At 53.3% G+C, this 70123-nt stretch overlaps 2 protein-coding genes and 1 long non-coding RNA gene across 4 annotated transcripts; 2 read left to right on the top strand and 1 right to left on the bottom strand.

Moving 5' to 3' along the window:
- Nucleotides 1-13459: 13459 nt before the first annotated feature.
- Nucleotides 13460-34410, top strand: LOC144488403 (heterogeneous nuclear ribonucleoprotein U-like protein 2; the record flags this gene model as incomplete). The annotated part of the gene is made up of 13 exons (XM_078206477.1): nt 13460-13631; nt 16229-16308; nt 16914-17053; nt 17802-17901; nt 18012-18124; nt 19500-19763; nt 19911-20033; nt 22101-22229; nt 25074-25242; nt 26166-26351; nt 27292-27392; nt 31073-31180; nt 34172-34410. Coding segments are annotated over 13 exons (1745 nt in total), but the record flags the coding sequence as incomplete, so codon positions are not given.
- An 11973-nt stretch (nt 34411-46383) lies between these two features.
- LOC144488401 (uncharacterized) lies at nt 46384-48495 on the top strand. The gene is made up of 3 exons (XR_013496575.1): nt 46384-46574; nt 48071-48116; nt 48209-48495. It is a non-coding gene; the product is annotated as an uncharacterized LOC144488401 (long non-coding RNA).
- LOC144488400 (transmembrane protein 179-like) lies at nt 48361-66397 on the bottom strand. Of its 2 annotated transcripts, none has more exons than XM_078206475.1 (4): nt 65856-66397; nt 61357-61494; nt 58815-58893; nt 48361-48468 (listed from the first exon to the last, which is right to left on the bottom strand). In XM_078206475.1, exons 1-4 carry the CDS (start codon nt 66161-66163, stop codon nt 48403-48405), a joined length of 591 nt encoding a protein of 196 aa, XP_078062601.1. In that variant the 5' UTR covers nt 66164-66397; the 3' UTR covers nt 48361-48402. The 2 variants fall into 2 exon arrangements, with proteins under 2 accessions (XP_078062601.1, XP_078062600.1); XM_078206474.1 differs by lacking the exon at nt 48361-48468 and adding an exon at nt 53631-55045.
- Nucleotides 66398-70123: the final 3726 nt, after the last annotated feature.

The following is a 70123-nucleotide window of genomic DNA, read 5'->3' on the forward strand; positions in this document are numbered from 1 at the left end:
GTCAGTGCGCGTGGGTTTGCGCAGTGACTGTAGTGTCAGTGCGCGTGGGTTTGCGCAGTGACTATAGTGTCAGTGCGTGGGGTTTGCGCAGTGACTAGTGTCAGTGTGCAGGGGTTTGCGCAGTGACTGTAGTGTCAGTGTGCAGGGGTTTGCGCAGTGACTGCAGTGTCAGTCCGCGGGGGATTGCGCAGTGACTGTAGTGTCAGTGTGCAGGGGTTTGCGCAGTGACTAGTGTCAGTGTGCGGGGGATTGCGCAGTGACTGTAGTGTCAGTGTGCGGGGTTTGCGCAGTGACTGTAGTGTCAGTGTGCGGGGGTTTGCGCAGTGACTAGTGTCAGTGTGCGGGGGTTTGCGCAGTGACTAGTGTCAGTGTGCAGGGGTTTGCGCAGTGACTGTAGTGTCAGTGTGCGGGGGTTTGCGCAGTGACTGTAGTGTCAGTGTGCGGGGGTTGCACAGTGACTGTAGTGTCAGTGTGCGGGGGTTTGCACAGTGACTGTAGTGTCAGTGTGCGGGGGTTTGCACAGTGACTGTAGTGTCAGTGTGCGGGGTTTGCGCAGTGACTGTAGTGTCAGTGTGCAGGGGTTTGCGCAGTTGACTGTAGTGTCAGTGTGCGGGGTTTGCGCAGTGACTAGTGTCAGTGTGCGGGGGTTTGCGCAGTGACTAGTGTCAGTGCGTGGGGGTTTGCGCAGTGACTAGTGTCAGTGTGCGGGGGTTTGCGCAGTGACTGTAGTGTCCGTGCGCGGGTGTTTGCGCAGTGACTGTAGTGTCAGTGTGCAGGGGTTTGCGCAGTGACTGTAGTGTCAGTGTGCAGGGGTTTGCGCAGTGACTGTAGTGTCAGTGTGCGGGGTTTGCGCAGTGACTAGTGTCAGTGTGCGGGGGTTTGCGCAGTGACTAGTGTCAGTGCGTGGGGGTTTGCGCAGTGACTAGTGTCAGTGTGCAGGGGTTTGCGCAGTGACTGTAGTGTCAGTGTGCGGGGGTTTGCGCAGTGACTGTAGTGTTAGTGTGCGGGGGTTTGCGCAGTGACTGTAGTGTCAGTGTGCGGGGGTTTGCGCAGTGACTGTAGTGTCAGTGTGCGGGGGTTTGCGCAGTGACAGTAGTGTCAGTGTGCGGGGGTTTGCGCAGTGACTGTAGTGTCAGTGTGCGGGGGTTTGCGCAGTGACTGTAGTGTCAGTGTGCGGGGGTTTGCGCAGTGACTAGTGTCAGTGTGCGGGGGTTTGCGCAGTGACTGTAGTGTCAGTGTGCGGGGGTTTGCGCAGGCACTGTAGTGTCAGTGTGCGGGGGTTTGCACAGTGACTGTAGTGTCAGTGTGTGGGGGTTTGCGCAGTGACTGTAGTGTATGTGTGCGGGGATTTGCACAGTGACTGTAGTGTCAGTGTGCGGGGGTTTGCGCAGTGACTAGTGTCAGTGTGCGGAGGTTTGCGCAGTGACTGTAGTGTCACTGTGCAGGGTTTGCGCGGTGGCTGTAGTGTCCGTGTGCGGGGGTTTGCGCAGTGACTAGTGTCAGTGTGCGGGGGTTTGCGCAGTGATGGTAGTGTCAGTGCGCGGGGGTTTGCGCGGTGACAGTAGTGTCAGTTTGCAGGGGTTTGCGCGGTGACGGTAGTGTCAGTTTGCAGGGGTTTGCGCAGTGACTGTAGTGTCAGTGTGCGGGGGTTTGCGCGGTGACTGTTGTGTCAGTGTGCGGGGGTTTGCACAGTGACTGTAGTGTCAGTGTGCGGGGGTTTGCGCAGTGACTGTAGTGTCACTGTGCAGGGGTTTGCGCAGTGACTGTAGTGTCCGTGCGCAGGGGTTTGCGCAGTGACTGTAGTGTCAGTGCGCGGGGGTTTGCACAGTGACTGTAGTGTCAGTGCGCGGGGGTTTGCACAGTGACTGTAGTGTCAGTGTGCGGGGGTTTGCGCAGTGACTGTAGTGTCAGTGCGCGGGGGTTTGCACAGTGACTGTAGTGTCAGTGTGCAGGGGTTTGCGCAGTGACTGTAGTGTCAGTGTGCGGGGGTTTGCGCAGTGACTGTAGTGTCAGTGTGCAGGGGTTTGCGCAGTGACTGTAGTGTCAGTGTGCGGGGGTTTGCACAGTGACTGTAGTGTCAGTGTGCGGGGGTTTGCGCAGTGACTGTAGTGTCAGTGTGCAGCGGTTTGCGCAGTGACTCTAGTGTCACTGTGCGGGGGTTTGCGCAGTGACTGTAGTGTCAGTGCGCGGGGGTTTGCACAGTGACTGTAGTGTCAGTGCGCGGGGGTTTGCACAGTGACTGTAGTGTCAGTGTGCGGGGGTTTGCGCAGTGACTGTAGTGTCAGTGCGCGGGGGTTTGCACAGTGACTGTAGTGTCAGTGTGCGGGGGTTTGCGCAGTGACTAGTGTCAGTGTGTGGGGGTTTGCGCAGTGACTGTAGTGTCAGTGCGCGGGGGTTTGCGCAGTGACTGTAGTGTCAGTGTGCGGGGGTTTGCACAGTGACTAGTGTCAGTGTGCGGGGGTTTGCGCAGGCACTGTAGTGTCAGTGCGCGGGGGTTTGCACAGTGACTGTAGTGTCAGTGTGCGGGGGTTTGCGCAGTGACTGTAGTGTCAGTGCGCGGGGGTTTGCACAGTGACTGTAGTGTCAGTGTGCGGGGGTTTGCGCAGTGACTAGTGTCAGTGTGCGGGGGTTTGCGCGGTGACTGTAGTGTCAGTGCGCAGGGGTTTGCGCAGTGACTGTAGTGTCAGTGTGCAGGGGTTTGCGCAGTGACTGTAGTGTCAGTGTGCAGCGGTTTGCGCAGTGACTGTAGTGTCCGTGCGCGGGGGTTTGCGCAGTGACTGTAGTGTCAGTGTGCAGGGGTTTGCGCAGTGACTGTAGTGTCCGTGCGCGGGGGTTTGCGCAGTGTCTGTAGTGTCAGTGTGCGGGGGTTTGCACAGTGACTGTAGTGTCAGTGTGCGGGGGTTTGCGCAGTGACTGTAGTGTCAGTGTGCGGGGGTTTGCACAGTGACTGTAGTGTCAGTGTGCAGGGGTTTGCACAGTGACTGTAGTGTCAGTGTGCAGGGGTTTGCACAGTGACTGTAGTGTCAGTGCGCGGGGGTTTGCGCAGTGACTGTAGTGTCAGTGTGTGGGGGTTTGCACAGTGACTGTAGTGTCAGTGCGCGGGGGTTTGCGCAGTGACTGTAGTGTCAGTGTGTGGGGGTTTGTACAGTGACTGTAGTGTCAGTGTGCAGGGGTTTGCACAGTGACTGTAGTGTCAGTGTGCGGGGTTTGCGCAGTGACTGTAGTGTCAGTGTGCGGGGGTTTGCACAGTGACTGTCGTGTCAGTGTGCGGGGGTTTGCACAGTGACTGTAGTGTCAGTGTGCGGGGTTTGCGCAGTGACTGTAGTGTCAGTGTGCGGGGGTTTGCGCAGTGACTAGTGTCAGTGTGCGGGGGTTTGCGCAGTGACTCGTGTCAGTGTGCAGGGGTTTGCGCAGTGACTGTAGTGTCAGTGTGCAGGGGTTTGCGCAGTGACTAGTGTCAGTGTGCGGGGGATTGCGCAGTGACTGTAGTGTCAGTGTGCGGGGTTTGCGCAGTGACTAGTGTCAGTGTGCAGGGGTTTGCGCAGTGACTGTAGTGTCAGTGTGCAGGGGTTTGCGCAGTGACTGTTGTGTCAGTGCGTGGGGGTTTGCGCAGTGACTAGTGTCAGTGTGCAGGGGTTTGCGCAGTGACTGTAGTGTCAGTGTGCGGGGGTTTGCGCAGTGACTGTAGTGTCAGTGTGCGGGGGTTTGCGCAGTGACTGTAGTGTCAGTGTGCGGGGGTTTGCGCAGTGACTGTAGTGTCAGTGTGCGGGGGTTTGCGCAGTGACTGTAGTGTCAGTGTGCAGGGGTTTGCGCAGTGACTGTAGTGTCAGTGTGCGGGGGTTTGCGCAGTGACTGTAGTGTCAGTGTGCGGGGGTTTGCGCAGTGACTGTAGTGTCAGTGTGCGGGGGTTTGCGCAGTGACTAGTGTCAGTGCGCGGGGGTTTGCGCAGTGACTGTAGTGTCAGTGTGCAGGGGTTTGCGCAGTGACTGTCGGGTCAGTGTGCGGGGGTTTGCACAGTGACTGTAGTGTCAGTGTGCGGGGGTTTGCACAGTGACTGTAGTGTCAGTGTGCGGGGGTTTGCGCAGTGACTGTAGTGTCAGTGTGCGGGGGTTTGCACAGTGACTGTAGTGTCAGTGTGCGGGGGTTTGCGCAGTGACTGTAGTGTCAGTGTGCAGGGGTTTGCGCAGTGACTGTAGTGTCAGTGCGCGGGGGTTTGCGCAGTGACTGTAGTGTCAGTGTGCAGGGGTTTGCGCAGTGACTGTCGGGTCAGTGTGCGGGGGTTTGCACAGTGACTGTAGTGTCAGTGCGCGGGGGTTTGCGCAGTGACTGTAGTGTCACTGTGCAGGGGTTTGCGCGGTGACTGTAGTGTCAGTGTGCGGAGGTTTGCGCAGTGACTGTAGTGTCACTGTGCAGGGGTTTGCGCGGTGACTGTAGTGTCAGTGTGCGGGGGTTTGCGCAGTGACTGTAGTGTCAGTGTGCGGGGGTTTGCGCAGTGACTGTAGTGTCAGTGTGCAGGGTTTTGCGCAGTGACTGTAGTGTCAGTTTGCAGGGGTTTGCGCGGTGACGGTTGTGTCAGTTTGCAGGGGTTTGCGCGGTGACGGTTGTGTCAGTGCGCGGGGGTTTGCGCGGTGACTGTAGTGTCAGTGCGCGGGGGTTTGCACAGTGACTGTAGTGTCAGTGTGCAGGGGTTTGCGCAGTGACTGTAGTGTCAGTGTACAGGGGTTTGTGCAGTGACTGTAGTGTCAGTGTGCGGGGGTTTGCGCGGTGACTGTAGTGTCAGTGTGCGGGGGTTTGCACAGTGACTGTAGTGTCAGTGTGCGGGGGTTTGCACAGTGACTAGTGTCAGTGTGCGGGGGTTTGCACAGTGACTGTAGTGTCAGTGTGTGGGGGTTTGCACAGTGACTGTAGTGTCAGTGTGCAGGGGTTTGCGCGGTGACGGTTGTGTCAGTGCGCGGGGGTTTGCGCGGTGACTGTAGTGTCAGTGCGCGGGGGTTTGCACAGTGACTGTAGTGTCAGTGTGCAGGGGTTTGCGCAGTGACTGTAGTGTCAGTGTACAGGGGTTTGTGCAGTGACTGTAGTGTCAGTGTGCGGGGGTTTGCGCGGTGACTGTAGTGTCAGTGTGCGGGGGTTTGCACAGTGACTGTAGTGTCAGTTTGCGGGGGTTTGCACAGTGACTAGTGTCAGTGTGCGGGGGTTTGCACAGTGACTGTAGTGTCAGTGTGTGGGGGTTTGCACAGTGACTGTAGTGTCAGTGTGCAGGGGTTTGCGCAGTGACTAGTGTCAGTGTGCAGGGGTTTGCGCAGTGACTGTAGTGTCAGTGTGCGGGGGTTTGCACAGTGACTGTAGTGTCAGTGTGCAGGGGTTTGCACAGTGACTGTAGTGTCAGTGCGTGGGGGTTTGCGCAGTGACTAGTGTCAGTGTGCAGGGGTTTGCGCAGTGACTGTAGTGTCAGTGTGCGGGGATTTGCACAGTGACTGTAGTGTCAGTGTGCAGGGGTTTGCACAGTGACTGTAGTGTCAGTGCGTGGGGGTTTGCGCAGTGACTCGTGTCAGTGTGCAGGGGTTTGCGCAGTGACTGTAGTGTCAGTGTGCAGGGGTTTGCGCAGTGACTGTAGTGTCAGTGCGCGTGGGTTTGCGCAGTGACTGTAGTGTCAGTGTGCGGGGATTTGCACAGTGACTGTAGTGTCAGTGTGCAGGGGTTTGCACAGTGACTGTAGTGTCAGTGCGTGGGGGTTTGCGCAGTGACTCGTGTCAGTGTGCAGGGGTTTGCGCAGTGACTGTAGTGTCAGTGCGCGTGGGTTTGCGCAGTGACTGTAGTGTCAGTGCGCGTGGGTTTGCGCAGTGACTATAGTGTCAGTGCGTGGGGGTTTGCGCAGTGACTAGTGTCAGTGTGCAGGGGTTTGCGCAGTGACTGTAGTGTCAGTGTGCAGGGGTTTGCGCAGTGACTGCAGTGTCAGTCCGCGGGGGATTGCGCAGTGACTGTAGTGTCAGTGTGCAGGGGTTTGCGCAGTGACTAGTGTCAGTGTGCGGGGGATTGCGCAGTGACTGTAGTGTCAGTGTGCGGGGTTTGCGCAGTGACTGTAGTGTCAGTGTGCGGGGGTTTGCGCAGTGACTAGTGTCAGTGTGCGGGGGTTTGCGCAGTGACTAGTGTCAGTGTGCAGGGGTTTGCGCAGTGACTGTAGTGTCAGTGTGCGGGGGTTTGCGCAGTGACTGTAGTGTCAGTGTGCGGGGGTTTGCACAGTGACTGTAGTGTCAGTGTGCGGGGGTTTGCACAGTGACTGTAGTGTCAGTGTGCGGGGGTTTGCACAGTGACTGTAGTGTCAGTGTGCGGGGGTTTGCGCAGTGACTGTAGTGTCAGTGTGCAGGGGTTTGCGCAGTGACTGTAGTGTCAGTGTGCGGGGTTTGCGCAGTGACTAGTGTCAGTGTGCGGGGGTTTGCGCAGTGACTAGTGTCAGTGCGTGGGGGTTTGCGCAGTGACTAGTGTCAGTGTGCGGGGGTTTGCGCAGTGACTGTAGTGTCCGTGCGCGGGTGTTTGCGCAGTGACTGTAGTGTCAGTGTGCAGGGGTTTGCGCAGTGACTGTAGTGTCAGTGTGCAGGGGTTTGCGCAGTGACTGTAGTGTCAGTGTGCGGGGTTTGCGCAGTGACTAGTGTCAGTGTGCGGGGGTTTGCGCAGTGACTAGTGTCAGTGCGTGGGGGTTTGCGCAGTGACTAGTGTCAGTGTGCAGGGGTTTGCGCAGTGACTGTAGTGTCAGTGTGCGGGGGTTTGCGCAGTGACTGTAGTGTTAGTGTGCGGGGGTTTGCGCAGTGACTGTAGTGTCAGTGTGCGGGGGTTTGCGCAGTGACTGTAGTGTCAGTGTGCGGGGGTTTGCGCAGTGACAGTAGTGTCAGTGTGCGGGGGTTTGCGCAGTGACTGTAGTGTCAGTGTGCGGGGGTTTGCGCAGTGACTGTAGTGTCAGTGTGCGGGGGTTTGCGCAGTGACTGTAGTGTCAGTGTGCGGGGGTTTGCGCAGTGACTGTAGTGTCAGTGTGCGGGGGTTTGCGCAGGCACTGTAGTGTCAGTGTGCGGGGGTTTGCACAGTGACTGTAGTGTCAGTGTGTGGGGGTTTGCGCAGTGACTGTAGTGTATGTGTGCGGGGATTTGCACAGTGACTGTAGTGTCAGTGTGCGGGGGTTTGCGCAGTGACTAGTGTCAGTGTGCGGAGGTTTGCGCAGTGACTGTAGTGTCACTGTGCAGGGTTTGCGCGGTGGCTGTAGTGTCCGTGTGCGGGGGTTTGCGCAGTGACTAGTGTCAGTGTGCGGGGGTTTGCGCAGTGATGGTAGTGTCAGTGCGCGGGGGTTTGCGCGGTGACAGTAGTGTCAGTTTGCAGGGGTTTGCGCGGTGACGGTAGTGTCAGTTTGCAGGGGTTTGCGCAGTGACTGTAGTGTCAGTGTGCGGGGGTTTGCGCGGTGACTGTTGTGTCAGTGTGCGGGGGTTTGCACAGTGACTGTAGTGTCAGTGTGCGGGGGTTTGCGCAGTGACTGTAGTGTCACTGTGCAGGGGTTTGCGCAGTGACTGTAGTGTCCGTGCGCAGGGGTTTGCGCAGTGACTGTAGTGTCAGTGCGCGGGGGTTTGCACAGTGACTGTAGTGTCAGTGCGCGGGGGTTTGCACAGTGACTGTAGTGTCAGTGTGCGGGGGTTTGCGCAGTGACTGTAGTGTCAGTGCGCGGGGGTTTGCACAGTGACTGTAGTGTCAGTGTGCAGGGGTTTGCGCAGTGACTGTAGTGTCAGTGTGCGGGGGTTTGCGCAGTGACTGTAGTGTCAGTGTGCAGGGGTTTGCGCAGTGACTGTAGTGTCAGTGTGCGGGGGTTTGCACAGTGACTGTAGTGTCAGTGTGCGGGGGTTTGCGCAGTGACTGTAGTGTCAGTGTGCAGCGGTTTGCGCAGTGACTCTAGTGTCACTGTGCGGGGGTTTGCGCAGTGACTGTAGTGTCAGTGCGCGGGGGTTTGCACAGTGACTGTAGTGTCAGTGCGCGGGGGTTTGCACAGTGACTGTAGTGTCAGTGTGCGGGGGTTTGCGCAGTGACTGTAGTGTCAGTGCGCGGGGGTTTGCACAGTGACTGTAGTGTCAGTGTGCGGGGGTTTGCGCAGTGACTAGTGTCAGTGCGCGGGGGTTTGCGCAGTGACTGTAGTGTCAGTGTGCGGGGGTTTGCACAGTGACTAGTGTCAGTGTGCGGGGGTTTGCGCAGGCACTGTAGTGTCAGTGCGCGGGGGTTTGCACAGTGACTGTAGTGTCAGTGTGCGGGGGTTTGCGCAGTGACTGTAGTGTCAGTGCGCGGGGGTTTGCACAGTGACTGTAGTGTCAGTGTGCGGGGGTTTGCGCAGTGACTAGTGTCAGTGTGCGGGGGTTTGCGCGGTGACTGTAGTGTCAGTGCGCAGGGGTTTGCGCAGTGACTGTAGTGTCAGTGTGCAGGGGTTTGCGCAGTGACTGTAGTGTCAGTGTGCAGCGGTTTGCGCAGTGACTGTAGTGTCCGTGCGCGGGGGTTTGCGCAGTGACTGTAGTGTCAGTGTGCAGGGGTTTGCGCAGTGACTGTAGTGTCCGTGCGCGGGGGTTTGCGCAGTGTCTGTAGTGTCAGTGTGCGGGGGTTTGCACAGTGACTGTAGTGTCAGTGTGCGGGGGTTTGCGCAGTGACTGTAGTGTCAGTGTGCGGGGGTTTGCACAGTGACTGTAGTGTCAGTGTGCAGGGGTTTGCACAGTGACTGTAGTGTCAGTGTGCAGGGGTTTGCACAGTGACTGTAGTGTCAGTGCGCGGGGGTTTGCGCAGTGACTGTAGTGTCAGTGTGTGGGGGTTTGCACAGTGACTGTAGTGTCAGTGCGCGGGGGTTTGCGCAGTGACTGTAGTGTCAGTGTGTGGGGGTTTGTACAGTGACTGTAGTGTCAGTGTGCAGGGGTTTGCACAGTGACTGTAGTGTCAGTGTGCGGGGTTTGCGCAGTGACTGTAGTGTCAGTGTGCGGGGGTTTGCACAGTGACTGTCGTGTCAGTGTGCGGGGGTTTGCACAGTGACTGTAGTGTCAGTGTGCGGGGTTTGCGCAGTGACTGTAGTGTCAGTGTGCGGGGGTTTGCGCAGTGACTAGTGTCAGTGTGCGGGGGTTTGCGCAGTGACTCGTGTCAGTGTGCAGGGGTTTGCGCAGTGACTGTAGTGTCAGTGTGCAGGGGTTTGCGCAGTGACTAGTGTCAGTGTGCGGGGGATTGCGCAGTGACTGTAGTGTCAGTGTGCAGGGGTTTGCGCAGTGACTGTAGTGTCAGTGTGCAGGGGTTTGCGCAGTGACTGTTGTGTCAGTGCGTGGGGGTTTGCGCAGTGACTAGTGTCAGTGTGCAGGGATTTGCGCAGTGACTGTAATGTCAGTGTGCAGGGGTTTGCGCAGTGACTGTAATGTCAGTGTGCAGGGGTTTGCGCAGTGACTGTAGTGTCAGTGTGCGGGGGTTTGCGCAGTGACTAGTGTCAGTGTGCAGGGGTTTGCGCAGTGACTGTAATGTCAGTGTGCGGGGGTTTGCGCAGTGACTGTAGTGTCAGTGTGCAGGGGTTTGCGCAGTGACTGTAGTGTCAATGCGCGGGGGTTTGCGCAGTGACTGTATTGTCAGTGTGCAGGGGTTTGCGCAGTGACTGTAATGTCAGTGTGCAGGGGTTTGCGCAGTGACTGTAGTGTCAGTGTGCGGGGGTTTGCGCAGTGACTAGTGTCAGTGTGCAGGGGTTTGCGCAGTGACTGTAATGTCAGTGTGCGGGGGTTTGCGCAGTGACTGTAGTGTCAGTGTGCAGGGGTTTGCGCAGTGACTGTAGTGTCAATGCGCGGGGGTTTGCGCAGTGACTGTAGTGTCAGTGCGCGGGGGTTTGCACAGTGACTGTAGTGTCAGTGTGCGGGGGTTTGCACAGTGACTGTAGTGTCAGTGTGCGGGGGTTTGCACAGTGACTGTAGTGTCAGTGTGCGGGGGTTTTGCGCAGTGACTGTAGTGTCAGTGTGCAGGGGTTTGCGCAGTGACTGTAGTGTCAATGCGCGGGGGTTTGCGCAGTGACTAGTGTCAGTGTGCAGGGGTTTGCGCAGTGACTGTAGTGTCATTGTGCAGGGGTTTGCGCAGTGACTGTAGTGTCAGTCCGCGGGGGATTGCGCAGTGACTGTAGTGTCAGTGTGCAGTGGTTTGCGCAGTGACTAGTGTCAGTGTGCGGGGGATTGCGCAGTGACTGTAGTGTCAGTGTGCGGGGTTTGCGCAGTGACTGTAGTGTCAGTGTGCGGGGGTTTGCGCAGTGACTGTAGTGTCAGTGTGCAGGGGTTTGCGCAGTGACTGTAGTGTCAGTGTGCGGGGGTTTGCGCAGTGACTGTAGTGTCAGTGTGCAGGGGTTTGCGCAGTGACTGTAGTGTCAGTGTGCGGGGGTTTGCGCAGTGACTGTAGTGTCAGTGTGCAGGGGTTTGCGCAGTGACAGTAGTGTCAGTGTGCGGGGGTTTGCACAGTGACTGTAGTGTCAGTGTGCGGGGGTTTGCGCAGTGACTGTAGTGTCAGTGTGCAGGGGTTTGCGCAGTGACAGTAGTGTCAGTGTGCGGGGGTTTGCACAGTGACTGTAGTGTCAGTGTGCGGGGTTTGCGCAGTGACTGTAGTGTCAGTGTGCAGGGGTTTGCGCAGTGACAGTAGTGTCAGTGTGCGGGGGTTTGCACAGTGACTGTAGTGTCAGTGCGTGGGGGTTTGCGCAGTGACTAGTGTCAGTGTGCAGGGGTTTGCACAGTGACTGTAGTGTCAGTGTGCGGGGGTTTGCGCAGTGACTGTAGTGTCAATGTGCGGGGGTTTGCGCAGTGACTGTAGTGTCAGTGTGCGGGGGTTTGCGCAGTGACTGTAGTGTCAGTGTGCGGGGGTTTGCGCAGTGACTGTAGTGTCAGTGTGCGGGGGTTTGCGCAGTGACTGTAGTGTCAGTGTGCGGGGTTTGCGCAGTGACTAGTGTCAGTGTGCGGGGGTTTGCGCAGTGACTAGTGTCAGTGCGCGGGTGTTTGCGCAGTGACTGTAGTGTCAGTGTGCAGGGGCTTGCACGGCGACTAGTGTCAGTGTGCAGGGGCTTGCACGGCGACTAGTGTCAGTGTGCAGGGGCTTGTGCGGTGACTAGTGTTGGTGTTCAGGGACTTGCGCGGTGATTGTAGTGTCAGTGTGCGGGGGCTTGCGCAGTGACTCGTGTTGGTGTACAGGGACTTGCGCGCTGATTGTAGTGTCAGTGTGCGGGGGCTTGCGCAGTAAATGTAGTGTCTGTAGAGGTTTACACTGCAGTGTCAGCCTGTAGGTGTCTACACTGTGGCTGTAGTGTCAGCCTGTAGGTGTCTACACTGTGGCTGTGGTGTCAGCCTGTCGGTGTCTACACTGTGGCTGTAGTGTCAGCCTGTAGGTGTCTACACTGTGGCTGTAGTGTCAGCCTGTAGGTGTCTCCACTGTGGCTGTAGTGTCAGCCTGTCGGTGCTAACACTGTGGCTGTAGTGTCAGCCTGTCGGTGCTAACACTGTGGCTGTCGTGTCAGCCTGTCGGTGCTAACACTGTGGCTGTAGTGTCAGCCTGTCGGTGCTTACACTGTGGCTGTAGTGTCAGCCTGTCGGTGTTAACACTGTGGCTGTAGTGTCAGCCTGTCGGTGCTTACACTGTGGCTGTAGTGTCAGCCTGTGGGGGCTTACACTGTGGCTGTAGTGTCAGCCTGTCGGTGCTTACACTGTGGCTGTAGTGTCAGCCTGTGGGGGCTTCTCAGTCTAATCCCTACTATATTGGCACAGACTGAAGTATCAGTCTGTGGTTTATACTGTTACTGTAGTGTCAGTCTGTCGTGGTTTTTGCTGTGGCTGTTGCATCAGTTTGTAGCAATTTACACTGACTGTCGTGTCAGTCTGTAGTGATTCACGATGTGGCTGTGTTGTCAGTCTGTCGTGGTTTGCACTGTGACTGTACCGTCAGTCTGTATGGGTTTGTGCTGTGACTAGCGTGAGTCAGTCGTGGTTTACACTGGCTGAAGCGTTAGTCTGTAGGGGTTTATGCTGTGATTGTAGCGTGGGTCAGTAGTGGTTTATGCTATGGCTGTAGCGTCAATCTGTAGGGTTTTTGCTGTGGTTGTGCCGTCAGTCTGTAGGGGTTTACTCTGGGGCTGTAGTGTCAGTCTGTAGGGGTTTATGCTGTGTCTGTAGTGTCAGTCTGTAGGGGTTTACTCTGGGGCTGTAGTGTCAGTCTGTAGGGGTTTACTCTGGGGCTGTAGTGTCAGTCTGTAGGGGTTTATGCTGTGTCTGTAGTGTCAGTCTGTAGGGGTTTGCCCTGTGGCTGTAGTGTCAGTCTGTAGGGGTTTGCCCTGTGGCTGTAGTGTCAGTCTGTAGGGGTTTACTCTGGGGCTGTAGTGTCAGTCTGTAGGGGTTTACTCAGGGGCTGTAGTGTCAGTCTGTAGGGGTTTATGCTGGGGCTGTAGTGTCAGTCTGTAGGGGTTTATGCTGGGGCTGTAGTGTCAGTCTGTAGGGGTTTGCCCTGTGGCTATAGTGTCAGTCTGTAGGGGTTTATGCTGGGGCTGTAGTGTCAGTCTGTAGGGGTTTACTCTGGGGCTGTAGTGTCAGTCTGTAGGGGTTTATGCTGGGGCTGTAGTGTCAGTCTGTAGGGGTTTACTCTGGGGCTGTAGTGTCAGTCTGTAGGGGTTTATGCTGGGGCTGTAGTGTCAGTCTGTTGGGGTTTGCCCTGTGGTTGTAGTGTCAGTCTGTTGGGGTTTGCCCTGTGGTTGTAGTGTCAGTCTGTTGGGGTTTGCCCTGTGGTTGTAGTGTCAGTCTGTTGGGGTTTGCCCTGTGGTTGTAGTGTCAGTCTGTAGGGGTTTATGCTGTGTCTGTAGCGTCAGTCTGTAGGGGTTTACTCTGGGGCTGTAGTGTCAGTCCGTAGGGGTTTGCGCTGTGTCTGTAGTGTCAGTCTGTCGGGGTTTACTTTGTGTCTGTAGCGTCAGTCTGTAGGGGTTTACTTTGTGTCTGTAGTGTCAGTCTGTAGGGGTTTACTTTGTGTCTGTAGTGTCAGTCTGTAGGGGTTTATGCTGTGTCTGTAGCGTCAGTCCGTAGGGGTTTGCGCTGTGGCAGTAGTGTCAGTCCGTAGGGGTTTGCGCTGTGGCAGTAGTGTCAGTCCGTAGGGGTTTGCGCTGTGGCAGTAGTGTCAGTCTGAGAGATTTCTTACTCCGATCCACACTATTGTCGCAGTAACTAGTGTCGCTGTGGAAGGATTTCTCACTCTGCACACTGTATTTATTGTAATGAGTGTCTTGGGAGATTTCTCCCTCTGATTCATACTGTGTTTGCACTCTCTCATCCTGTGAGCAATAATGATGTTGAATGAGTTTGAGCAGCGGGCCGTTTGAATGTAGTTAGCTGGACGTCGCTGACTCTCCCGGTTATAGGACGCTGGCAACTCCTGGCTAACCAGTAACCCTGTCGATCTTTCGTTCCCGCAGAGCCAGCAGAAAAACCAGACAGTGAGCGGGAGCCTGGAGAGGGAGGCAGCGAGGCGCGGGCCTCCGTCAGCGAGACACGGCCTCCCCCCAACGAGCGGCGGGGGCAGAAGAGGCGTCACGAAGAGCGCGGACGCGGCTACTACGAATTTAGGGAGGAGACCTACTACAACCGGTGAGCGAATACCCACGCGTGACCATCGTGGCCAAGTTTCTCAACCCCATTCTCCTGCCTTTTACCCGTAACCTTTGATCCTCTCACCAATCGAGAACCTATCCATCTCTGTCTTCAATACACTCAATGACCCGGCCTCCCTCTGTGGCAACGAGTTCCACAGATTCACCCACCCTCCGGCTGAAGAAATTCCTCCTCATCTCAGTTCTAAAGGGTCCGTCCCTTTCCTCTGAGGCCGTGTCCTCGGATCCCAGTCTCTCCGACTAATGGAAACATCTTCCCCACGTCCACTCTATCCAGGCCTTTCAGTATTCTTTAAGTTTCAATGAAATTCGCCCCCCCCCCTCATCCTTCGAAACTCCATCGAGTACAGACCCAGAGTCCTCAAACGCTCCTCATACATCAAGCCTTTCATTCACGGGATCATTCTGGTGAACCTCCTCTGGACCCTCTCCAGGGCCGACACGTCCTTCCTTAGACACGGGGCCCAAAATGGCTCACAACATCCCAAATGTGGGCTGACCAGAGCCTGATAAAGTTGAAGCAGTACTATTTTAGTCCTGTCAAAATGAATGCTAACATAGCGCCTTGGGGTAATCGGCTGCTGAGTGCATACTGCCCTCTTATTGGCACCACCCCTCCTGTCCAGAAAACCCGATTCCGGTTCTCACTGCACCGTTTCTAAACAGAATTCCGTACGGATTCCGAGGGGGGAGAGAACTTGTAGGACCAAAGGATGGGGCAGGGGAGTGGGATTAATTGGGTACCTCTTTCAAAGAGTTGGCACTGGAAGTGATGGGCTGAATGGCCTCCTCCCGTGCGACATAATTTTTGTCGGGCCTTCCTAAACCATGCACCAACACTCGGCGCACACTGTTGCAGCCATGGCACCAGATGGCTCCGTAGAGCAAGTTTAAATCCTTCTCCCAACCCCTTGGACGTGGAGATTGAAGATAAAGTTGGCTGCTAATGGCGTAGGAGGTTGATGAGCTAATTACTTCAAATGATGCAGCCAAAAAACAAACAATTCCCCTCAATTTTCCCAGTGGGTTTTATACAGTGAGGAGCAGGACGGTAGCTCAGATAGCCTGATTTAACTGAAACCTCGGAGATTCCGGGATCAGGACCTCCGGGTAGGGATGCGGGAAAGGGTTTTCCAATGTTGTACTGAGCATCGAGCACCCGTGCAGATCCGCTGTACAGAGGGTGAAGGGGTTTGCCAGGGGCCGGCTGGGGAGAGCAGTGAAACACGTTTAAATATCCATCCTGTAATGCAAGATGTAGCTGAGTGTTTTCCTGTGCTTGTCATTTAATTATCCCAGAGCAAGACCAGCCTCTCTCTCAGGCGATGGGTAAGTTTAAACACCAGCATTGATATAACGCACGCTCCTCATCTGATAGCGTCTGTTACGATAAGTGGCTCGCTCTCGAGGCTGTGTGGAGCAAATGCTGGCATGGGTCAGTTGGCCTGAATGGCCTGTTTTTCATAGAATCCTTGCAGTGCAGACGGAGGCCATTCGGCCCATCGAGCCTGCACCAACAACAATCCCACCCAGCCCCTATCCCTATAACACCATGAATTTACCCTGCAAATCCTCCTGACAAGGGGCAAATTAATTTACCATATCCAATCCACCTAACCTGCACATCTTTGGACACTAAGGAGCACCTTCGCATGGCCAATCCACCTAACCTACACATCGTTGGGCACTAAGGGGCAATTTATCATGGCCAATCCACCTAACCTACACATCGTTGGGCACTAAGGGGCAATTTAGCATGGCCAATCCACCTAACCTGCACATCTTTGGACACTAAGGGGCAATTTAGCACGGCCAATCCACCTAACCTGCACATCTTTGGACACGAAGGGGCAATTTAGCATGGCCAATCCACCTAACCTGCACATCTTTGGACACGAAGGGGCAATTTAGCATGGCCAATCCACCTAACCTACACATCGTTGGGCACTAAGGGGCAATTTAGCATGGCCAATCCACCTAACCTGCACATCTTTGGACACTAAGGGGCAATTTAGCACGGCCAATCCACCTAACTTGCACATCTTTGGACACGAAGGGGCAATTTAGCATGGCCAATCCACCTAACCTGCACATCTTTGGACACGAAGGGGCAATTTAGCATGGCCAATCCACCTAACCTACACATCGTTGGACACGAAGGGGCAATTTAGCATGGCCAATCCACCTAATGCACACATCTTTGGACATGAAGGGACAATTTAGCATGGCCAATCCACCTAACACGCACATCTTTCGGACTGTGGGAGGAAACCCGGAGGAAACCCACGGGGGAGAATGTGCAACCTCCACACAGTCACCCGAGGCTGGAATCGAACCCGGGTCCCCAGCTCTGTGAGGCAGCAGTGCTAACCCACTGTGCTGCTGCGCGGTAAGTTCTATTTAAAGTCCTCTGCCCTCCAACTTCCACCTCTTCTCCCCTCGCCCTCCCGTTGACGTCGAACATCAGCTCCGTCTCGCTCGAGTTGTCTCCCGCCGCTGTGTTGATTCCCCTTTGTCCCCCCCCCCCAGTGTTCTGCTCCGAGTCTCTGAAGTTGTGTCTGTTGATCTCTACAGGGCCAGGTCCCCGGTGCCTGTGGGGGAGGAGGAGGAGGCTGAAGAGGAATTTGACGACAGTTTAGTTTGTCTCGATACCTGTAAGTGCGACGTTCTGTGAGGCCACGGTCAACGTTTACTCTGTCAGTTAAAAAAAAAATTGGTCGCTTAGTCGTTCCGTCGAGCCAGCGGGTCCGTGCAGCACGACCTCTGGGGTTTGCAGACGGTTTCGTGGGGGGGGGGGGTGTGGTGCGGCAAATCAGAAGACGTGGATCGCGGGGTTTGTTGCTTACGCTGGGCAAATCGGACTCCGTTCAGCTAGCGGCTGGGGACGCTTCGTCGGACGATCGTCATTGTGGGACTCTCCTTGCAGACGGTGTGCACTGTTGCACCTATTGGGCGCTGGCACTGGTTGGCAGAGATTAAAACTGACTTGTGGGGTTTACATTGGCCAGCAGAACGGAACAAACAGGTTCCAGAGTTTGGGGGGGGGGGGGGTAGTAGTTCAGATTGGTGCTTCCTTTGCAATAATGCTCCAGTTAACCTCGATTGTGCCAAGCACTGGGGTGGTCGCTTAAGATTCGACCAGTGACCGTGTCTCCGTTAACCTGTGAGCTGAAGCTGGGGTTTGGCCACACGCACCGGTCAGTATGACCCTTCCGCACGCGCCGGCCCTTTTTCACCTCTCCTCTTTTTCCCCCGACAGATAACTCCGACATTCACTTCCAAGTGGCCAAGGACCGCTACGGCGGGCAGCCGCTCTCGCCCGAGAAGTTTGCCTACCTCTGGGGGGGCGCGCGGGCTACCTACGGGGTGACGAAGGGCAAAGTCTGCTTCGAAGTGAAGGTAAGTGAAAGCGTTTCTGCTGTGAAGCTTTCGCACCTGGATGCGGTCACTCGGGAACCCCTGGTGTGCATTACTGCCCAATCTTTACCTCCCCCACGCATTCTTAAGCCACTTGGGACTGGAAATGTGACTTCGATTCTGGACCAACTGTGATGCTGCCTGTAGTTGAATTGCCTGCTGCCAGTCACACGCTCCTCCTTAAGGATGGTCACTTGACTCTTGACTGAAGGGGGGGAGGGGGGTGTCTTTGGGGGTGGGTTTAAGCATGTAAAGTTTGAAGTTTATTTATTAGTGTCACAAGTAGGCTTACGTTAACACCACAATGAAGTTACTGTGAAAATCCCCCTAGTCGCCACACTCTGGCACCTGCTCGGGTTACACTGAGGGAGAATTTAGCACGGCCAAAGCACCTAACCAGCACGTCTTTCAGACTGTGGGAGGAAACCGGAGGAAACCCACGCAGACGGTGGGTGGGTGTGGGTGTGTGTAGGTGTAGCGAGAGAGAATGTGCACACAGACAGTGACCCAAGCCGGGTATCGAACCCGGGTCCCTGGCACTGCGATGCACTCAATCAGGCTCGCAGTCCTTTGGGTGGGTGGGTCAGTGGGAGTTTGTTGGCCCAGTATCGCCGTTCTGTCCAACTACCCAGCGATCGGGATGTGGGCAGGCTTGGGGTTTGCGTTGAGCGAATGCAAACGGCTGTTGCCTGCTGCTGATAACCAGACGCGCTCTCGCATTCCGTTCCAGGTGACGCAGAAGATCCCTGTGAAGCAGTTAGCCGAGAGCGAAAGCGAGCGCCACATTGTCCGTGTGGGCTGGTCCCTGGATAGCTCCTCACTGCAGCTGGGTAAGGATATACCGCCTCCATTCCTGCTGCCCCGTACGCTGGCTCGTCCTTCTCGCTGAGTGGTTCTGCTTTATTCCCTTTCACTGATGCTTATCTTTCTCATGTTAAAGGGGATGGAGAGTTTTCCTACGGATACGATGGAGCTGGCAGGAAGTGGGAAAACTCCAAGTTTGAGGAATATGGAGAGAAATTTGATGAAAATGATGTTATTGGTTGTTTTGCTGTAAGTATTCCGGCATTCTCCAATTAAGTAGCTCGTTCGCCCTGATTGCAAATGTACCGCTCTCGGTGTATATTCTGCACACCTCAAGATTCAAACTGGATTTCTACACTGTCCCCATCAAACACTCCCAGGACAAGTACAGCATGGAGTTAGATACAGAGTAAAGCTCCCTCTACACTGTCCCTATCAAACACTCCCAGGACAGGTACAACACGGGGGTAGATACAGAGTAAAGCTCCCTCTACACTGTCCCCATCAAACACTCCCAGGACAAGTACAGCACGGGGTTAGATACAGAGTAAAGCTCCCTCTACACTGTCCCCATCAAACACTCCCAGGACAGGTACAGCACGGGGTTAGATACAGAGTAAAGCTCCCTCTACACTGTCCCCATCAAACACTCCCAGGACAGGTACAACACGGGGTTAGATACAGAGTAAAGCTCCCTCTACACTGTCCCCATCAAACACTCCCAGGACAGGTACAGCACGGGGTTAGATACAGAGTAAAGCTCCCTCTACACTGTCCCCATCAAACACTCCCAGGACAAGTACAGCACGGGGTTAGATACAGAGTAAAGCTCCCTCTACACTGTCCCCCATCAAACACTCCCAGGACAGGTACAGCACGGGGTTAGATACAGAGTAAAGCTCCCTCTACACTGTCCCCATCAAACACTCCCAGGACAGGTACAGCACGGGGTTAGATACAGAGTAAAGCTCTCTCTACACTGTCCCCCATCAAACACCCCCAGGACAGGTAAAGCACGGGGTTAGATACAGAGTAAAGCCCCCTCTACACTGTCCCCCATCAAACACTCCCAGGACAGGTACAGCACGGGGTTAGATACAGAGTAAAGCTCCCTCTACACTGTCCCCCATCAAACACTCCCAGGACAGGTACAGCACGGGGTTAGATACAGAGTAAAGCCCCCTCTACACTGTCCCCCATCAAACACTCCCAGGACAGGTACAGCACGGGGTTAGATACAGAGTAAAGCTCCCTCTACACTGTCCCCATCAAACACTCCCAGGACAGGTACAGCACGGGGTTAGATACAGAGTAAAGCTCCCTCTACACTGTCCCCCATCAAACACTCCCAGGACAGGTACAGCACGGGGTTAGATACAGAGTAAAGCTCCCCCCACACTGTCCATCTTGCTGACCCCTTATGAATGTTCAGACATGGGAGACTCTCCTTTCCAGCAGTTTGGGCTGGGTTTGAGCCCCTGTCTCAGAGAGAATAATTTGGGTGGTGGTCTGTGCATTGGGTCAGTAGCAAATCTCAGCGAGTATGATTGTGGTGAAGGCTTGAGCTTGTGTTGTTGAGCTGCCTGGAGCTCTCTGTAACCGCTGCTCTGTTTTCCATTCGCAGAACTTCGACAGCGAGGAGGTGGAGCTGTCCTTCTCGAAGAATGGAGAGAGCCTTGGCGTGGCCTTCACAGTCAGCAAAGAGTCGCTGGGCGAGAGGGCTCTGTTCCCCCACATCCTATCCAAAAACTGTGCAGTGGAATGCAACTTTGGCCATAAAGAGGAACCTTTCTTCCCGATCCCGGAGGACTCTGTGCTCATCCAGACCGTTCCTCTGGAGGAACGTGTGCGGGGGGCAGTCGGTCCCAAAACTAAGGACGCATGTGAAGTAAGCACCCACACTCAGAATGGTTACAGCACTTTTCCCTCTCCCCTTGTTGTCCCCCCCCCCCCATCCCATCCCTTGCCCTCTCCCCGTGTGTGAGATACCCCAAGTTGGGATAATTGTAAGGTACTTCTCTCTCTCGCCCTCCAGGTTATACTAATGGTTGGGATGCCAGGTGTGGGTAAGACAACCTGGGTGAAGAACCATGTTGCTGAGAATCCAGAGAAACGCTACACCGTACTGGGCACACACAACATTCTGGATAAGATGAGGGTAAGAGGTGTTGGGTTTATGTTTTATCTCTTGGGTCGTCAGAGGTGAAGTCAGCCGAGGCTTTAATATATTTTTTAGCAATGGGATTTTATTAGCATTAAAATCCGGCAAGTCGGAGGTTTGTTTAACCTTCATTGGAGATGCAGCTCAAAATTAGAATCCCGACAGTGCAAAAGGAGGCCGTTTGGCCCTTCAAGTCTGTACCAACCACAATCCCAGCTCCCACTGACAAAAGCAAACTATTCCAGTAACTCGCTGTTCTCTCTCACTCCCATGGTCTTGGGTGCAGATCTATCTGCCCGTCACAGGAATCGTAGGGGTGCGGGGGGTGCGGATCAGGCAAAGGTCTGTTGAACTCGGGCGGGATTTTCCGGTCTTGGGGCGAGCGTGCCTGGAAAATCCCGCCCCTAGTGTTTTTCCCCTGTCCCTCAAGACCCCGCTTTGTCTTCATCCTTCCAGCCAGTCTTGCTCAACCCTCTTGGAATCTGGCCCATCCACCCACCCTGTCAATTTGATAGCCTCTGTCCTAACCAAACTCTGCCCCTTGGCAGATAAACTAGCCAGGTTCCAGTTTGATCCTGGCATTGCAAAGTCCAAGGATCCTTCAGAGACCTGGGAGCTGGTTTCCTGACCCCATTAACTAAGTTAGAATCATAGAATCCCTGCAGTGCAGAAGGAAGCCACTTGGCCCATCAGGTCTGCACTGACTTTCCAACAGAGCATCTTACCCAGGCCAACCCCCTATCCTATCCCCATAACTCTATTTAACTTGTTAATCCACCTAACCTGCACATCTTTGGACACTAAGGGGCAATTTAGCATGGCCAATCCACCTAACCTGCACATCTATGGACACTAAGGGCAATTTAGCATGGCCAATCCACCTAACCTGCACATCTTTGGACACTAAGGGGCAATTTAGCATGGCCAATCCACCTAACCTGCACATCTTTGGAGTTCACTCAATTGTAATGCATCGATAAGTTTGGCTTATTCGACTTGTGTGTTTGAGATCTGAAGTGGGCTTCCAGCGTGCGATCTATAATACTGGAGCAGTCTGTAGGAACAGGAGGAGGCCATTCAGCCCCTCGAGCCCACTCCACCACTCAATAAGATCATGGATGATCTGTGGCCTAACTCCATGTACCTGCCCTAGGCCAATATCTCTTGCTACCCCTGCTGGATAGAAATGTCTCTCTCTCAGACTCAAACCGAGCAATGGAAGCAGTATCCACCACCATCTGAGGAAGAGTGTTCCAAACCTCCCCCACTCTCTGCGGGTTGGAGTGTTTTCTAACATCGCTCCTGAATGGCTTGACCCTAATGTTTAGATTATGGCTCCTGGTTCTGGAGCCTTCAACAGTTTCTCCTTCCCCACCCTGTCCTTCCCTGTAAATATTCTGTAGACCTCTATCAGATCGCCCCTCAACCGTCTGAATTCGAGAGAATAAAGGCCTCAATTGTCGAATCTCTCCTCGTAACTTAACCTCTGAAGTCCAGCTATCATTCTTGGACACCCGTGTTAAACTCCCTCCAGGGCCAAAACATCTTTCCCAGGGTGTGGTGACCGGACCTGCTGACAGTATCTAAGTGGGGTCTAGCTAGGGTTTTGTACAACCGCAACACAACATCTGCATCCCTATACTCCAGTCCTTTTATATAGGAAGGCCAGCATTGCGTTGTGGAGTGGTGCTCCAGCCCTTTAGATATGAAGGCCAGCATTGCATTGTGGAGTACTAATGTGGAGTGGTGCTTTGTTGGGAGTGTCCGTTTGATGAGTGCAAAAAATCATGTGGCAATATCTGTGGCACCGCCATGCTATACTCACCACTATTTTTCCTCACTCAAAGCCACAAGGATAATGGGCCTTGAAAGTCCTCTGAGGTCAGGAACAGGCCTGGCTGTGAAGCCCTCTATGGTGAAATATGCTGATTCCATCCACACTTGCCCCCTGTAGAACTGTACCGCAGCATGTTGGTGCTGTCAGGAGGGGAGGAGGATATAGTATTGGTCTTGCAGTGTACAGTGAAACCTCTCTCTCTATATTGTTTGGCTCTGTTCGCCCAGGTCAAAGGACTGGAAGGTCCTGAAGTGAATGCGGAGCGACGGAACGTTCTGACCCAGCAGGCGACACAGTGCTTGAGCAAACTGATCCAGATCGCCGCGTGCAAGAAGCGTAACTACATACTCGATCAGGTACTGTACCGCACCGCCCTCCTGAGGTGATCGCTCACTAAATACTCCGTGTCTAACACCACTGTGTCCGTCAATATGGTGGTGTCAGTTTAAACAGCGCACTGCAGCAAACAGTCTGCAGAGTCTATTTAAATTTCATACTACAGCAGTCTACAGAGTCTATTTAAACAGCAAACAGTCTACAGAGTCTATTTAACAGCAAACAGTCTACAGAGTCTATTTAAACAGCAGTCTGCAGAGTCTATTTAAATTTCATACTACAGCAGTCTACAGAGTCTATTTAAACAGCAAACAGTCTACAGAGTCTATTTAACGGCAAACAGTCTACAGAGTCTATTTAACGGCAAACAGTCTACAGAGTCTATTTAAACAGCAAACAGTCTACAGAGTCTATTTAAACAGCAGTCTGCAGAGTCTATTTAAATTTCATACTACAGCAGTCCACAGTCTATTTAAACAGCAAACAGTCTACAGAGTCTATTTAAACAGCACACTGCAGCAAACAGTCTACAGAGTCTATTTAAACAGCAAACTGTCTACAGAGTCTATTTAAACAGCAAACAGTCTACAGAGTCTATTTAAACAGCAAACAGTCTACAGAGTCTATTTAAACAGCAAACAGTCTACAGAGTCTATTTAAACAGCACACTGTAGCAAACAGTCTACAGAGTCTATTTAAACAGCACACTGCAGCAAACAGTCTACAGAGTCTATTTAAACAGCACACTGCAGCAAACAGTCTACAGAGTCTATTTAAACAGCACACTGCAGCAAACAGTCTACAGAGTCTATTTAAACAGCACACTGCAGCAAACAGTCTACAGAGTCTATTTAAACAGCAAACTGTCTACAGAGTCTATTTAAACAGCAAACAGTCTACAGAGTCTATTTAAACAGCAAACAGTCTACAGAGTCTATTTAAACAGCAAACAGTCTACAGAGTCTATTTAAACAGCACACTGCAGCAAACAGTCTACAGAGTCTATTTAAACAGCAAACCGTCTACAGAGTCTATTTAAACAGCAAACAGTCTACAGAGTCTATTTAAACAGCAAACAGTCTACAGAGTCTATTTAAACAGCGCACTGCTGTCTACAGAGTCTGTTTTTTTAAAGAGTCTGCCCACTACAGCAAGCAGAGCCCATGACCAAAACTACAGCAGTGTTTTGCTCTTGAGAGTGGGGTGATTTCTCCAGTGAAATGCAGTGAGTGGAGGAAAGCTTTGAAGTCTAAGGTGCATCACTTTGAGCAGTGCGTTCTCTGGACATGAACATAGAACAGTACAGCACAGAACAGGCCCTTCGGCCCACGATGTTGTGCCGAGCTTTATCTGAAACCAAGATCAAGCTATCCCACTCCCTATCATCCTGGTGTGCTCCATGTGCCTATCCAATAACCGCTTAAATGTTCCTAAAGTGTCTGACTCCACTATCACTGCAGGCAGTCCATTCCACACCCCAACCACTCTCTGCGTAAAGAACCTACCTCTGATATCCTTCCTATATCTCCCACCACGAACCCTATAGTTATGCCCCCTTGTAATAGCTCCATCCACCCGAGGAAATAGTCTTTGAACGTTCACTCTATCTATCCCCTTCATCATTTTATAAACCTCTATTAAGTCTCCCCTCAGCCTCCTCCGCTCCAGAGAGAACAGCCCTAGCTCCCTCAACCTTTCCTCATAAGACCTACCCTCCAAACCAGGCAGCATCCTGGTAAATCTCCTCTGCACTCTTTCCAGCGCTTCCACATCCTTCTTATAGTGAGGTGACCAGAACTGCACACAATATTCCAAATGTGGTCTCACCAAGGTCCTGTACAGTTGCAGCATAACCCCACGGCTCTTAAACTCCAACCCCCTGTTAATAAAAGCTAACACACGATAGGCCTTCTTCACAGCTCTATCCACTTGAGTGGCAACCTTTAGAGATCTGTGGATATGGACCCCAAGATCTCTGTTCCTCCACAGTCTTCAGAACCCTACCTTTGACCCTGTATTCCACATTTAAATTAGTCCTACCAAAATGAATCACCTCACATTTATCAGGGTTAAACTCCATTTGCCATTTTTCAGCCCAGCTCTGCATCCTATCGATGTCTCTTTGCAGCCTACAACAGCCCTCCACCTCATCCACTACTCCACCAATCTTGGTGTCATCAGCAAATTTACTGATCCACCCTTCAGCCCCCTCCTCTAAGTCATTAATAAAAATCACAAAGAGCAGAGGACCGAGCACTGATCCCTGCGGCACTCCGCTAGCAACCTGCCTCCAATCCATGATTGAGGATAGAGTAACCTCGTCCTCTCTGTTCTGCTCCAGAGTGATGGTGTGGCTGTGTGAAAACCCAAAATGTTGGCGGGGAATGTGGGGGGGGCGGGGGGTGATAGATGCTCACAAATTCAAATTGACTGATCTTTACCGTCTTTAGTTTTTTTCTGTATTACTACCTCATGCACCCGATCGATCCCTATTGTGCTCTGACTCCCTGGGACTCCTTCTCTTCTATCTTCTATCTAACTCCTGGCACTCCCTCTATGGAGCTGCCATTTTATGGAACATCGGATCAGCCACGATCCTATTGAATGGCGGAGCAGGCTCAACAGGCCGAATGGCCTCCTCCTGTTCCTCTTTCTTACAGCCTTTGGCTGCCCTGCGTCACTTGCCTTCTCTCTATCATCCCCATGGGTTCCATCTTCGTTCACAGCCGGTGCAGAGAGCCCCCCCCTCCACATTGGCAAGAGTTCTGCGGTGCCCCAGCACACCCCCTACCCGGGAGAGGAGGTGAGGATTTTGGGTGTCTGCAGATACCGTCAGCAATGCCGACTCTCTCTGCCTCTTTCAGACAAACGTCTACAGCTCGGCCCAGCGGCGGAAGATGATCCCATTCAAAGGCTTTAACCGGCAGGCTATGGTGATCTGCCCGAGTGACGAGGACTGGAAGACCAGGATGAAACTACGGACTGCGGAGGAGGGCGAGGACGTGCCCGAGTTCGCACTCAACGAAATGAAAGGTGAAGAGAGTGGGACCGGGGGTCGCGGGCGGAGGGGGAGTGATGCCGGGGGTGGGTCCCGGTGGGAGGGGAGGGGGGGGGGAGGGGTGGGTCGCGGGCAGAGGGAGTGGGGCTCGCGGGGTTGGGGGGGGGATCGCACGCAGAGGGAGTGGGGTTGGGGGGTTGCACGCAGAGGGAGTGGGGTTGGGGAGGGGGGTTGCACGCAGAGGGAGTGGGGTTTGGGGGGGTCGCACGCAGAGGGGGTGGGGGGGGGGGTCGCACGCAGAGGGAGTTGGGGGGGGGGTCGCGGGCAGAGGAGGAGTGGGACCGGTGTGGGGGGAGGGGGGGTTCACACGCAGAAGGGGTGGGGCTGGGGTGGGTCGCGAGTGGAGGGAGTGGGGCCAGGGTGGGTCATGGGCGAAGGGGGAGTGGGACTGGGATGGATCGTGGGGGGGGGGGGGTGTCGTGGGCAGAGGGAGTCGGGGGTGGGGGGAGTGCTGGCGGGGGGGGAGGGGGGGTGTCGCGGGCTGAGGGGGTGGGTGGGTGGGGGGGGGTGTTGGTTTGGCAGAGCCATTGTTCTCTGTACTTCTACAATGGGCTACTGTTACGTTTGTCTTTTCCCCACCCGTCTGGAACCTCGCGCTGGCATCGCACAAGTTTGATGTGGGCGCGGGACAAGCACTGGCATGGTGCCCCCATGGTTAAAGGCAGTGTTGCGTACTTAGAGACGGTTCGGGGGGGAGAGGGGATATCCAGAACAGGGTGTACAAAATCATGAGAGGGTTTCAATAAGGTCCCAGTGATAGGAGGGTCTGTAACCAAGGGGGCACGGATAATGGGGAGCCAAGTCGGGGCAGTAGCTGGAGGGATTTGTTGCCCCCTCTTTCCGCTCTCGCCACACGCACACATTCCCTTTTATAATTCTCTTTTAACATTGATTTCAGTGAATTTTACACTCCCCGAAGCAAGTGACTTCCTGGACCAGGTGACTTACGTGGAGCTGGAGAAGGAGCAGGCCAGCAAGCTGGTGAGCAAGTACCGAGAGGAAGCCAAGAAAGCCCGGCCCCAGCAGGAGAAACGACAGGATCGACGCAACTACCGCAACCGTAATGACCGGGACCGGAACTACGGTGAGACATCATCACCCCCCGGGTGGTGCAGGACTCCAAATGTCCTCGAACAAAGAGGGATCTCTCTCTCTCTCTCTCCCTCTCGCTGTCTCTCTGTATTCCTACACCTTGATTCCTTGGAAATCCCATGTTCTTTCTTGGCCTGATAAACGGGGGGGTTCCGTAACCAACCCTGAACTGGGTGGAGTCAAACTGAGCACAAAGGAAGATGGTTGTTGGGAGGTCAGTCATCTCCACCTCTGGGCATTGCAGGAGTTCCTCAGGTCCGAGACTCGGCCATCTTTGGCTCCATCATCGGCCGCCTTCCTTCTGTCGTGAGGTCGGCAGTGGGGTGGTCGCTGATGTTTGGCATCATTCACGTACTGAGGCGTACTCTGCCTCCGATGCATCCAGTTCTGGGCAGCGTCCCAGTCTAGGGCTAAGTGGCGAGGAACGTTCATGCCAGGCAGTTGGCCACCTCCAACAAGAGAGGATCTAACCACCGCCTCTTGACATTCAATGGTATTACCATCACTGAATCTCCCCCCACTATCAATATCCAGGGGTTACCATCGACCAGAAACTGAACTGGATCCAGCCATATAAATACAGTGGCTACCAGAGCAGGTCAGAGGCTGGGAATCCTGCGGAGAGTAACTCACCTCCTGACTCCCCCCAAAGCCTGTCCACTGGGAATCCTGCGGAGAGTAACTCACCTCCTGACTCTCCCCCCCCCCCCCCCCCTCCAAAGCCTGTCCACTGGGAATCCTGCAGAGAGTAACTCACCTCTTGACTCCCCCCAAAGCCTGTCCACCATCTACAAGGACACAAGTCAGGAGTGTGATGGAACACTCTCCACTTGCCTGGATGAATGTGGCTCCCAACAACACTCAAGAAGCTCGACACCATCCAGGACGCGCGGTGTAAATGAACTGCCCTCATTTGCTCTTTGTTCTGCTAGGTGGTTACCGCATGGGCAGGTGGGACAACAGGAGCTATGATCGGCCGCAGTACGGACAGGGCTGGGGTGCAGCGTATGGCAACAACCCAGCATACAGAGAGGTAAGAAAGAGACACTGGGTCAGAGGTCAGATACGGGATGGAGCCACTTACCCCCCTCAGGGCTATTCCATGAGAGCATGGCTGATCTGTAACTTACAGAATTATAAAATTCTGACACTGCAAAGAAGGCCATTCGGCCCATTGAGTCTGCACCAACAACAGTCCCACCCAGGCCCTATCCTTGTAACGCCACTTATTTACCCTGCTAATCCCTCTAGGAGGCAATTCAGCATGGCCAGGCCCCCTAACCTACACATCTTTGGAGTATGGGAGGAAACCGGAGCACCCGGAGGAAACCCACGCAGACACGGGGAGAAAGTGCAGACTCCGCACAGACAGTGACCCAAGCCGGGAATCGAACCCGGGTCACTGGCGTTGCGAGGCAGCAGTGCTAACCCACTGGGCCACTGTGCCACCCAGACCAGAGGTTTATTGTGAAGTTAGCCCAGATCTCAACTTCTACTTTTGATTTTGGCATCAGGGCGAGCATCAGATGTTTCACTCCAGGCGTGATTTAATTGACCCTTTAGAAAGCTTTTATCAAAATAAACTTTAGTTAAGAACACAGTTAGAATATAACAAAAAGAATTAGCATAACTTTTATCAATTAAAATACTTAAACATGACAAAGTATAATTGTTAACAGCTAGCTATCTCTGCTGTTCCAATTTAAGCAGCATCCCATAGATTTAAATCCCTCCTTCGGAACCGGCTAACACCAAAAACAAATATACACTAGATTTCCAGCCTGGGCTGAGATCCAGACAGACAGCAGAATCTCAGGGAACGATCCACTCCCAAACAGCAGAATCGCAGAAAAAAGGCTTATTTCCTGGCAGGTTTCAGGCTCCCGACATCAGAGGGGAAAAGAGAGACACTGCTCTTCAACAACTCCAAGCAGTGTCTGACTCGAATATTCTGTGTAAGTCTAGCTCCACCCAGTCACATGATTTAGAACCATAGAAAATTACAGCTCAGAAACAGGCCTTTTGGCCCTTCTTGTCTGTGCCGAACCATTTTTTGCCTAGTCCCACTGACCTGCACTTGGACCATATCCCTCCACACCCCTCTCATCCATGAACCCGTCCAAGTTTTTCTTAAATGTTAAAAGTGACCCCGCATTTACCACTTTATCCGGCAGCTCATTCCACACTCCCACCACTCTCTGCGTGAAGAAGCCCCCCCTAATATTCCCTTTAAACTTTTCTCCTTTCACCCTTAACCCATGCCCTCTGGTTTTTTTCTCCCCTAGCCTCAGCGGAAAAAGCCTGCTTGCATTCACTCTATCTATACCCATCAAAATCTTATACACCTCTATCAAATCTCCCCTCAATCTTCTACGCTCCAGGGAATAAAGTCCCAACCTATTCAATCTCTCTCTGTAACTCAGCTTCTCAAGTCCCGGCAACATCCTTGTGAACCTTCTCTGCACTCTTTCAACCTTATTTACATCCTTCCTGTAACTAGGTGACCAAAACTGTACACAATACTCCAAATTCAGCCTCACCAATGCCTTATATAACCTTACCGTAACACTCCAACTTTTATACTTGATACTCCGATTTATAAAGGCCAGTGTACCAAAGGCACTCTTTACGACCCTATCCACCTGTGACGTCACTTTTAGGGAATTCTGTACCTGTATTCCCAGATCCCTCTGTTCAACTGCGCTCTTCAGAGTCCTACCATTTACCTTGTACGTTCTTCTTTGGTTTGTCCTTCCAAAGTGCAATATCTCACACTTGTCTGCGTTAAATTCCATTTGCCATTTTTCAGCCCATTTTTCTAGTTGGTCCAAATCCCTCTGCAAGCTTTGAAAACCTTCCTCACTGTCCACTACACCTCCAATCTTTGTATCATCAGCAAATTTGCTGATCCAATTTACCACATTATCATCCAGATCATTGACATAGATGACAAACAACAATGGACCCAACACCGATCCCTGCAGCACACCACTAGTCACAGGCCTCCACTCAGAGAAGCAATCCTCCACAACCACTCTCTGGCTTCTTCCATTGAGCCAGTGTTTAATCCAATTTACTACCTCCCCATGTATACCTAGCGACTGAACCTTCCTAACTAACCTCCCATGAGGGACCTTGTCAAAGGCCTTGCTGAAATCCAGGTAGACAACATCCACCGCCTTCCCTTCATCCACTTTCCTGGTAACCTCCTCGAAAAACTCTAATAGATTGGTCAAACATGACCTACCACGCACAAAGCCATGTTGACTCTCTCTAATACGTCCCTGTCTATCCAAATATTTGTAGATCCTATCCCTTATCACACCTCCCAATAACTTGCCCACCACCGATGTCAAGCTTACTTGTTTGTTCCTGTCAATCATCTGAATCCAAGTCCGAGAATCATAGAATCCCTACGGTGCACGCGGAGGCCTTTCGGCCCATTCGGGTCTGCACCGACGACAATCCCAGCCATGCCTTGTTCCCTGCAACCCCATACTTTAACCCCACTAATCCCTTTCACCTATGCATCCCGGGACACCAAGGGGCAATTTAGCACGGCCAATGCACCCTAACCCGCGCATCTTTTCGGACTGTGGGAGGAAACCCACGCAGACATGGGGAGAATGTGCAAACTCCGCACAGACAGTGACCCGAGCCGGGAATCGAACTCGGGTCCCTGGAGCTGTGAGGCAGCAGTGCTAACCACTGTGCCACCCACGCGTGCCATCCTTTGCAAAACCCCTGGGGAACACTTAAAAACAACAGAAGGAGCATTAGTCTGGATTAAAACAAACTTCCTAGCAATTAGGAGCAGCTATGCCACTGCAGTAGCAGTGGAGAATACTGGTTACAGACCCAGCCATGTTGGTTAGAACAGACTTGTTAAAACTGTCCCTGCACAAGAAACAAAGAAAGGGCACAGTATTGTCACACTTAGCCCCACCTTGGTTCCTTTAGGACGGAGGGAAGAACACGTGCAGTATTGGTCTCCTTTTCTGAGGAAGGATGTTCTTGCTCTTGAGGGAGCGCAGCGAAGGTTTACCAGGCTGATTCCAGGGGGACTGATGTGTGAGGAGAGATTGACTAGGTTAGGATTGTTCTCACTGGAGTTCAGACAAATAAAGGGGGGATCTCATAGAGACTTATAAAATTCTAACAGGGTAGATGCAGGGAGGATGTCCCCGATGGTGGGGGGAGTCCAGAACCAGGGGTCACAGTCTGAGGATTTGGGGTAGACCATTTAGGACGGAGGCGAGGAGACATTTCTCCACCCGGTGAGCCTGTGGAATTCATTCCCACAGGAAGTAGTTGATGCCAAAACATTGAATGTATTCAAGAGGCGGCTGGATATAGCACTTGGGGCGAACGGGGTCAAAGGTTATGGGGAGAAAGGAGGATTAGGTTATTGAGTTGGATGATCAGCCGTGATCATGATGATGGCGGAGCAGGATCGAAGGGCCGAATGGCCGCCTCCTGCTCCTATCTTCTATGATGATGGATGTGCACAATGGGCATTGGAGTGTAACAAGAGACTTGATCTTGTTCCTGACCTGGGTTCTGTCCCTTTCGGTCTCCTGAGCTGCTGTCGCCTTTGACATCCCTGCCCAGGGAGCGTTCCTGTCACTTTCCCCCGCTCCTGTGTTTGGAAAGGGCTGCTCCTCCGCGTGGTTCCTGTTGTAACGTTGCTGCCTTCCTCCTTTCTCACCTCAGGACTACCACAAATCCTACGACCGATACAGGCAGCAGTACGACCGGTCCTATTCGCAGCCCTACGACTACCCTAGATACAGGGATTATTACCGGGAGTACGCTCGCGAGGTAAGTGCCCGTCTCCGTGTTCACCGGCTGTGGCCCCAACTCCAGGCCGATGGGCGGAATTTTCCCCATCCGCCCACCGTGGGAATCGTAGCGGGAGGGACAGAACATCTGGCGGCCCGTGCACAGGTCCGCGACCTTGGGGTGGGAGTTTCCGGCCTTGGGGCGAGCGTGGTCGGAAAATCCCGCCCACTGTCTCCAGATCCCGGGAACAAGAATTTGGGGTGGGTGCACACGCTCACTTTTTTGGATGAATGTGTCCCCGGCAGAAGGTCTTGGGGTCTGATCAGTCGCCTGCAGGCTGGCTACTGTCAGCCAGAGCAGTACTCCCAATTTGCAGTACAGTAGCATTGCATTAATGTTACTGGACTAGTAATCCAGAGGCCCCCAAACCAATGCCCCAGAGGAATGAGTTCAAATCCCATCATGGCAGCTGAGGTACTTAAATTCAATGAATGAATAAATCTGGATTTAAATTAGTAACGATGCTGATACAATTGAATTGTCGCCAAAAACCCATCTGGGCTCACTAATGTCCCCTTTAGAGAAGAAAATCTGCCATAATGTGGAGATGCTGGCGTTGGACTGGGGTAAACACAGTAAGAAGTCTCACAACACCAGGTTAAAGTCCAACAGGTTTATTTGGTAGCACAAGCCACTAGCTTTCGGAGCGCTGCTCCTTCATCAGGTAAATGGGAGTTGTGTTCACAAACAGGGCATATAAAGACACAAACTCAATTTACAAAATAATAGTTGGAATGTGAGTCTTTACAGGTAATCAAGTCTTAAAGTCGCTGAGCAGAGACTGATAGCCAAGTTCCGCACACATGAGGACGGCCTCAACCGGGATCTTGGGTTCATGTCACACTATCTGTAACCCCCCATGACTTGCCTGGGCTTGCAAAATCTCACTAACTGTCCTGGCTGGAGACAATACACATCTCTTTAATCTGTGCTTAAGCCTCTCTCCACTCACATTGTCTGTACCTTTAAGACTTGATTACCTGTAAAGACTCGCATTCCAACCATTATTTTGTAAATTGAGTTTGTGTCTTTATAGGCCCTGTTTGATGAAGGAGCAGCGCTCCAAAAGCTAGTGGCTTGTGCTCCCAAATAAACCTGTTGGACTTTAACCTGGTGTTGTAAGACATAGGAGCAGAATTAGGCCACTCGGCCCATCGAGTCTGCTCCGCCATTCAATCACGGCTGATATTTTTCTCATCCCCATTCTCCTGCCTTTTCCCCACAACCCCTGGTCCCCTTATTGATCAAGAATAATTACCATCCTTACCCGGTCTGGCCTACGTGGTTTTTTATATGTTCAGCGGGTGTCGCTGGCTGGGCCAGCATTTATTGCCCATCCCTAAGGACATTTCAGAGCCAACCACATTGCCGTGGCTCTGGAGCCACATGTAGGCCAGACCGGGCAAGGACGGCAGATTTCCTTCCCTAAAGGACATTAATGAACCAGCTGGGTTTTTACGACAGTCGTTTCACGGACATCCCCAGATCCTTAATTCCAGTTGTTTTTTTGTGCATTTCTAATTTCACCATCTGCTGTGGTGGGATTCGAACCCAGGTCTCTGGGTAACTAGTCCAACGACAATACCACTAAGCCTCCCCCTGACTCCAGATCCATAGTTGACAGTCCCTCTGAAATTGGCCACTTGGTGGTACCACCCTGCTATCGAATATACAAGGGGGGTGGAGTTATACCTATCGAATATACAAGGGGGGAGTTATACCTATCGAATATACAAGGGGGGAGTTATACCTATCGAATATACAAGGGGGGAGTTATACCTATCGAATATACAAGGGGGGAGTTATACCTATCGAATATACAAGGGGGGAGTTATACCTATCGAATATACAAGGGGGCAGTTATACCTATCGAATATACAAGGGGGGAGTTATACCTATCGAATATACAAGGGGGCAGTTATACCTATCGAATATACAAGGGGGGAGTTATACCTATCGAATATACAAGGGAGGAGTTATACCTATCGAATATACAAGGGGGGAGTTATACCTATCGAATATACAAGGGGGGAATTATACCTATCGAATATACAAGGGGGGAGTTATACCTATCGAATATACAAGGGGGGAGTTATACCTATCGAATATACAAGGGGGAGAGTTATACCTATCGAATATACAAGGGGGGAGTTATACCTATCGAATATACAAGGGGGGAGTTATACCTATCGAATATACAAGGGGGGAGTTATACCTATCGAATATACAAGGGGGGAGTTATACCTATCGAATATACAAGGGGGGAGTTATACCTATCGAATATACAAGGGGGGAGTTATACCTATCGAATATACAAGGGGGGAATTATACCTATCGAATATACAAGGGGGGAGTTATACCTATCGAATATACAAGGGGGGAGTTATACCTATCGAATATACAAGGGGGGAGTTATACCTATCGAATATACAAGGGGGGGGAGTTATACCTATCGAATATACAAGGGGGGGGAGTTATACCTGCAGAGCAGTGGCTCCCCTCAAGGGGCAAATCATGGATGGGCAGCGCAAGCTGGCTTTGCCGGCCCTTCCCAATAACGGATGAAGGCGGTAGCCGGGTGCCCATGCAGTGGCGTGCTTGGCACTGTTGCCCTCTGGCTCGGAGAGTGGAGCGGCCATGCCAGGCGACGCCCCTCCCGCCCTGAGCTAGTCGCGTGGGTTGGTGAGCGAGAGTGCCCCGTGCCGAATACAGACGGGGTTATGTGCCACTGGGTTGAATAAATGCTCGAGTGTGACAATTGGCCCCTTGGAGAAATGCGGGTGAATCTACCATGCCCAGTGGGCACCGCGGGGGACTGGGGCTGTTGATCACATTTTGTGTCTGAAGCTTTCAGTTTTATTTTGACGCGGGTTTCCCTTTTGTTTTGTCCCTTGCTTTGCTCGTTTAGTTAACCAAAGGAGCGTGTGGTCGCGCTGCTTAACGTGCCGTTCTGTTTCTCTCCCTCTCCAGTGGCACCGTTATTACGAGGAGCGGAACCGGTACTACAACAGTTACTACGGTTACCGATGAGAGCTCGACCGTGCGCACACCCCCTAGCCCTGGCTCGCAGCCAGCCTCCAACTTAGTCTCATTCCAGTGGAGCAGCAGGTGGCTGTGGGGGGTTTTAAACTCAAAAAAAAAAAAATGTTTTCGGCTAGTGTTTAGATGTTCTGTTTTTTTTTTAAAAAAAGAATCTTATTTTTACTCTTTGTTTTCTTCTTCTTTAATCAAACGGAGTGCCTGGCTTTCCCAGGGGCCCCTCAGCTCTTCTTTCCTCAACGGTCATACCACAGTACTTAACGCGGAATGTATAAAACGCACCCCCTCTCGCTTGTGCGCGCGCTGACTGACCTCCCGCCCGTCCGTGCGCGCTCGCTCGCTTGCACTCCGGTGTGTGCGCTCGCTCGCTCATCCTCGCTCCAGTGGGCGCCCGCGCGCTCTCTCTCTCTCTCCAGTCAGACTCATTTATGCGCCGCGCGCTCATATACCCGCCACTAACACTCGTAAATCTATGTTTTGACACTGATGAAACTGCGCTGGCCAAGCCCACAGACCTTTCCGCCGCCGGCTGTCCCCTCGGTGTGCCGGACGCGAGCATTTTGGTGTTGGTTTTGGGTGGGGTGGGGGGAGCGGAGGGAGAGGGTTGCCTCTGTCGCGGCATGCGTGCATGTTTTTTGGATGCATTTTAAATAAAATTGGTGAGGGAAGTGGTTTTATCTGTGCGTCGGCGGAGTGGGGGTGTACAGTGGCCTAGAGCAGAGAGATCAAACGCTGCCGGGACAAGTTGTCCGATAAACATTAGTAAATCTGGCACTTGTCAGGCTGGTATAGGCGAGGTACAAAATCCACCCCCCCCCCCCCCCCCCCCCCCCACTCAGTCTGGCCAGGATGTGACTCCCGTCCTCTGCTCTTACCCCCCCCCCTCCTTGCTGCTGTGGTTGACTGCAAAACCTTTGTATGTGTGTGTGCGCGCGTGTGTTATCGGGCTGAAGGTTAGCGCCTCTCTCGGGCCGTGTAGACAGCAGCAATGGTGCAGGGGTAACACAAACTGACCGTCCATACTACTGCCCCCTCCCGTTAACTGCTGCAAAGGTGAAATTGGACGTCACGCAGGCGCCCCCCCCCCACTTTCCCCACGGTCCACCTCCCACAAGCGAGCGACAGGGTTGACACGGTAACCGGGCCTGGCTTTGGACACACACATATCATGACGATAGCCGGCCGTAACTGTGGGGGGAGAGAGAGAGAGGGAATGTGTGCACGACTCCTGTTTGCGTGACACAAAAATCCCGTCCTGTCGGTCTCTCTGACGCTGATGACAAACCGCGTTGCCGCTGCAAAGTTATCCATTGAGCTGACTTAAGCTCCGTCAAACGCAGTTTTTAAGTGTGTGCGTGCGTGCGGCTTTGCCCTAACCTTGAGCGCTGGAGGCAGAGTCGCTGCAACGCTTTGGTCTTGTGAGCAGATCCCGCCGTCGCTGCACCCATCGATCAGATTAGAGAGCGGGGTGAGTCAGAGGGGTGAGGGGAGGGATGGAGTTTGCCCCCCTCCCCTTGGCCTGAGCTCGCTCGCTGCATCTTCTTTGGACAAGGGGAGGTAGGAAGAGATTCGTTTCCCAAATTTTTTTTTCCCTTTTCTATCTATTGGTGCTTTTTTTTTTTGTCTCGACGTCATCTTAGCCACGCCATCCGGCTGGAGACGTGAGTGAGAGGGGAGGAGAAAAGTAACTTGAGCGGGAGCGAACCAAGTTGCTGTTTTTTTGTATTTATGACACTTTGAACTTTGTACAGTCTCTGCTGCCACGGCCTTCCAGCAAAGCTTTAGTTCTCGTGCGCGCGTGCATGTTCATTTTTTTAATCTTTACCCACATACACAAAGATTAGACTTGCTTTTTTTTTTCCTAATCATTAGCCTGCAGGTTATCAGTGTACTACGCAACCTTTTTAACATCGAGTTTCGGGGGTGGGTGGGTAAACAGATGAGGCTATTTTCAGAGAAATGCGTCTTGTCATTCCTTCTAAAGAGTTCTTTTCCCCCGCTGCGCGTGCTTTGGCTGCCTGGTCTGCAGCATGTCGGATCAGCGGTTAACCGGATGTTTCTTGTTTCCCCCTCCCCCCCCCCCCTCCCACCATCCCCCTCTCCCAAATGGAACCGATAGCTTAAAGCTTTGCCCCAGTAGCCTATTACCATCTCGAGGCAACACGATGGCACAGTGGGGTTAGCACCGCCGCCTCACAGGGACCTGGGTTCGATTCCCGGCTTGGGTCACTCTCTGTGCGGAGTCTAATGACGTATAGAAGGGAGGGCCAGCTGGGCCGTGTCTGCGTGGGTTTCCTCCGGGTGCTCCGGTTTCCTCCCACAGTCCGAAAGACCGTGCTGGTTAGGGTGCTAAATTCTCCCTCAGTGTAACCCAAACAGGCGCCGGAGTGTGGGCGACTAGGGGAATTTCACAGTAACTTCATTGCGGTGTTAATGTAAGCCTAACTTGTGACACTGATAAATATCCTTTTTTTAAAAAAAAGGATGGATTACCAGTCCAGGTTCTGGTGAGCTCAGGGATCGCTGGTGATGGGGCAATTGACCTTTCAAATGTTAAACCAGGAATGTGTCCCCCGTCTTCCATCCCCCCCCCATCCTCCCCTGCATGCCACCAAGTGCTGCCAAAGTTTGCAATAGCAGAGGGCAAGGGGGGTGACACACACATACTTTAGACAAGCAGTAACTGGCACCATGCCAGGCTGGACTGTGACCCTTTACCCTCTGAAGCTGCCTTAGCCAGTGTCACCACGCAGCGCGTGTAAAGAATGCCCACTTGAAGTGTTCCCTTGCACCCTAGGACTCGGAGTAATACCTTTTTGTATCCTTCCTTGGAGAGGTGTGGTTTCCATTGCGAGATGAATATTTAATAGGGGAAAAAAGTTTGATTATTGCCCTGGGATTGCACATTTTTTTAAAGCGTTATTTGAATTCTGCCTCGGTTGCGTACAGATACTCTATATCTTTTTTTTAGAATTATTGAGTGGCGTAAGGAAGGCGAGGCAAGAGAAAAGGTTGTGATACCCTTTCATCTCCAACCCCTCCTGCGTGCAGGTGAAAGAGGGCGCATGAGGCCTGGGTGTCACGCCACGAGGCTGGGCAGCAAAGCTGGCGCTGACAGTCACTGAGGGGGGGGACGAGTTAAATGCAGACGCGGAGGCCGGTGGAGTTCAAGTGGCGACATTTCCGGCAAACTCTCCCCTATTTTCAGCTGCCGTGTGCCAGGTCATTCTTGCTCACCACCTGTTAACACGTGGGTTACTGAGAGCCAAGATCGGCTAGTCCCGGAAAGTCTCATGGGCCCCCAGTGGTCGTCTCTTTCCCCCCCTCCCCCTCCCCTCCCGACCCTCAGCCAGTCTCCTGATAATTCTGAACTGAGCTGTGTTGTAAGTGGTTAGCGCTGCTGCCTCACAGCGCCAGGGACTCGGGTACGATTCCTGGCTTGCGTCACTGTCTGTGCAGAGTCTGCACATTCTTCCCCCCTGTCTGCGTGGGTTTCCTCCGGGTGCTGCAGTTTCCACCGACAGTCCGAAAGACATGCTGGTTAGGTGCTAATTTCCCTTACAGTGTACCCGATGAATTGTGGCGGGATTGCTAAGGGATTTTTTCACAGTAACTTCATTGCGGTGTTAATGTAAGCCTACTTGTGACACTAATAAATAAGCAGAAACCCGGAAGCCAAAAGATGCACTCAGTCCGAGCAAGTTTCCAGAACTGGCTTGAAGCTGGCCACGTCTTCCTTAGCCCTAGAACACTGCGAGAGGGTGGTGCCTGAAGTATCCCATCTTGGGATAGGAGTCATTGGATCTCCTACGTCATATTTTCCCTGCATTGGAGAATAACGCTTTGCGTGTATACATTTTGTTTTTAAATGGTGGGCCGCAGTGGGTGGGCTGCCCTATAAAAACATCGTCCTCCGCAACCGATGGCTCGCTGGGTTTAGTGTGAGCACATATTCCTCTTTTTTTAAAAAAAAAAGGCTACTGCTTTCTTTCTCTGTCTCCTTTTATTCCCCTCCCCTCCCCACCCCACATCTCAAGCCCGTGCAGTCCAGTAGTTTTGTGTTTGGGGCGTGAGGGCGATCAGACTGAGCAAACTGTTCTTGCTAATATACTCAGTCTTTAAACCTGTTTTCTTTTATTCTCCGTGACGTAGCGATGTATGTTTCACATTTTTCCACACGCACCAGTCACAGATCAGGTGTTACGTAATCATACTTGCGTGCGATGCATTTTGAAGGGAAAAAATATTTTTTTTTTAAAAAGAGCCAATCTTTTGCATTGTACAGAGAATCACCTGGAGAAACAGTAAAAACCTGGTCCCTGGCCTTTCTTTTTAAAAGATAACAAGTTTTTACAGGTAGTTTTGCCTTGAATTGAGTGTGGAATCTGTCTCGTAGCAGTTAGCCTCTAATCGACCCCAAAATCTGCCTTGGAGCAGTGTGACCCTGAGATCCGCCTCGCAGCAATTAGTCTCTAATTGCCCCCCCCGAAATCTGCCTTCGAGCAGCCAGCCTCGAATTGCCCCTGAGATCTGCCTCGCAGCAATTAGTCTCTAATTGCCCCCCCCGAAATCTGCCTTCGAGCAGCCAGCCTCGAATTGCCCCTGAGATCTGCCTCGCAGCAATTAGTCTCTAATTGCCCCCCCAAAATCTGCCTTCGAGCAGCCAGCCTCGAATTGCCTCTGAGATCTGCCTCCGCAACAATTAGTCTCTAATTGCCCCCCCCGAAATCTGCCTTCGAGCAGCCAGCCTTGAATTGCCCCTAAAATCTGCTTCGCAGCAATTAGCCTCCAATTGACCCTGGAAACTCCCTCGGAACGATTAGCCTCTAATTGACCCTGGAACTTCCAAAGCTTTGATTTAACCGTTGAAAAGTATAAATATCGCGCTTTATTTTGAAAGGGACTTGTACTAAGTTACATACAGCCGCTGTACAGCACCTGAATAACGCTTTGTATGTGGTAAAAATTTCTTAACCTCAGATTGTGGTCTGGCTGCCGTGAGCACCGTCGCGGGAGCGGAGCCAGTTGCGCAGAAAAATGAATAATTGTTTCAAAAACGGCAGAGGAAAGACAAATGTCTGCTCCCTCCGCTCAAAGTGGCGCCGGGAGTCCTATGGTTTTGCAAGTTGACACTTCGCCGCGGCTGTTTTCCTCTCCGGAGCCTGGTGAGCGGCGGCGTTGCCACGGCGTGCCTGGTTGGGACGGCGCAGAGACGCCGCCACGGGCACTTTCGGTGGGTGGGGGAGGAAGCTCACGTCGCGAGCGCCCTTGGTGCGGCAGAACCCCGAAGGCCAGTCTCCGCGCGCGGCCCTGCTGTTTGCGTTCCCCTCGCTTTGTAATGCTGACTGGCAGTGTGTGTGTGTCTTTTTTTAAACCTCTGGGGTGAGGGGGGGGGAAGGGGAAGGGAGGTGGGGGGGGGGGACCCTTTGGCAATGCAGGAACAAAACAATAAAAAGGGGGGACTGTCTGGTATATAATAAATGTGTGTACAATGGAGTTTGTGTCTGTAATTGGGCATGGCGCTGCCTAGAGGTAGTGAAATGTTAAGGTAGTTCCAAAACAGAGATTTTAAATGGAAAAAAATATTCAGTAAATAAAAGATTTGCTGTAAGCTGCCCTTTTTTTCCGTGTGTCGTTTTGTTAGAAGTGCGGCGAAGTCCCTGCGATGAACACTTACCAGTCGGCTCCTCAACGCCACAGGAATGGTACAATTGATCAAGTCGTGTAACTGTTGGCTTGCTGTGTTCCGGCTCGCAGTGTGGGGATCTGCTCGGTTTCTTAGTCCAGAAGGAACCCCCTTCCCTTCCTTTTTAAATAGGTTAACATTCGGGTCACTCGGTGGTTAGCACTGCTGCATCACAGCACCAGGGGACCTGGGTTCGATTCCCGGCTCGGGTCACTGTCTATGTGGAGTTTGCATGTTCTCCCCGTGTCTGCGTGGGTTTCCTCCGGGTGCTCCTGTTTCCCCCCCTCAGTCCGAAAGACATGCTGGTTAGGTGCATTGGCCGTGTTAAATTCTCCCTCCGTGTTACCCGAACAGGCGCCGGAGCGTGGCGACTAGAGGATTTTCACAGTAACTTCACTGCAGTGTTAATGTAAGCCTACTTGTAAACCTTTTTAAAAAAGACTTTTAATCCTGGCCTCCCCGTCCCTCACTCTCTTTAAAGTGCAGTAAAATTCATCAGAGTCCCAGACAACCACATGCTGCTCTCCCCAATGAGGGGGAGGGAGGGCTGACTGGTGGTATTTTAACCAAAGGCAAGGGGCAAGGTTGAGAACATGAGCCTTAATGAATAACCTCACCCGGCATGGTAATTGAACCCATGCTGTTGGCACCGCTCTGCATCACAAGCCAACCACCGGAGCTAGCCAACTATCCTGCCCCCTCAAAGTGCAGGGCCACAAACACCTTCCACCTTTATAATTATAGATCTGTCAGCTCTCTATAAAAGGAACTTCAGTGAAATGTTCAGTGAAATTATATGCGACTTTCCCATATAATGAATGTGGATGCAGAACCTCTTGTCCTTCGCCGAAAGGTAAACCCTAACACTTTATCACATCACACCTCCCCTGCTCTTCCCACGATGGAATTAGGGTTCCTTTTGGGATCACTGGCGTTGTCCTAGGTACAACCCTCCGTCGCATTTTGGAAGAACTAATGTAGGGGGGAGTTATACAATAAATGGCAGAGCCATCAAGAGTATAGAAACACAGAGGGACCTAGGTGTGCAAGTCCACAAATCCTTGAAGGTGGTGAAGAAGGCATATGGTATGCTTGCCTTTATAGGACGGGGTATAGAGTATAAAAGCTGGAGTCTGATGATGCAGCTGTATAGAACGCTGGTTAGGCCACATTTGGAGTACTGCGTCCAGTTCTGGTCGCCGCACTACCAGAAGGACGTGGAGGCTTTAGAGAGAGTGCAGAGAAGGTTTACCAGGATGTTGCCTGGTATGGAGGGTCTTAGCTATGAGGAGAGATTGGGTAAACTGGGCTTGTTCTCCCTGGAAAGACGGAGAATGAGGGGAGACCTAATAGAGGTGTACAAGATTATGAAGGGTATAGATAGGGTGAACAGTGGGAAGCTTTTTCCCAGGTCGGAGGTGACGATCACGAGGGGTCACGGGCTCAAGGTGAGAGGGGCAAGGTATAACTCAGATATCAGAGGGACGTTTTTTACACAGAGGGTGGTGGGGGCCTGGAATGCGCTGCCAAATAGGGTGGTGGAGGCAGACATGCTGACATCGTTTAAGACTTACCTGGATAGTCACATGAGCATTCTGGGAATGGAGGGATACAAACGAATGGTCTAGTTGGACCAAGGAGCGGCACAGGCTTGGAGGGCCGAAGGGCCTGTTTCCTGTGCTGTACTGTTCTTTGCTCCCAGCAACTGAATGGGTATTTCTCCCACTCAAGGTAGTTATTCTCCTCCCTCCCTTCTGATCAATGACTGACCCATCGGTGTTGGAAGATTGCCAGCACAAAGTTTAGTGTGCATTGTTTCAGCTGTTGGGGCCCCATGAGTAAGTGGGAGAGCCCCCAGCACTTGTTTCTGTAGACACCTGGAAGATCTCCATGGACCGCAGTTTCAGAACCAAGCCCCACCCTTTTACCTCCCACCATTGACTCCGTCTACACTTCCCGCTGCCTTGGAAGTATCAATGAAACAAAGGAGCTAGTCATTGACTTCAGGAAGCGTACTGGAGGACATACCCATGTCTACATCAACGGGTCAAACTGGAAATGGTCTAGAGTTCCAAGTTTCGAGGTGTCCAGATCACCAAGAACCTCCGGCTAAGGGACGATCCTTTAAAGCACAGATCAGGAGGGATTTCTTCAGCCAGAGAGTTGTGAATCTGTGGAACTCTTTGCCGCAAAAGGCTGTGGAGGCCAGTTCATTGAGTGTCTTTAAGACAGAGATAGATAGGTTCTTGATTAATAAGGGGATCAGGGGTTATGGGGAAAAGGCAGGAGAATGGGGATGAGAAAAATATCAGCCATGATTGAATGGCAGAGCAGACTTGATGGGTCGAGTGGCCTAATTCTACTCATGTCTTATGGTCCTATGGTCCAACCTGTCCTGGTCCCCCCCACTCCGATACTATAGTTCAGAAAGCCCACCAACACCTCTACTTTCTCAGGAGGCTAAGGAGATTTGGCATGTCCGCTACGACTCTCACCAACTTTTATAGATGCACCATAGAAAGCATCCTTTCCGGATGTATCACAGCTTGGTATGGGGCTCCTGCTCTGCCCAAGGCGGCAAGAAACTACAAAAGGTCGTGAATGTAGCCCAATCCATCACGCAAACCAGCCTCCCATCCATTGACTCTGTCTACACTTCCCACTGCCTCGGGGAAAAGCAGCCGGCATAATCAAGGACCCCCACACACCCCAGACATTCTCTCTTCCACCTTTTTCCATTGGGGAAAAAAGATACAAAAGTCTGAGGTCACGTACCAACCAACTCAAGAACAGCTTCTTCCACTTTCGAATGGACCTACCTCGCACTAAGTTGATCTTTCTCTACACCCTAGCTTCTTCCACTTTCGAATGGACCTACCTCGCACTAAGTTGATCTTTCTCTACACCCTAGCTATGATTGTAACACTGCACTCTGCACCCTCTCCTTTCTTTCTCTATGAATGGTATGCTTTGTCTATATAGCGCGCAAGAAACAATACTTTTCGCTGTGTCCCAATACATGCGACAATAAATCAAAACTTAAAACACAATCCTGTCATTTTGCTCGTAGCTGTAGATTATGACTATGCAAGCGATATAAATCACAGTGTGCAATTCTAAATGGAGTGAAGGGGCAGAGGGACCTGGATGTGTATGTATATCATTCAATGAAGGTGGCAGTACAGGTTCAGAGTATAGTTAATAAAGTACAAGGCACCCAAGACTTATCAAAAAGAGAAAATGCTGGAAAATCTCAGCAGGTCTGACAGCATTTGTGGAGAGAGAGTATAGAGCCAACGTTTCGAGTCTGGATGACCCTTCGTCAGAGCAGCTCTATTCTCTCTCCACAGGTGCTGTCAGACCTGCTGGGATTTTCCAGCATTTTCTGTTTTTGTTTCAGATTCCAACATCCACAGTATTTTGCTTTTATCCTGGACTCGTCATCAGGGACAGAAGATTGGGCCGAATGGCCTCCTGCACTGTAGGTAATCTGTAGGAGCAGAAGAATGCCATTGGGTCCATCGAGTCTGCACCGATCCCCCCCCCTCCCCCCGCCTCCAACAGAGCATCTTACACAGTCCCATCACCTGCCCTATCCCTGTAAGCCCACACATCGATCCCACTAATCCACCGAACCTCCACAACCATGGACACTAAAGGGCAATTTAGCATAACCAATCCACCTAACCTACACATCTTTGGACACTCGAGGACAATTTAGCATAACCAATCCAACTAACCTGCACATCTTTGGACACTAAGGGGCAATTTAGCATAGCCAATCCACCTAACCTACACATCTTTGGACACTAAGGGGCAAGTTAGCATGGCCAATCCACCTAACCTGCACATCTTTGGACACTAAGGGGCAAGTTAGCATGGCCAATCCACCTAATCTGCACATCTTTGGACACTAAGGGGCAAGTTAGCATGGCCAATCCAACTAACCTGCACATCTTTGGACACTGAGGGGCAATTTAGCGTGGCCAATTCACCTAACCTGCACATCTTTGGACACTGAGGGGCAATTTAGCACGGCCAATCCACCTAACCTGCACATCTTTGGACACTGAGGGGCAATTTAGCACGGCCAATCCACCGAACCTGCACATCTTTGGATACTAAGGGGCAATTTAGCACAGCCAATCCACCTAACCTGGATATCTTTGGACACTAAGGGACAATTTAGCATAGCCAATCCACCAAACCTGCAGATCTTTGGACACTAAGGGGCAATAAGAGGGATATGGGCCAAATGCAGGCAATTGGGACTAGCTTCGGGGTCTAAAAAAAAGGGCGGCATAGACAAGTTGGGCCGAAAGGCCTGTTTCCATGCTGTAAACCTCTGTGACTCTATAATTTAGCATTGGTCAATCCACCTACATCTTTGGACCTTAAACGGCAATTTAGCATATCAAGTCCCCCTAACTGACACTCATATGGGTTTCTTGGTCCTTCAATGGGCTGGCATAGCCACAAAGAGTCAAATGGCCTCTTGAACAAAGAACAAAAGAACAATACAGCACAGGAACAGGCCCTTCGGCCCTCCCAGCCTGCACTGATGATGTGTTCCTAACTAGACCATCCGTTTGTATCCCTCTATTCCCAGTCTGTTCATGTGGCTATCTAGATAAGTCTTAAATGATCCTAGCGTGTCCGCCTCAATCACCTTGCCCGGCAGCGCATTCCAGGCCCCCACCACCCTCTGTGTAAAAAACATCCCCCGCATATCTGTATTGAACCTTGCCCCCCTTTCCTTGAACTTGTGACCCCTTGTGTTTGTCATTTCTGACCTGGGAAAAACTTTCCAACTGTTCACCCTATCTATTCCCTTCATAATTTTATAAACTTCTATTAGGTCGCCCCCTCAACCGCCGTCTTTCCAGGGAGAACAACCCTAGTTTACTCAATCTCACCTCATAGCTAAGACCCTCCATACCAGGCAACATCCTGGTAAACCTTCTCTGCACTCTCTCCAAAGCCTCCACGTCCTTCTGGTAGTGTGGTGACCAGAACTGGATGCAGTATTCCAGATGTGGCCGAACCAACGTTCTATATAACTGCAACATCATCTGCCAACTTTTATACTCTATGCCCCGTCCAATAAAGGCAAACATGCCATATGTCTTCTAGACGACCTTTTCCACCTGTGCTGCCACCTTTAAGGATCTGTGGACTTGCACACCCAGGTCCCTCTGTGTGTCTATACTCCTGATGGTTCTGCCATTTATTGTATAGCTCCCCCCTGCATTAGATCTACCAAAATGCATCACTTCGCATTCATCTGGATTAAATTCCATAATCTCTTGCTATGTTAAAGAACAAAGAACAGTACAGCACAGGAAACAGGCCCTTCGGCCCTCCAAGCCTGTGCCGCTCCTTGGTCCAACTAGACCAATCGTTTGTATCCCTCCATTCCCAGGCTGCTCATGTGACTATCCAGGTAAGTCTTAAACGATGTCAGCGTGCCTGCCTCCACCACCCTACTTGGCAGCGCATTCCAGGCCCCCACCACCCTCTGTGTAAAAAACGTCCCTCTGATATCTGAGTTATACTTCGCCCCTCTCACCTTGAGCCCGTGACCCCTCGTGATCGTCACCTCCGACCTGGGAAAAATCTTCCCACTGTTCACCCTATCTATACCCTTCATAATCTTGTACACCTCTATTAGATCTCCCCTCATTCTCCGTCTTTCCAAGGAGAACAACCCCAGTCTACCCAATCTCTCCTCATAGCTAAGACCCTCCATACCAGGCAACATCCTGGTAAACCTTCTCTGCATTCTCTCTAAAGCCTCCACGTCCTTCTGGTAGTGCGGCGACCAGAACTGGACGCAGTACTCCAAATGTGGCCTAACCAGCGTTCTATACAGCTGCATCATCAGACTCCAGCTTTTATACTCTATACCCCGTCCTATAAAGGCAAGCATGCCATATGCCTTCTTCACCACCTTCTCCACCTGTGCTGCCACCTTCAAGGATTTGTGGACTTGCACAGCTAGGTCCCTCTGTGTTTCTATACTCCTGATGACTCTGCCATTTATTGTATAACAACCAATGTTGTAGCCATTCTGTGAATAATGGAGTGCTGAAAGCAAGTTGAAATATCACTTAAGGTGCTTGAAATAGTATGATTTATAACTCAATCGAATTTAAATACTCTTAAGAGAGCAGACTTTGTGCTGTTGAGGTTGGGGGAGAAACAAGCCATGAAGTTATCCAGCCAGTGTACTGAACAAAAGACTACAACTCTCAGAAAGGACTACAACTCCCAGAGTCCTCGGCAATGGTGACGTCATCACACCCAGAGCGCAATGACGCAGTGAGGACTGCCCTTGCGAGGTGAGGGTGACGTCACGCGACGGAGGAGACGCGCCCACCTCGACGGTGGTGACGTCGACACGTCGGAAGCGAGGGAGACGTAAGCGCGTCGCGTACCATCATGACGCCATTTGCAAATGGCGGCGGCGGCGGGAGATTCGAGCGGCCCCGGCAGCGGAGAGCCGGCGGCGGGCCCCAGCGGCCTCCTCACCCGGCTGCCCCCCGGCCACAGCCAGGCGGCCGTGCTGGAGTCCGCCCTGCAGCAGCTGAGCTCGCTGGCCCGGGCTCTCACCCTTAACCTCCGCCACATGAACGACAGTATGGAGAGGTGCTCATTAGCGGCCGCGGAATATTCATCAACGCGTCATTTGCATATGCATGAGTGCCGATCACCGTAATCTGCCGAGCGCCTGCGCCGCTTTACCGTAATGTGCCGACGAGAAACACCGCTCCTCTGCGCCCCCTGGCGGCTCGGAGGGCTCATCGCTCTTGGGCATCAGGAGGTGGCACCCACTTCACTCCTGGCTTTGTGGGGATAGGTTTTTAATTTGATTTGATTTATTATTGTCACATGTATTGGGATACAATGAAAAGTATTGTTTCTTGCGCGCTATACAGACCAAGCATACCGTTCATAGAGAAGGAAAGGAGAGGATGCAGAATGTAGTGTTACAGTCATAGCTAGGGTGTAGAGAAAGATCAACTTAATGCAAGGTAGGTCCATTCAAACGTCTGACGGCAGCAGGGAAGAAGCTGTTCTTGAGTCGGTCGGTACGTGACCTCAGACTTTTGTATCTTTTTCCCGACGGAAGAAGGTGGAAGAGAGAATGTCCGGGGTGTGTGGGGGTCCTTGATTATGCTGGCTGCTTTTCCCCGAGGCAGCGGGAAGTGTAGACAGAGTCAATGGATGGGAGGCTGGTTTGCGTGATGGATTGGGCTACATTCACGACCTTTTGTAATCTCTTGCGGTCTTGGGCAGAGCAGGAGCCCCAGACCAAGCTGTGATACAACCGGAAAGGATGCTTTCTATGGCGGGTCTGTATAAATTGGTGAGAGTCGTAGCAGACATAGTGGCACAGTCGATAGCACTGCGGCCTCACAGCTCCAGGGACCCGGGTTGAATTCTGGCCTCGGGTGTGGAGTCTGCACATTTTCCCTTTGTCTGTGTGGGTTTCCTCCGGCTTTCCCCCTCCGTCCAAAGATGTGCGGGTTAGGTTGATTGGCCATGCTAAACTGTCAGGAGAATTAGCGGTGTAAATACATGGATAGAGCCTGGGTGAGATTTTACGGGTGGCACAGCGGGTTAGCACTGCTGCCTCACAGCGTCAGGGATCCGGGTTCGATTCCCGGCTTGGGTCACTGTCTGTGCGGAGTCTGCACGCTCTCCCCGTGTCAGCGTGGGTTTCCTCCGGGTCCTCTGATTTCCTCCCACACTTCAAAGCTGTGCTGGATTGGCTGTGCTAAATCGACCCTAGTGTCGGGGGGATTATCAGAGTAAATATGAGGGGGTTACGGGGATAGGGCCTGGGTGGGATTGTGGTCGGTGCAGACCCGATGGGCCGAATGGCCTCCTTGTGCACTGTAAGGATTCTATGAATTCCTTAGCCTTCTGAGCTAGGATACTTAACCAGGATACCACCCCCCCCACTCCCTCACCAGGCAATGGGCGTAAAAAGCGCTATGCGATGCCTCACGTGGTCGACCAGCTCACCAGGAATGGGCCACTTGATCGAAACTGGACTGGCGTGGAGGGGCAGAGCTAAGAGGGCTTGCCGTACGATGCCGATTATAACTGGCACCCCCCCCCCCTTTGCTGTTTTACAGGACGCTCTCGGACAAGGAGGCAATCGATGAGTTGGAGGGAATGCTGGTACTACTGAAATTATACATTTTTAAAAAACGTATTTTGCATCCCTCTCGCTTCTGCCGCACCAAATGCTGAAAGTTTGCCTTTCTTTCCAGAATAGATTCATGAGCGGGCACGTCCGGGCGCCCTCTGACCACTGACTGCCCGATGGACGCCAGTCGCTCCTTTCCTCGCAACCGCCCGCCATGAGTAAGGACCAGCCTGGTCATTATCTTCCTGCAGTGTCAACATGGCGTAACTCTGCACCTCCAAACTCAGCGCTGGTGACAGGAGCCCACAGCTCAACAGGCTAAGACTTTCCCACTCTGGGTGTTTCTCTGTGTACAAACTCTCCTTTTGTCTGATTCACGGCACTCTGTAAATAAATACTGCGATTATTCACACAGCTGTGATCAGGGGTTTCAGTGCGTTATAAAATGAGTTCGATTAACCTGGAATCGAATGCTGATTGGATTGGAGACTTGTCCCCCCCCCCCCCCTGCACCTTTTTAATACTTTTCCAATTCAATCAAATCAAATCCAATTCAGAGTCTCAACAAGTTGAGACATTTCAGATCCAGGCTGACAAGACAGGGCGAGCGACCAAACCGTCCTGTCCTGGGCCCGATCTACATGAGCCAAGCTGATTGGAGAAGGGGGAGGTTCCTCCTCCAAGACTTGGGCTCATTTGCATCTTAGCCAAAAGGCCGAGATGCTGCTTTTAAAAATTGCTTCATATGAAGCCTCAGCGCAACCCAATGACCTCGACCAAGTGCGGCCGACAATGGGGTGCCGACCACACACCCGATCCCAGCCAAGACCACACCTGGAGTACCGGATGAGGTTTACACAGAATCTCGACTTTAATTTGATTTGATTTATTATTGTCACGTGTATTGGGATACAGTGAAAAGTATTGTTTCTTGCGCACTATACAGACAAAGCATACCGTTCATAGAGAAGGAAAGGAGAGAGTTCAGAATGTAGTGTTACAGTCATAGCTAGGGTGTAGAGAAAGATCAACTTAATGCAAGGTAGGTCCATTCAAAAGTCTGACAGCAGCAGGGAAGAAGCTGTTCTTGAGTCGGTCGGTACGTGACCTCAGACTTTTGTATCTTTTTCCCGACGGAAGAAGGTGGAAGAGAGAATGTCCGGGGGTGCGTGGGGTCCTTGATGATGCCGGCTGCTTTTCCCCGAGGCAGCGGGAAGTGTAGACAGAGTCAATGGATGGGAGGCTGGGTTTGCGTGATGGATTGGGCTACATTCACAACCTTTTGTAGTTCCTTGCGGTCTTGGGCAGAGCAGGGACCCCATACCAAGCTGTGATACATCCGGAAAGAATGCTTTCTATGGTGCATCTGAAAGTTCAAACAATGACGAGACAGAGTACAGGAATGAGATAGAGAATCTGGTGAACTGGTGCGGCAACAATAATCTCTCCCTCAATGTCAGCAAAACGAAGGAGATAATCATTGACTTCAGGAAGCGTAGTGGAAGGGTGGCACAGTGGGTTAGCGCTGCTGCCTCACAGCGCCCGGAACCCGGTTCGATTCCCGTCTTGGGTCACTGTCTGTGCGGAGTCTGCACGTTCTCCCCGTGTCTGCGTGGGTTTCCTCCGGGTGCTCCGGTTTCCTCCCACAGTCCAACTATCTGCAGGTTAGGTGGATTGGCCACAATAAATTGCCTCTTAATGTCAGGGGGATTAGGAAGGTAAATATTTGGGGTTACGGGGATAAGGCCTGGGTGGGATTGTTGTCGGTGCAGGCTCGATGGGCCAAATGGCCTCCTTCTGCACTGTAGATTCCATGAACTTCTATGGAGGACATACCCCTGTCTACAACAATGGGGACGAAGTAGAAATGGTGAAGAGCTTCAGGTTTAAACATTAAGTGGTTAACTTAATATAAGGTAGATCCATTCATAAGTCTGACAGAATCAGGGAAGAAGCTGTTTTTGAGTCGGTCGGTACGTGACCTCAGACTTTTGTATCTTTTTCCCGACGGAAGAAGGTGGAAGAGAGAATGTCCGGGGTGCGTGGGGTCCTTGATTATGCCGGCTGCTTTTCCCCGAGGCAGTGGGAAGTGTAGACAGAGTCAATGGATGGGAGGCTGGTTTGCGTGATGGATTGGGCTACATTCACAACCTTTTGTAGTTCCTTGCGGTCTTGGGCAGAGCAGGAGCCATACCAAGCTGTGATACATCCAGAAAGGATGCTTTCCATGGTGCATCTGTAAAAGTTGGTGAGAGTCGTAGCTGAGATGCCAAATTTCCTTAGTCTTCTGAGAAAGTAGAGGCATTGGTGGGGCTTTCTTAACTATAGTGTCGGCGTGGGGGGGACCAGGACAGGTTGTTGGTGATCTGGACACACAAAAACCTGAAGCTCTCGACCCTTTCTACTTCACCCCCGTTGATGTAGACAGGGGCATGTTCTCCTTTACGCTTCCTGAAGTCGATGACAATCTCCTTCGTTTCGTTGACTTGTGGTGTTGGGGCAGCGGGTGACCAAGTACCAGGGACACAGCTGAGGAGAGTCTGCGCCCCCTTGGGAGGTGGGGGGATGTGGGGTGACCAAATAAACTCAATCAACGAACCGAGGGGTAAATTGAAAGGCAGCCCTTTAAGGGGGATACTGCACCAAAGGAAACAGAATGTCAAGGGAATCTTAAAATATCAAGACAAAACATGATTGAAGTGGGGTTCGATAAAACACCCCCCAAGTCCCCCCCCAACCCGCTGTGGTGGGCAGTGGGTACGGAATGCCTCAATCGTGCCAGGTGGGGAGGCGGGGGACACACCTTGTGCTCCTCTCCATTGACACATCTTTGGACACTAAGGGGCAACTTAGCATGGCCAATCCATCTAATCTGCACATCTTTGGACACTAAGGGGCAATTTAGCATGGCCAATCCACCTAACCTGCACATCTTTGGACACTCAGGGGCAATTTAGCATGGCCAATCCCCCTAACCCGCACATCTTTGGACACTAAGGGGCAATTTAGCATGGCCAATCCACCTAACCTGCACATCTTTGGACACTAAGGGGCAATTTAGCATGGCCAATCCACCTAACCTGCACATCTTTGGACACTAAGGGACAATTTAGCATGGCCAATTCACCTAACCTGCACATCTTTGGACACTAAGGGGCAATTTAGCATGGCCAATCCACCTAACCCACACATCTTTGGACACTAAGGGGCAATTTAGCATGGCCAATCTATCTAATCTGCACATCTTTGGGCACTAAGAGGCAATTTAGCATGGCCAATCCACCTAACCCACACTTCTTTAAACGGAGCTGTGGAAGGGGAGAGTTTGCAGAATGCTGAGTGCTCCTGGGCCCTTCGTTACATGTAGATTTGTGATACGGACGTGCCTTTCTGCCCCGCCGTTGCCCCATCCCGAACTCAGGATCTCCCTACCCCAAAAATCGCTTTGCAGAATTGTGGCACAGTGGGTTGGCACTGCTGCTTCACAGCGCCGGAGACCCAGGTTCGATTCCCGGCTCGGGTCTCTGTCTGTGTGGCGTCTGCACGTTCTCCCCGTGTCTGCGTGGGTCTCCTCCGGGTGCTCCGGTTTCCTCCCACATACTCTATGAACGGTATGCTTTGTCTGTATAGCGCGCAAGAAACAATACTTTTCACTGTATCCCAATACAGGTGACAATAATAAATCAAATCAAATATTAAGTTGATCTTTCTCTACACCCTAGCTGTGACTGTAACACTACATTCTGCACTCTCTCCTTTCCTTCTCTATGAACGGTATGCTTTGTATAGCGCACAAGAAACAATACTTTTCACTGTATCCCAATACATGTGACAACAATAAATCAAATCAAGAGATCTGACCCACTATGGTCTATACCTCCCTGCCTGCAGTTGACCATGTGAGTGCCTCACGGACAGGGGGGGGGCATTGCAAAGGGCCCCACTACCTCTGTTTTAGTTGGAGGGGGGGTTAGTATCTTCCAGAGTCCCAGCAACCCTGGCCAGCCCCCGTCACAGAGTGAGGAATGGTCAGGAATCACAGCGGGGGGATGGGGACTGAGGGATGAGATAAGCGGCAGCATCTGGCTGAGACATTCCCCAGGGAAAGGCAGCCTTTCCTGGGAAGCTAATTGGCACTCAGCCTCCGAGACACAGCTGCTCAGCCGAGCAGACCCATTACACCAGAGCAACCCCATCAATCCCACTCTCCCCTCGCTCCGACTGAAGGCTCCCCCTCCCCCCTGCCCCTCAACCCACCATCAGCCTCTCAAACAAACAGCTGCGGGGGCCAGGGTCTCCCGGGTCTCTCGGTTACCACAGAAACATCGGCCCAGCTGCCCTCGGATTTATCTACAGTCTGCTGGGAGTTGTGGGGGGGGGATTATTTGGTGGGGTTGAGGGAGAGAGCGAGAGAAAAAGAGAGAGAGGACGAGGCAGAGAGTTGGGGGAGGGGGAGGGAGGGAGGGGAGGCAGAGAGAGGGGGGGAGGGGGAGGCAGAGAGAGGGGGGGAGGGGGAGGCAGAGAGAGGGGGGAGGGGGAGGGAGAGAGGGGGGGAGGGGAGGCAGAGAGAGGGGGAGGAGGAGGCAGAGAGAGAGATGGGGGAGGCAGGGAGGGAGACAGAGAGAGATGGGGGGAGGCAGGGGGAGGCAGAGAGGGAGGGGGAGGCAGAGAGAGGGAGGGGGGAGCAGAGAGGTGGAGGGGGGAAGCAGAGAGAGCGGGGAGGGGGAGGGATAGGGGGTGCAGAGAAAGGGAGGGAAAGGGGGGAGGGAGGCACAGAGAGAGAAGGGGGGGGGGCAGGGAGGGGGAGAGGAAAAGGCAGAGAGAGGGGGCCAGGGAATTAGATTGAGAAATTGGGGGAAGACACAGAGAGAGGTGCAGAAATAGGGAGACAGAGGGGAAGGTTCTGGGAGCGAGAGAGATTGGGAGAGGGAGCGACAGAGCTCCTAGGTGACAGTTCTGTCACATCTGTTCCCATGTTTGAGTGGGAAAAGGACCTGGAAGGGTCCAGGCAGGCCGAGAGAAACAGAGACAGATAGAGAGAGGGAGACACAGAGAGACCATGAGAGAAATAGAGAGAGAGAAACTGGTAGGGAGACACTGACAGACAAGAAACAGAGAGAGAGACTGAGCGAGAGAGAGAAAGAGCGAGAGAGAAACAGGCAGAGAAAGACAGAGAGGGAGAGAAACAGGCAGAGAAAGACTGGGCGAGATAGAGAGAGAGGCAGGGAAAGACAGCGAGAGAGAGAGAGGCAGAGAAAGACAGAGAGAGAGAGACGGAGAGAGAGAGAGACAGAAAGAAATGGAGGGGCAGATAAAGACAGAGAGAGAGAGAGACAGAGAAAGAGAAATGGAGGGGCAGATAGAGACAGAGAGAGAGAGAGACAGAGAAAGAGAAATGGAGGGGCAGATAGAGACAGAGAGAGAAAGAGAAATGGAGGGGCAGATAGAGACAGAGAGAGGACTATAAAGGGGTTACATCATGAGATAATGAATGGAGAAATGTGCAGAGAGAGAGAGGCTGGAGAATTCACCACAGGACACAGTCTCATTCTCACTGTAGTTTAATAAATAGAAATGGATGAGAGACAGGTCGATGCTCCAGTAACACTGTTTATACAGATAATAAATTAAACTAAACCTCCGGTCCATGAGCCACAGCGGGCAGCGCTGGAGCCCAGCCTCAGAGTGTGAGACAGGGGGGCTGGAGGGGGGGTCTCGTATCTCCCCCCTGACCCCCCTGGATTTTACCAGCACAACCTTTCCAATAAAGTCAGGATCCACCCTGTGCGGTGACCCCCATCTCACAGCTCCGAGGGACCACAGTCCCAGGGCCCTGAAACCACCGCCCCCCCCCTTTAAGTCATGAATTCCCTCAAACCCCCCCCCTCGCCCACTCTCACCGCGCTCCCCCCAACTCCCTCGCCCACCCCACCCCCCCTCCCCAACCCCCTCGTCAACTCTCCTCAGGGTGACAGCACCTCAGTTCCAAGGAACCACGCCCAAAATGACCTTTCTTCACCCGCAACCCAGGGCAATGGGGTGGAGGGGGCTATTCGACCAAGGCGGGCATCACGGGGGCACAAAGCAGATCGCGCCCTCCTCCATGTGTGGGCACTTTTGGGGGTGGGTGGGTAGGGGGGGCATTGGGTGGCGATTGGTGACACGGCGGGGGGTGCTGTTTACTATCTCAATGCTCCTCCTGATGCCCCCCCTCCCCTCTCTTTGCCCATCTTAGTCACACAAACCCCTGAGAGTAAGTGGTGAGGGGGTGTGGGGAGAGAAACCTCAGATAGTCCTGGGGAGGGGAGGGGATACCACATGAAAGCCCACATTCCCACCCCCCCTGCCCGCCTCACCCACATCTCCCTGAGCCAGAAGCCCCCCACCGGATCACGATGTCCCCCATGGTCGAATATCTGATCGCTCGTGGGAGGGAGCAGGGACTGGCTTAGCTTCCCGCCCCGGGGCTGAGGGGAGGGGTGGGGGGGAAATCGGAATATAGCAGGGTAGGCCGTGGGGGCAAACACAACAGAAAGGAGCCTCGTTCAGGGAGGACTGCAAATGCCAACAACCAAGTCAAAGCGGAGGCCAATACCTGCCTCACCTCACCCCGGCCCTCAGGGGGCAGGGGTCAACTCATCGATCCCGCTAAAAGGCTTTCTCTAACTAGGCCCGAGGCCTCGGGCCCGCCCGACCGCAGTGTGCACCGGCCTTTACCCAGCTGGCTGGCTCCGGGGCCCTGGCACTGCCCACCCGCCATAGGGTGGGCTCAGATGAAGACGCTGGGGAGGTCGGCCTGCTCCTCAGAGGGAGGCCGCCCGCGGGTGGAGCGGTTCAGCAGCAGCTCCTTCTCCCGGGACAGGCAGCGGGCCAGCTCCTTGCGCTTGTAGTTGCGGTAGACCTTGAGGAAGGACAGGACACACAGCAGCACCCATACCGTCCAGACACTCCAGAGACCAAACTGCAAAATAGGGGAGAGACAGAGAGAGACGGAGAGAGAGAGAGGGGAGAGAGAGAGCCGGAGAAAGAGAGAGAGATGGAGAGAAAGACAGAGAGAGAGAGACAGAGATAGAGAGACAGAGAGAAAGAGAGGGGACAGAGAGAGATGGAGAGAAAGACAGAGAGAGAGAGAAAGAGAGGGGACAGAGAGAGCCGGAGAAAGACGGAGAGAGAGACAGACAGACAGAGAGAGATGGAAAGAGAGAGACGGAGAGAAAGAGAGACAGAAAAGCAGAGATGGGGAAGACAGAGAGATAGAGAGAGATAAACGGAGAAAGAGGGAGATAGAGACACACAGAGAGAGAGAAAGAGACACAAAGAGAGCAGCAGAGAGAGAGAAAGAAAGACAGAGAGAGAGGTTCAGCATTAGACACAAGAAAAATCATCTCGGTGGCTTCTCCAGCCCACAGCTCACACCCAACACGGTGCCCATCACACAGTGTCTCGACTGCCCCCAGACCCGGCACTCTCAATGCTGCATTCTTCAATCGCAGGCTACACTAGCATCGCAGTCCAGCGTCTCTGACAGTGCGGCACTCCCTCAGCACTGACCCTCCAACAGTACAGCACTCTCTCAGCACTGATCCTTCGACAGTGCGGCACTCCCTCAGCACTGACCCTCCCACAGTGCGGCGCTCCCTCAGCACCGACCCTCCCACAGTGCGGCACTCCCTCAGCACTGACCCTCCAACAGTGCAGCACTCTCTCAGTACTGACCCTCCCACAGTGCGGCACTCCCTCAGCACTGACCCATCCACAGTGCGGCACTCCCTCAGCACTGACCCATCCACAGTGCGGCACTCCCTCAGCACCGACCCTCCCACAGTGCGGCGCTTCCTCAGCACCGACCCTCTGACAGTGCGGCACTCCCTCAGCACCGACCCTCTGACAGTGCGGCGCTCCCTCAGTACTGACCCTCCGTCAGTGCGGCGCTCCCTCAGCACCGACCCTCCCACAGTGCGGCGCTTCCTCAGCACCGACCCTCCCACAGTGCGGCGCTCCCTCAGTACTGACCCTCCCACAGTGCGGCGCTCCCTCAGCACTGACCCTCCCACAGTGCGGCGCTCCCTCAGCACTGACTCTCCAACAGTGCGGCGCTCCCTCAGCACTGACCCTCCCACAGTGCGGCGCTCCCTCAGCACTGACCCTCCCACAGTGCGGCGCTCCCTCAGCACTGACCCTCCCACAGTGCGGCACTCCCTCAGCACTGACCCTCCCACAGTGCGGCACTCCCTCAGCACTGACCCTCCCACAGTGCGGCACTCCCTCAGCTCTGACCCACCAACAGCGCGGCGCTCCCTCAGCACTGACTCTCTGACAGTGCGGCACTCCCTCAGCACTGACCCTCCCACAGTGTGGCACTCCCTCAGCACTGACCCTCCGACAGCGCGGCGCTCCCTCAGCACTGACCTTCCCACAGTGCGGCGCTCCCTCAGCACTGACCCTCCCACAGTGCAGCACTCCCTCAGCACTGACCTTCCCACAGTGCGGCGCTCCCTCAGCACTGACCCTCTGACAGTGCGGCCCTCCCTCAGCACTGACCTTCCCACAGTGCGGCGCTCTCTCAGCACTGACCCACCGACAGTGCAGCACTCCCTCAGCACTGACCCTCCGACAGTGCGGCACTCCCTCAGCACTGACCCGCCCACAGTGCGGCACTCCCTCAGCACTGACCCTCCGACAGTGCGGCGCTCCCTCAGCACCGACCCTCCCACAGTGCGGCGCTCCCTCAGCACTGACCCTCCCACAGTGCGGCGCTCCCTCAGCACTGACCCTCCCACAGTGCGGCACTCCCTCAGCTCTGACCCACCAACAGCGCAGCGCTCCCTCAGCACTGACACTCTGACAGTGCGGCACTCCCTCAGCACTGACCCTCCCACAGTGCGGCACTCCCTCAGCACCGACCCTCCCACAGTGCGGCGCTCCCTCAGCACCGACCCTCCCACAGTGCGGCACTCCCTCAGCACTGACCCTCCCACAGTGCGGTGCTCCCTCAGCACTGACCCTCCAACACTGCGGCGCTCCCTCAGCACTGACCCTCCCACAGTGCGGCGCTCCCTCAGCACCGACCCTCCCACAGTGCGGCACTCCCTCAGCACTGACCCTCCCACAGTGCGGTGCTCCCTCAGCACTGACCCTCCCACAGTGCGGCGCTCTCTCAGCACTGACCCTCCCACAGTGCGGCACTCCCTCAGCACTGACCCTCCCACTGTGCGGCACTCCCTCAGCACTGACCCTCCCACAGTGCGGCACTCCCTCAGCACTGACCCTCCGACAGTGCGGCACTCCCTCAGCACTGACCCTCCCACAGTGCGGCGCTCCCTCAGTACTGACCCTCTGACAGTGCGGCACTCCCTCAGCACTGACCCTCTGACAGTGCGGCACTCCCTCAGCTCTGACCCACCAACAGCGCAGCGCTCCCTCAGCACTGACTCTCTGACAGTGCGGCACTCCCTCAGCACTGACCCTCCCACAGTGCGGCACTCCCTCAGCACTGACCCTCCAACAGCGCGGCGCTCCCTCAGCACTGACCATCCCACAGTGCGGCGCTCCCTCAGCACTGACCCTCCGACAGTGCGGCCCTCCCTCAGCACTGACCTTCCCACAGTGCGGCGCTCCCTCAGCACTGACCCTCCGACAGTGCAGCACTCCCTCAGCACTGACCTTCCCACAGTGCGGCGCTCCCTCAGCACTGACCCTCCGACAGTGCAGCACTCCCTCAGCACTGACCTTCCCACAGTGCGGTGCTCCCTCAGCACTGACCCTCCGACAGTGCGGCCTCCCTCAGCACTGACCTTCCCACAGTGCGGCGCTCCCTCAGCACTGACCCACCGACAGTGCAGCACTCCCTCAGCACTGACCCTCCGACAGTGCGGCACTCCCTCAGCACTGACCCTCCCACAGTGCGGCACTCCCTCAGCACTGACCCTCCCACAGTGCGGCGCTCCCTCAGCACTGACCCTCCCACAGTGCGGCACTCCCTCAGCACTGACCCTCCGACAGTGCGGCGCTCCCTCAGCACCGACCCTCCCACAGTGCGGCGCTCCCTCAGCACCGACCCTCTGACAGTGCGGCACTCCCTCAGCACTGACCCTCCCACAGTGCGGCACTCCCTCAGCACTGACCCTCCCACAGTGCGGCGCTCCCTCAGCACTGACCCTCCCACAGTGCGGCGCTCCCTCAGCACTGACCCTCCCACAGTGCGGCACTCCCTCAGCACTGACCCTCCGACAGTGCGGCGCTCCCTCAGCACCGACCCTCCCACAGTGCGGCGCTCCCTCAGCACCGACCCTCCCACAGTGCGGCACTCCCTCAGCACTGACCCTCCCACAGTGCGGTGCTCCCTCAGCACTGACCCTCCAACACTGCGGCGCTCCCTCAGCACTGACCCTCCCACAGTGCGGCGCTCCCTCAGCACCGACCCTCCCACAGTGCGGCACTCCCTCAGCACTGACCCTCCCACAGTGCGGTGCTCCCTCAGCACTGACCCTCCCACAGTGCGGTGCTCCCTCAGCACTGACCCTCCCACAGTGCGGCACTCCCTCGGTGCTGACACTGGGGAGAGTTGGTCTCGATTCGGTGCTCAAGTCTTAGAGTGGGGACCCACAATTCCAAGAGGGAAGAGGGTGCGAGTGCTAACCACCGGCCCAGCAGAGCTGCCCTCCAGGGGGTGAGGGAAGTCGGAGCCACTCTTGAATCGCGAGGCCTACTTGGCGTGGCTGCACACTCACCTGGGCAAGCCTGAAATGGATGTAAAACGCCGACGTGTCAACATCCAGGTGGAGATTGGTTGACTGAATCTCCTCACAGCTGTGTAGGGAAGAAACAGAGCCGGAAATCAGGCCCGGATCAACACGGGGAAGACAGTTAGGCCTCAGGCCTGCTTGACCAATATGGCCGACGCTGTAACACACCCAGAACCCACCCATCGTCAAAACTTCCAACAATCCCACAGAGATACAAGGAATTTTTTGTTTTGAAGGGCCCTCAGTTTCCAAAACTTCACATGCGTGAATAATAATGTTTCCCAATTTTACCAACACCTCCAGTTCCTCCCCAACGCTACACTGCCGAGTCAAGGGAGGCGATGGCCCGGTGGTGTCACGAAGACTATTAATCCAGAAACTCAGCTAATCATAGAGTCCCGACAGTGCAGAAGGAGGCACATCACGTCTGCACCGACCACAATCCCACCCAGGCCCTAGCCCCATAACCCCACATATTTACCCTAGCTAGTCCCCCTGACACTAAGGGATAAGTTGGCATAGCCAACCACCTAACCTACACATCTTTGGGCACTAAGGGGCAATTTAGCATGGCCAATCCACCCAACATGCACATCTTTGGACACTAAGGGGCAATCTAGCATGGCCAATCCACCCAACATGCACATCTTTGGACACTAAGGGGCAATTTAGCATGGCCAATCCACCCAACATGCACATCTTTGGACACTAAGGGGCAATTTAGCATGGCCAATCTACCTAACCTGCACATCTTTGGACACTAAGGGGCAATTTAGCATGGCCAATCCACCTAACCCGCACATCTTTGGACACTAAGGGGCAATTTAGCATGGCCAATCCACCCAACATGCACATCTTTGGACACTAAGGGGCAATTTAGCATGGCCAATCCACCCAACATGCACATCTTTGGACACTAAGGGGCAATTTAGCATGGCCAATCCACCTAACCTGCACATCTTTGGACACTAAGGGGCAATTTAGCATGGCCAATCCACCTAACCCGCACATCTTTGGACACTAAGGGACAATTTAGCATGGCCAATCCACCCAACATGCACATCTTTGGACACTAAGGGGCAATTTAGCATGGCCAATCCACCTAACCTGCACATCTTTGGACACTAAGGGGCAATTTAGCATGGCCAATCCACCTAACCTGCACATCTTTGGACACTAAGGGGCAATTTAGCATGGCCAATCCACCTAACCCGCACATCTTTCGGACTATGGGAGGAAACCGGAGCACCCGGAGGAAACCCACGCAGACACGGGGAGAACGTGTAGACTCCACACAGACAGTGACCCAAGCCGGGGATTGAACCCGGCTCCCTGGCGCTGTGAGGCAGCAGCGCTAACCCACTGTGCCACCCATGGTTAATGGTTGATGTTCATCCCTTACCCCTTACCCCCCCCCCCCAACCCCACCCCAAGAGGGGCGGATGTGACCTCGAGACATGAGACTATCAATGACTGGCACTCGTACTGTCCCCTCAAGATCATGCCGCCTCCCCTCCCTCAATGTCTCCCCCCTCCCTCCATCCCTCTTCCCCCCCCACCCCCCCTCTTCCCCGCTCCGCCCCCCCCCCCCCCCCCTCCCCCCTCGCCCTGAAAGTTACCACCAGTTGAAACCCAGTGTGAGTTGTCAGAGGGTCACACCCTTGGAGCGAGAGACACAGCGGCAGGAGGGAGCCATTGGGCCCACTGTACCCTGTGTTGGTCTGTTCTCCCCCTTCTCCCCCACTATCGGGGGAGGGTGGCAAAACCGGCAGACTCAAAGAACAAAGAAAATTCCAGCACAGGAACAGGCCCTTTGGCCCTCCACACCTGCACCGACCATGCTGCCCGACTGAACTAAAACCCCCTACCCTTCCGGGGACCATATCCCTCTATTCCCATCCTGTTCATGTATTTGTCAAGACGCCTCTTAAAACTCACTATCGTATCCGCTTCCACTCCCTCCCCCGGCAGCGAGTTCCAGGCACCCACCACCCTCTGTGTAAAAAATCTGCCTCGTACATCTCCTTTAAACCTTGCCCCTCGCACCTTAAACCTGTGCCCCCCGAGTAATTGACTCTTCCACCCTGGGGAAAAAGCTTCTGACTATCCACTCTGCCTCTCATTATCTTGTAGACTTCTATCAGGTCGCCCCTCAACCTCCGTCGCTCCAGTGAGAACAAACCAAGTTTCTCCAACCTCTCCTCATAGCTAATGCCCTCCACACCAGGCAACATCCTGGTAAATCTTTTCTGTACCCTCTCCAAAGCCTCCGCATCCTTCTGTTAGTGTGGCAACCAGAATTGAACACTATATTCCAAGTGCAGCCTAACTAAGGTTCTATAAAGCTGCAATATGACTTGACAATTTTTAAACTCAATGCCCCGGCCGATGAAGGCAAGCATGCCGTATGCCTTCTTGACTACCTTCTCCACCTGCATTGCCACTTTCAGTGACCTGTGTACCTGTACACCCAGATCCCTCTGCCTATCAATACCCTTCAGGGTTCTGCCATTTACTGTTTACTCACCTCAGAGGCATGTTCCCGTGGTCGGTAACCACATCGCACCAGATGTTGAAACCCACGCTGATCATTACACTGGCAACAATGGTCAAAAACAAGACCGAACAGCTCAGCAGCAGGTTCAGGAAGGCGGAGAAGAAGGTGCTGGAAGGAGCAAGCAACGCAAAATAACTAAAACACAGGATTCCCTGTCATTACCATACGATATAGGAGCAGATTTAGGCCATTCGGCCCATCTGCTCCGCCGTGGCTGATAAGATTCTCAACCCCAGTCTCCCGCCCTTTTCCCCATGACCTTTGACCCTCCCTCACCAATCAAGAACCTATCCATCTCTGTCTCCAATACACTCAATGACCTGGCCTCCTCTGGGGCAACGAGTTCCACAGATTCACCCACCCTCCGGCTGGAGAAATTCATTTCATAGAATCTTAGAATCCCGACAGTGCAGAAGGGGGCCATTCGGCCCATCGAGTCTGCGCCGACCACAATCCCCATAATCCCACACATTTACCCCAGCTAGGCCCCCTGACACTAAGGGGCAATTTAGCACAGCCAATCCATCTAACCTGCACATCTTTGGACACTAAGGGGCAATTTAGCATGGCCAATCCACCTAACCTGCACATCTTTGGACACTAAGGGGCAACTTAGCATGGCCAATCCACCTAACCTGCACATCTTTGGACACTAAGGGGCAATTTAGCATGGCCAATCCACCTAACCTGCACATCTTTGGACACTAAGGGGCAATTTAGCATAGCCAATCCACCTAACCTGCACATCTTTGGACACTAAGGGGCAATTTAGCATAGCCAATCCACCTAACCTGCACATCTTTGGACACTAAGGGGCAATTTAGCATGGCCAATCCACCTAACCTGCACATCTTTGGACATTAAGGGGCAATTTAGCATGGCCAATCCACCTAACCTGCACATCTTTGGACACTAAGGGGCAATTTAGCATGGCCAATCCACCTAACCTGCACATCTTTGGACACTAAGGGGCAATTTAGCATGGCCAATCCACCTAACCTGCACATCTTTGGACACTAAGGGGCAACTTAGCACGGCCAATCCACCTAACCTGCACATCTTTGGACACTAAGGGGTAATTTAGCATGGCCAATCCACCTAACCTGCACATCTTTGGACACTAAGGGGCAATTTAGCATGGCCAATCCACCTAACCTGCACATCTTTGGACACTAAGAGGTAATTTAGCATGGCCAATCCACCTAACCCACACATCTTTGGACACTAAGGGGCAATTTAGCATGGCCAATCCACCTAAACCGCTGCCTCAGGAAAAGCAGCCAGCATAATCAAGGACCCCCACACACCCCGGACATTCTCTCTTCCACCTTCTTCCGTCGGGAAAAAGATACAAAAGTCTGAGGCCACGTACCGACCGACTCAAGAACAGCTTCTTCCCTGCTGCTGTCAGACTTTTCAGAGAATCAGAGAATCCCTAGAATGCAGATGATAACCATTTGGCCCATCGGGTCTGTACTAACAACAATCCCACCCAGTCCCTATCCCTGTCACCACATGTATTTACCCAACTAGTCCCCCTGACGGGCAATTTAGCATGGCCAATCCACCTAATCCGCACACTTTGGAGTGTGGGAGGAAACCGGAGCACCCGGAGGAAACCCACGCTGACATGGGGAGAACGTGCAGAATCTACTTGTCTTCATGTTTAGTATCCTTTCAGGTCTCTATTCTGTTATTAATACCTACTCTGGACCAAGGCTTTGTCTCTTGAATACAACCATTTATTCCCACTCCCTTTGCCTCTTCATCGCTGAGATCTTTGTGATGTCACCTTCCCCGATCACCACAAGACTCCAACCGATCACTGACCTTTCCTTTTGTCCAGTCCTCCCCTCACCCAGCATTTTCGAACAGCTGCACCCTTTAATATCCCACCCACTCTAATCACACTCTCACCCTCACTCCCCGCACCCTTTAATATCCCACCCAGTCTAATCCCACTCTCCCCCTCACTCCCCGCACCCTTTAATATCCCACCCAGTCTAATCCCACCCTCCCCCTCACTCCCCGCACCCTTTAATATCCCACCCAGTCTAAACCCACTCTCCCCCTCACTCCCCGCACCCTTTAATATCCCACCCAGTCTAATCCCACTCTCCCCCTCACTCCCCGCACCCTTTAATATCCCACCCAGTCTAATCCCACTCTCCCCCTCACTCCCCGCACCCTTTAATATCCCACCCAGTCTAATCCCACCCCCCCTCACTCCCCGCACCCTTTAATATCCCACCAAGTCTAATCCCACTCTCCCCCCTCACTCCCCGCACCCTTTAATATCCCACCCAGTCTAATCCCACTCTCCCCCTCGCTCCCCGCACCCTTTAATATCCCACCCAGTCTAATCCCACTCTCCCCCTCGCTCCCCGCACCCTTTAATATCCCACCCAGTCTAATCCCACTCTCCCCCTCACTCCCCGCACCCTTTAATATCCCACCCAGTCTAATCCCACTCTCCCCCTCACTCCCCGCACCCTTTAATATCCCACCCAGTCTAATCCCACTCTCCCCCTCACTCCCCGCACCCTTTAATATCCCACCCAGTCTAATCCCACTCTCCCCCCTCACTCCCCGCACCCTTTAATATCCCACCCAGTCTAATCCCACTCTCCCCCTCGCTCCCCGCACCCTTTAATATCCCACCCAGTCTAATCCCACCCCCCCCTCACTCTTTAATATCCCACCCAGTCTAATCCCACTCTCCCCCTCACTCCCCACACCCTTTAATATCCCACCCAGTCTAATCCCACTCTCCCCCTCACTCCCCGCACCCTTTAATATCCCACCCAGTCTAATCCCACTCTTCCCCCTCACTCCCCGCACCCTTTAATATCCCACCCAGTCTAATCCCACTCTCCCCCCCACTCCCCGCACCCTTTAATATCCCACCCAGTCTAATCCCACTCTCACCCTCACTACCCGCACCCTTTAATATCCCACCCAGTCTAATCCCACTCTCCCCCTCATTCCCCACACCCTTTAATATCCCACCCAGTCTAATCCCACTCTCCCCCTCACTCCCCGCACCCTTTAATATCCCACACAGTCTAATCCCACTCTCCCCCTCACTCCCCGCACCCTTTAATATCCCACCCAGTCTAAACCCACTCTCCCCCTCACTCCCCGCACCTTTTAACATCCCACCCAGTCTAATCCTACTCTCCCCCTCACTCCCCGCACCCTTTAATATCCCACCCAGTCTAATCCCACTCTCCCCCTCACTCCCCGCACCCTTTAATATCCCACTCAGTCTAATCCCACTCTCCCCCTCACTCCCCACACCCTGGGGGAGGGGAGGGTGGGTGCTGGGGGAGGTGAGGTGGGTGCTGTGGGAGGGGAGGGTGGGTGCTGGGAGAAGGGGGGTGGATGTCGGGGGAGGGGAGGGTTGGTGCTGGGGGAAGGGGGGTTCGTGGCGGGGGAGGGGAGGTTGGGTGCTGGGGGAGGGGTGATGGGTGCTGGGGAAGGGGAGGGTTGGTGCTGGGGAAGGGGGGTGTGTGCTGGGGGAGGGGAGGTGTGTGCTGGGGGAAGGGCGGTGGGTGCTGGGGGAGGGGAGGTGGGTGCTGGGGGAGGGGAGGTGGGTGCTGGGGGAGGGGAGGTGGGTGCTGGGGGAAGGGCGGTGGGTGCCGGGGTAGGGTAGGGTTGGTGCCGGGGGAGTGGAGGATGGGTGCTGGGGGAGGGGTGATGGGTGCTGGGGAAGTGGAGGGTTGGTGCTGGGGAAGGGGGGTGTGTGCTGGGGGAGGGGAGGTGGGTGCTGGGGGAAGGGCGGTGGGTGCTGGGGGAGGGGAGGTGGGTGCTGGGGGAGGGGAGGTGGGTGCTGGGGGAAGGGCGGTGGGTGCCAGGGTAGGGTAGGTTTGGTGCCGGGGGAGTGGAGGGTGGGTGCTGGGGGAAGGGGGGGTGGGTGCTGGGGGAGGGGAGGGTGGGTGCTGGGGGAAGGGGGGTGGGTGCTGGGGGAAGGGGGGTGGGTGCTGGGGGAAGGGGAGGTGGGTGCCAGGGGAGGGGAGGTGGGTGCTGGGGGAAGGGGGGGTGGGTTCCGGGGGAGGGGAGGGTGGGTTCCGGGGGAAGGGGGGGGGTGGGTGCTGGGGGAAGGGGAGGTGGGTGCTGGGGGAAGGGGGGGTGGGTTCCGGGGGAGGGGAGGGTGGGTTCCGGGGGGAGGGGGTTGGATTCCGGGGGAGGGGAGGGTGAGTGGCGGGGGGGAGGTGGTTGGGTGCTGCGTTGAGGGGTAGGGGATGCAGCTGATTCTGAGTGGGGGGAGAGGAGGGGGCTGCCGGGGGGGATGGGGGTGGGGGGGTGCTGGGGAAGGGGGTGGGTGCTGCGTGGAGGGGTGGGGGATGCAGCTGATTCTGACTGGGGGAGGGTAGAGGGGGGGGGGGTGCCAGGGGATTGGGGGGGGGGGTCTGCCGCGGTGGGGGTGGGGGTTGGGGGGGGGGGTCGGGGTTGGTGTGCCGACTCACTCGTCGTGCCCCTTGCAGAGGTAGAAGAGAGTCCTCCAGGCCTGCACGCCGCACAGGCTGAGGGTGAAGATGCCAACAAAGGTGCAGAACTGGCAGGCGGCCGGCGGCCCCCACTCCTTCACCACAAAGCGGCTGATGTGGGAGCCAGTGGCGTTCTCCTCCCTCCAGAAGGCCTGGCTGAAGAGTAAGCACTTGCCCTGGAAATCCCGCCCGTTCTGTGCCAGGGACACCACCACAAAGAGGGAGAAGACCTGCGCCAGCAGGTAGGCACAGCACTGGGCGGACAGCAGCTTGTTCTGAATCTCCATCTCTCGCTCCGTCTCTCTCTCTCTCTCTCTGTCCCCTTCAGGTGCTGCGCTCACAGGCAGAGAAATCTCAGCTGGGCGTTTACAACCTCCGTTGTCCAGCCCACCCACTCCCGACTGCCTTTCTCTTAACCCTTTGTCTTCCCCCTGACAGTCCGCATTGTCATCTCTCTGACTGCATTTGATTCATCACTGCCACAAAGAACAAAGGGAATTACAGCACAGGAACAGGCCCTTCGGCCCCTCCAAGCCTGCACCGACCACGCTGCCCCCGACTGAACTCAAACCCCCGACCCTTCCAGGGACCGTATCCTTCTATTCCCATCCTTAAAGTTTATTTATTTATTAGTGTCACAAGTAAGGCTTATATTAACACTGCAATGAAGTTACTGTGGAAATCCCCTCGTCGCCACACTCTGGCACCTGTTCGGGTAACACTGAGGGAGAACTTAGCACAGCCAATGCGCCCTTTAAGACTTGATTACCTGTAAAGACTCGCATTGCAACCGTTATTTTGTAAATTGAGTTTGTGTCTTTATATGCCCTGTTTGTGAACAGAACTCCCACTCACCTGACGAAGGGGCAGCGCTCCGAAAGCTAGTGTGGCTTTTGCTACCAAATAAACCTGTTGGACTTTAACCTGGTGTTGTGAGACTTCTTACTGTGAATGCACCCTTACCCAGCACGTCTTTCGGACTGTGGGAGGAAACCCACAGAGGGGCGGCACGGTAGCACAGTGGTTAGCACTGCTGCTTCACAGCTCCAGGGACCCGGGTTCGATTCGCGGCTCGGGGTCACTGTCTGTGTGGAGTTTGCACATTCTCCCCGTGTCTGCGTGGGTTTACTCCGGGTGCTCCGGTTTCCTCCCACAGTCCAAAGATGTGCGGGTTAGGTTGATTGGCCAGGTTAAAAATTGCCCCTTAGAGTCCTGGGATGCGTAGGTTAGAGGGATTAGCGGGTAAATATGTGGGGGTAGGGCCTGGGTGGGATTGTGGTCGGTGCAGACTCGATGGGCCGAATGGCCTCCTTCCGCACTGTAGGGTTTCTATGATTTCCATGAACACTGAGGGAGAACTTAGCACGGCCAATGCGCCCTTTAAGACTTGATTACCTGTAAAGACTCGCATTCCAACCATTATTTTGTAAATTGAGTTTGTGTCTTTATATGCCCTGTTTGTGAACAGAATTCCCACTCACCTGACGAAGGGGCAGCGCTCCGAAAGCTTGTGGCTTTTGCTACCAAATAAACCTGTTGGACTTTAACCTGGTGTTGTGAGACTTCTTGCTGTGAATGCACCCTTACCCAGCACGTCTTTCGGACTGTGGGAGGAAACCGGAGCACCCGGAGGAAACCCACGCAGACACGGGGAGGACGTGCAAACTCCGCACAGACAGTGACCCAAGCCGGGATTCGAACCCGGGTCCCTGACGCTGTGAAGCAGCAGTGCTAACCACCATGCTACCCCTATTCACGTATTTGTCAAGACGCCCCTTCAAAGTCCCTATTGTATCCGCTTCCACTACCTCCCCCCGGCAGCGAGTTCCAGGCATCCACCACCCTCTGTGTAAAAAAACTTGCCTCGTACATCTCCTTTAAACCTTGCCCCTCGCACCTTAAACCTGTGCCCCCCTAGTAATTGACTCTTCCACCCTGGGGAAAAAGCTTCTGACTATCCACTCTGTCCATGCCCCTCATAATCTTGTAGACTTCTATCAGGTCTCCCCTCAACCTCCGTCGTTCCAGTGAGAACAAACCAAGTTTCTATCAAGTTTATTGGGATACAGTGAAAAGTATTGTTTCTTGAGCGTCTATGCAGACAAAGCATACCATTCATAGAGAAGGAAAGGAGAGAGTGCAGAATGTGGTGTTACAGTCATAGGTAGGGTGTAGAGAAAGATCAACTTAATATTTAATTTATTATTGTCACATGTATTGGGATACAGTGAAAAGTATTGTTTCTTGCGCCCTATACAGACAAATTCAGAAGAATGAGGGGAGATCTTACAGAAACATATAAGATTATGAAGGGAATAGATAAGATAGAAGCAGGGAAGTTGTTTCCACTGGCGGGTGAAACTAGAACTAGGGGGCATGGCCTCAAAATAAGGGGAGCAGATTTAGGACTGAGTTGAGGAGGAACTTCTTCACCCAAAGGGTTGTGAATCTGTGGAATCCCCTGCCCAGTTGAGGCTACCTCATTGAATGTTTTTAAGGCAAGGGTAGATAGATTTTTGAACAGTGAAGGAATTAAGGGTTATGGTGAGCGGGCGGGTAAGCGGAGCTGAGTCCACAAAAAGATCAGCCATGATCTTACTGAATGGCGGAGCAGGTTCGAGGGGCCAGATGGCCCACTCCTAGTTCTTATGTTCTTAAAGCATACCGTTCATAGAGTACAGAGGGGAGAAAGAAAGGAGAGGATGCAGAATGTAGAGTTACAGTCACAGCTAGGGTGTAGAGAAAGATCAGCTTAATATTTAATGTATTATTGTCACATGTATTGGGATACAGTGAAAAGTATTGTTTCTTGCGCGCTATACAGACAAAGCATACCGTTCATAGAGTACATAGAGGAGAAGGAAAGGAGAGAGTGCAGAATGTAGTGTTACAGTCACAGATAGGGTGTAGAGAAAGATCAACTTAATATTTGATTTGATTTATTATTGTCACATGTACTGGGACACAGTGAAAAGTACTGTTTCAAAGAACAAAGAACAGTACAGCACAGGAACAGGCCCTTCGGCCCTCCAAGCCTGCACCGATCATGATGCCTGCCGGATCCTTCCATTCCCATCCTATTCATGTATTCATCTAATTGCCCCTTAAATGTCGCTATCGTACCCGCTCCCACCCCCTCCCCGGGCAGTGCGTTCCAGACATTCACCACCCTGTGAAAAAGAATTGCCCCGCACATCTCCTCTAAACCTGTCCCCTCGCACCTTCAACCTATGTCCCCGAGTACTTAACTCTTCTACCCCAGGAAAGAGCATCTGACTATCCACTCTGTCCACACCACTCATAAATCTTGTAAACCTCTATCAGGTCACCCCTCAAGGTCCTTGTGCGCTATACAGACAAAGCACACCGTTCATAGAGAAGGAAAGGAGAGGGTGCAGAATGTAGTGTTACAGTCACAGCTGGGGTGTAGAGAAAGATCAGCTTAATAAGGGGTTACTATTCATAGAAACTAGAAGCAGGAGGAGGCCATTCGACCCTTGACCCTCTCATTATGATCGTGGCTGATCATCAAATTCAATATCCTGATTCCCCCCCCCATATCCCTCGATCCCTTTAGCCCCGAGAGCGATATCTAATTTCTTCCTGAAATCACACAACGTTGTGGCCTCGACTACTTTCTGTGGGAGTGAATTCCACCGCTCTCTGGGTGAAGAAATTTCTCCTCACCTCAGTCCGAAAAGGTTTACCCCCTTATCCTCAAACTCTGACCCCCTAGTTCTGGACTCCCCCCACCATCGGGAACATTCTTTCTGAATCTACCCTGCCTAATACATTGGGGAGAATGAAAGGAGAGGGTGGAGAATATTATGTTGCAGTTACATATCGGGTGCAGAGAAAGATCAGCTTAATGTGTGATAGGTCCGTTCAAAAGCAGCACGGTGGCACAGTGGTTAACGCTGCTGCCTCACAGTGCCATGAACACAGGCCTTGGGTCACTGTCTGTGTGGAGTCTGCACGTTCTCCCCGTGTCTGCATGGGTTTCCTCCGGGTGCTCCGGTTTCCTCTCACAGTCCAAAGATGTGCAGGTTAGGTGGATTGGCCATGCTAAATTGCCCCTTAGTGTCCAAAGATGTGCGGGTCAGGTGGATCAGCCATGCTAAATTGCCCCTTAGTGTCCAAAGATGTGCGGGTCAGGTGGATCAGCCATGCTAAATTGCCCCTTAGTGTCCAAAGATGTGGAGGTTAGGTGGATTGGCCATGCCAAATTGCCTCTTAGTGTCCAAAGA

This window comes from Mustelus asterias, unplaced genomic scaffold (assembly GCF_964213995.1).
Source record: "Mustelus asterias unplaced genomic scaffold, sMusAst1.hap1.1 HAP1_SCAFFOLD_1531, whole genome shotgun sequence".
Classification (NCBI taxonomy): Eukaryota; Metazoa; Chordata; class Chondrichthyes; order Carcharhiniformes; family Triakidae; genus Mustelus; species Mustelus asterias.

Coding starts and splice junctions, on each gene's coding strand:
- LOC144488400 (XM_078206474.1), bottom strand. CDS start 66,163: ATGGAGATTCAGAACAAGCTGCTGTCCGCCCAGTGCTGTGCCTACCTG. Junction 61,495..65,855: donor CTCTGCAAGGGGCACGACGA/GTGAGTCGGCAC, acceptor TGCTCCTTCCAG/CACCTTCTTCTCCGCCTTCC. Junction 55,046..58,814: donor TCCATTTCAGGCTTGCCCAG/GTGAGTGTGCAG, acceptor CCTATTTTGCAG/TTTGGTCTCTGGAGTGTCTG.